Source organism: Tursiops truncatus, chromosome 3 (assembly GCF_011762595.2).
Source record: "Tursiops truncatus isolate mTurTru1 chromosome 3, mTurTru1.mat.Y, whole genome shotgun sequence".
Classification (NCBI taxonomy): domain Eukaryota; kingdom Metazoa; phylum Chordata; class Mammalia; order Artiodactyla; family Delphinidae; genus Tursiops; species Tursiops truncatus.
In genome coordinates this window covers 54,853,134-54,925,222 of record NC_047036.1, presented here as the reverse complement: position 1 = coordinate 54,925,222, position 72,089 = coordinate 54,853,134, and the positions used below count along the sequence as shown (strand labels likewise).

General features: G+C 40.0%; 1 long non-coding RNA gene across 1 annotated transcript; it reads right to left on the bottom strand.

Annotated features, from left to right (window-relative positions):
• Nucleotides 1–39,568: 39,568 nt before the first annotated feature.
• Nucleotides 39,569–62,625, bottom strand: LOC141278189 (uncharacterized). The gene is made up of 4 exons (XR_012330535.1): nucleotides 62,522–62,625; nucleotides 61,364–61,466; nucleotides 42,965–43,015; nucleotides 39,569–42,789 (listed from the first exon to the last, which is right to left on the bottom strand). It is a non-coding gene; the product is annotated as an uncharacterized lncRNA (long non-coding RNA).
• Between the last annotated feature and the right edge of the window lie 9,464 nt (nucleotides 62,626–72,089).

Below are 72,089 nucleotides of genomic sequence, written 5' to 3'. Positions count from 1 at the left end.
CTGGTATTTCTAGGAGCCACGGTCAACCCTGGCGTGACCACGTCCTTTGAGTTTGTTCTAGGCAGGAACTAGAAAAAATTTTCTTCACTTGATTGCAGTCAGGGTTGGAATATCCCATCCAGGTACATTTAGAAATCAAACTAAGCCTGGAGTAATAAAAATCAGGGATGGGCAGAGAGGGTGGTTGAAGAGAGAACAAAATTTGGATTGGCACTGAGATTGGCATGGGCGGGGGTGGGGAACAAGCTCTTCTTTTAAGTCCCCCGATTTCGTGATTTAATATTGGAAGAGAACCAGCTTTAAACCACATTTAAGATCTGATGGCTAATGGAGTGGAAGATGTTTGGAGAGCAGACTATTTTTGCTCAGCTCTTTGGCAAGCTGTTGGTATAAACAGTTAAGTGACGTGAGGCCACAGTTTCTCCAGCATCACTGCCAAGTTCCTGCACTGGAGTCAGGCGTGCCCCCGTGGTGTTGTGGAAAGATGAACAGGATTTGAATTTAGAGCATTGGAGTTTAGGTTTTAGCTCAGCTATTTGTCAGCCCTGTGAATTGTCTGTGGCTTAAGTTTCCCATCAGTGACCGGAGGGATGGATTTTCTACAGGGTTTCCTAATTGCCATCGCTTTTTATATTAAAACTTTGTAGAATTTTAGGTTAAGTAGTTTTTACAGACGTAGCCTTAGACGCCATGAAGTTTAGAGTTAAATGATCCCCTTTTTTCCTCTGTCCGTCTTCCCAAGGCCTTGATACTGCATGCCAACTAGCAATTAGAAGAGAAAAATGGCCTTGGGGGAAAGTTTAAACATCCTAAGCTTTGAAACTCTCCTTGTTCTCCCCATGTCCCAAATGGTTTAATTTTAACACGAACAATATGCCTTCATACTGGATTGTAAAAGGCATGTGATTCTATATTTTTTAAAACAACATTTATTTATTTATTTGCCTGCGCTGGGTCTTAGTTGTGGCATGCGGGATCTTCATTGAGGCATGCGGGGTCTTTAGCTGCAGCATGCGGGGTCTTTAGTTTTGTCTTCAGCAGTATGAAAGGGAAAGAATGTTAGTGTGTATCATCCTCTCTTGCTTTTGAAGCCAGCGTAGTCATGTAATTTTGTTACCAACAGTGCTAACTTAAATGTGATCTGGTTACCCTTGGAAATGCAGGAACTTATATGAATGTACTCTAAGGTAAAATATGGACTGATTCCCAGCAAAAGAAAACAAAAGAAATCCTATAATCACTTTGAATCTGTAAAATGAGAAGAGAAAGGGAAAAAAATTATGATGCCAATGATTATGGTGATGAAGTTGATGTTACCTGTCCCAAGTCTATTTTGGGCTGGTGGAGGGGATGGGAAGGGGTGGATTTGAGTGGGGTGGGGAGAGGTGGTAATCTGCGGTGCAAGATCATGAAATCAACTTTACCCTGGCCAGGTGATGGCGGCAAAGGGTTTTCTTTGCCACTGAAGATGTCTCAGGTGTCACTGGGGATTGGAGGCTGGGGCGGGGTGAGGGGGTAGTTGAGAGTCGAATACTTCCCTCTCTCTGATGAGCTAACACAAGCACATAAACCCCAAAGAAATGTCTTTCAGTTCCTTCAAGTTTGTGATGTAAATGGCAAGGGTGCAGTGGGGGTGAGGGTGAAACAGGAGGAGCTGCAGCCTGAGTTTGGCTGACTCATCTCTGCTCTGTACAGCAGCAGGGGCTTTTCTGAGCAGACCCTGGGGATGTTCCCTCGTGGGTATTCTCTTGGTTGATAGACTGGTCAGCCCAGACCCCTCTCTGTTCTCCTTTCCTCCAGAAGTCTCCATTTCTCTTTGTTGTCGCTCCTCTGATGCCTCAAGCGTCCTTATTCCTTTATCATAGTTTTGAATCCCAACTAGTCTTTCTCCAGCCTCTCTTTTGCTGAAACTCCAAGACATGGGATAGAAGGGAAAGGAAGGATATTGGGTGGTCTTGACTTCCTTTTTAATTTCCCTTTTCTGTTTTTCTTTTATATTGCCTCCAGAGATCTAAAAAAAATCAGATTTCATACTGTGAGAGTTAATTTTCTTATTGGATCTACTTAGAGTCATTTCACCTGCTAACCTAGAACTTGGCTGTTACGCGCAAGAAAAAAAAGTATCCTCTTGCGGCCCCGTGATCAAATCCACTTTACTTTGTTTCTGGAAGCCCACACCCACCTGCTCTTTCCTGGTTTCTGTTTCTTTCTTAGTTGCATCTGGTAGGTAGATGTACAGTCCTGCAGTTACAGTGGTGAAATAATAATGGTGCTCCTGCTGATGTAACAGAGATGCCAAGCTTGTGCCCAAGGGAAGTCTAGACATGCGTGGGCTTCTCTGTTGAACTGGTAGGGCAGGACTGTCAGAAGACTGTGTGTGTGAGGATTAAGGATTCTTTGGGAAGGGAATTCTTCAGGAAGACAGGAAGAGCTGGGCACAATAAGCTTGGCCTAATAACCAATCTTAGGTCTCAAAAGGGGGTGATGAATTATGCCTGTAATCAAATGTTCCTTCTCAGATCATCCTATTGTTGACCGAAAAATAATGCACAACATGAGAGTTGTGAGTTCAGTTTTATGTGGGACAAAATGAGGGCTATGGCTTCAGAGACAGACTCTCAGAGAGCTCTGAGGAACTGCTCTGAAGAGGTAGGGGGAAGGTCAGTATATATGTGACTTTAGTGACGGGGGGACGTGCAGTCAGACATACACTTTGGCAGAAGGTTGCTGCTAGTCATGAGGCGCAGATGTCTCTGTTAATGATTTTAGTGCTTTTCTAGAGATGAGAAGATGCAAGAATTTGGACTCATAAAATCTTCTCCTGAAATTGTCTATCTGAAGGCCTGTTCTGCTAGTTTTTCCCAGAGCACAGAGTGCCTCATTCCTGATCTCTACACTGAGCTCCTTTCAGGGGATGTTGAAGGTCAGCGACTGCAGGGGCTAGTGAGTTACTCCTTGTAGAGGCAGATGGCAATTGACAGTTTTTATTTTACACGGTCTGATCTGATACTCTGACCATCTCTCTTCCGTTCCTCCACTCTTTAAAATTTGTCTTCATGGGGCTAATTGTCATCTAAATTGATCTTTCTCATTGCTTTGGTTGCTTATTTACCATCTCTCTCCTCATTGACTAGAAAGGAAGTTTCATGAGGTCAGGGATTTTTCCTTCTTTATTTCTACTGCAGGCCCCGGGGCCTAGAGGTGGGCCCACCACAGAGCAGGTGTACGATGAGAGAATGGATGTTGTACAGTGAAGGAGGGCTTCCCTGGTGGCGTAGCCGTTGAGAATCTGCCTGCCGATGCAGGGGACGCGGGTTTGTGCCCCGGTCCAGGAGGATCCCACATGCCGTGGAGCGGCTGGGCCCGTGAGCCATGGCCGCTGAGCCTGCGCATCCGGAGCCTGTGCTCCGTAACGGGAGAGGCCATAACAGTGAGAGGCCCGTGCAAAAAAAAAAAAAAAAAAAAAGAGATCCTGAGCCTAATTCTAAAGCGTGACTGTAGCCTATAGCATATTTCTTCTTTGCTCTTTGGAATCTCCACATCACCCAGCTGAAGTCGGCATGAGAGCCACCTGAAATATGCCTCCTGCAGGGAACCGTAGGCTTTAAGGCATGTTCCTTCCTTTGAGGGACATCTAGGATGATGGTGTTTAGGGGTCTCAATCTTCTGACCAGAGTTACTAAGTCATGTTTGTGTTTTCACGGCCCCTTTTCTCAATCTAGACTTTGATCATAAGTCAGACAGAATGATGTAGTCTCCCTATTGTAATCTGGGGGATCTAATGGGGCAGAAGCATCGTATAGTCAGACGTATTATACGTAAAGAGACAGTGAGCCGTAAAAGATATTAGACTTTGATGTTGGTGGGTGATGCTCTGAATGCTAGTTCTTTCATATGATAACTTTGAAAAGTACTCAAGGTATTACCTCTTCTAAGTCTCAATTTTATCATCTGTCAAATGTAGGTAATAATACCTGCAGTAAATTTGAGGTAAATATTTAAAAAATTGTTTTGAAATATACTTCAACTCTAGTTCATTTACAATGTTGTATAAGTTTCGTACAGCAAACTGATTCAGTTATACACACACACACACATATGTGTATATATATTCTTTTCCATTATAGTTTATTACAGTATATTGAATATAGTTCCCTGTGCTATACAGTAGGATCTTGTTGTTTATCTACTTTACATATAGTAGTTTGTATCTGCTAATCCCAAGCTCCTAATTTATCCATCCCCCCCTTCCCCTTTGGTAACCATGTTTGTTTTTTATGTCTGTAAGTCTGTTTCTGTTTTGTAAATAAGTCCAGTTGCATCAGTTTTTAGATTCCACATATAAGTGATATGATATGACATTTGTCTTTCTCTTTCTGACTTACTTCATTTAGTATGATAATCTCTAGGTCCATCCATGTTGCTGCAAATGACATTATTTCATTCTTTTTTTATGGCTGAGTAGTATTCTATTGTTTATATATACCACATCTTCTTTATCCATTCATCTGTTGATGGACATTTAGGTTGTTTCCATGTCTTGGCTATTGTGAATAGTGCTGCAGTGAACATTGGGGTGCATGTATCTTTTCAAATTACAGTTTTCTCTGGATATATGCCCAGAAGAGGGCTTGCTGGATCATATGGTAGCTCTGTTTTTAGTTTTTTGAGGAACGTTCCTATTGTTTTACATAGTGGCTGTACCAATTTACATTCCCACCAACAGTGTAGGAGGGTTCTCTTTTCTCCACATCTTCTCCAGCATTTATTATTTGTAGACTTTTTAATGATGGTCATTCTGACTGGTGTGAGGTGGTACCTCATTGTAGTTCTGATTTGCATTTCTCTAATAATTAGTGAAGCTGAGCATCTTTTCACATGCCATTGACCATCTGTATGTTGTCTTTGGAGAAATGTCTCATTAGATCTTCTGCCCATTTTTTTTTTTGGCCATGCCACGCAGTATGTACGATCTTAGTTCCCCAACCAGAGATCAAACCTGCACCCCTAGCATTGGAAGCATGGAATCTTAACCACTGGACTGCCAGGGAAGTCCCTTCTGCCCATTTTTTGTTTGAGTTGTTTGTTTTTTGTTATCGAGTTATATGAGCTGTTTGTATATTTTAGAAATTAAGCCCTTGTTAGTCACATTGTTTGCAAATATTTTCAGTCCATAGAACGTTGTCTTTTCATTTTGTTATGGTTTCCTTTGTTGTGTAAAAGTTTATAAGTTTGATTATAAGCTTTTGTCCCATTTGTTTATTTTTGCTTTTATTCCTATTGCCTTGAGAGACTGATGTAAGAAACATTGCCACAATTTATGTCAGAATATTTTGCCTGTGTTCTGTTCTAGGAGTTTTATGGTGTCATGTCTTACCTTTAAGTCTTCAAGCCATTTTGAGTTTATTTTTGTGTAGGGTGTGAGGGTGTGTTCTAACTTCGTTGATTCACTTGCAGCTGTCCAGCTTTCCCAATACGACTTGCTAAAGAGAGTGTCTTTTTCCATTGTATATTCTTGCCTCCTTTGTTGAAGATTAACTGACTGTAGGTGTGTAGGTTTATTTCTGTGCTCTCTGTTCTGTTCCACTGATCCATACGTCTGTTTTTGTGCCAGTACCATGCTGTTTTGATTACTGTAGCTTTATAGTATTGTCTGAAGTCTGGAAAGGTAATACCTCCAGTTTTGTTCTTTTTCCTCAGGATTGCTTTGGTAACTCTGGGTCTTTTGTGGTTCCATATAAATTTTAGAATTATTTGTTCTAGTTCTGTGAAAAATGTTATAGGTAATTTGATAGGGATCTCATTAAATATATAGATTGTTTTGGGTAGTATGGCCATTTAAACAATTAGTTCTTCCAATCCAGGAGCATGGAATAGTTTTCCGAAGATTCCAAAAGTTTGAAGAGGAGGGAACACTCTCAAAGTCATTCTGTGAAGCCACCATCACCATGATACCAAAACCAGACAAAAACTCTACCAAAAAGGAAAATCACAGGCCAATATCTTTGATGAATATAAATGCAAAAATTCTCAACAAAATATTAGCAAACTGAATCCAACAGCACATAAGAAAAATCATACACCACAATCAAATTTGATTCATCGCAGGGTCACAAGGATGGTTCAACGTATGCAAATCAATCAGTGTGATACACTGCATTAACAAAAGGAAAGACAAAAAGAAAATCACATGATCATCTCAATAGATGCAGAAAAAGCATTTGATAAAATTCAACATCCATTCATAACAAAACTCTTACCAAAGCGGATATAGAGGGAACATATCTCAACAAATAAAAGCTATTTATGACAAACCCATAGCCAATATAATACTCAGTGCTGAAAAGCTGAACGCCTTCCTGCTAAAATCTGGAAGAAGACAAGGATGCCCACTCTTACCACTTCTGTTCAGCATAGTATTGGAACTCCTAGCCACGGCACTCAGAAAAGAAAAAGAAGTAAAAGGTAGAGGTAAAATTATCATTATATGCAGGTGACATGATACTCTATATAGGAAACCCTAAAGACTCCACACAAAAACTACTCTCCTTCTCTCCTCTAAGTCCTCTTAACGATTATTCAATTTGGTTTCATGTCAGGGAAGGGCTGGTGTTTTATTCATCTCTTTAGCTTTAGCACATAGCATGGAGCTTGACATGAGGGGAACAGTTATTGCCTATTGAACTCAATTGAATTGACTGTCCTTGGTCCTAGACAGCTTGCCCTCAGGGCTCGGTTACCTTCCCATTGTATCATAGCTTAGACCACTACTTCCCTGCCTAATCTCCTATGCCTGACCTTGGGCACCATCTCAATAAAGGGAAAGGTCTATATGCCAGAATTCCTTCTCTCTAAACTCTCCGCTTGTGCTATTAGACACTTTGCTGTCTGTCTGACACATTTTATATAGAATTACATCTAAAATTTGAAAACACTTAATCACTCACCCTATTCATGAATATACTGCATAGGTCCCTTTTTAGAAGTTTCACAAGTTTATTGTCTGCAGCGAAGAACTCAGTCTAATCTAAGTTTCCCAATTTATAAACATTGCTTGGGTCTTTAGTGTTTTGGGGGTTTATACCTAAACTCTTACTTCAACATTTTCACGTGTTTATGACTGTAGAAGTTTTCCCTACTTTGAAATCAATAGCAGTTAAATGTGTATGGGCCAGATCCTGATTCAGTTGTTTGTCTTAAGATTGCTTAATACTAACTTGTGCTGGAATTTGTTCCTGTGAAGATTACATTATTGTAGTGATTTCAAACTAATGTTCTCAAGGAACGGTGCTGTTATATAAGCTGGACCAGTGGTTCACGGAGAAAAATAATAGTGATTGTTTTTCTCCTTTTAAGAAAAAGTGAATTAATGAACGGATTATTTTTTCAATTTTAAAATTTCTTGTATTGGATTATATTGCTTCACTGGTAGTGAGGACCAGTTGTGACTAAAGTATGCATAAATAGAGTAGACAACACACACCTGAAAAGTAATTCCTTAAACTTTTAGTGTGTTATTGTTTCTTAAATGCAGAAATATAAATACATATCTTATAGCCACATTTTACTGCTAGTAAAATTATTTATAATTTGTGTGGTAGAATTAAGTATATCAGTATTTCATGATATATTGCTGTAACTCTATCACAGGTCTCCCTATGAATAAATTTGAGGGTCATTGCCATCATAGTTGAGTGCTCAGTATGAATTTTTGTCCAATGAATTTCCTAAAAAAATGATTTGAGTGCTTTCTATAGGCCAGGAACTGCGCTCCATCTGGGTAGGTGGAGCGTGATGTGTCTAAGAATCTCCTTAAGGAACTGACTACAGTATTGATTATGTTTTCTTCAAGGCATGTGGGGAGAGTTAATCTACATTTCATGCTATTTATCTTAATGGAGGAAAGATCAAGCAGTTCGAACAAATCTATTGTCGTGAATGTGTTTAGAGATACCCAGTGATGCTTTCAGGGGGCGGGATTTGGGAGGACACCAGTCAACTCGACTAACCTGCGCTTTTTCTCACTCTGCAGCCTGGTTCAGCACCCACCACCTTACTCTGAGTCCAGAGACGTAGATTCGGTGGAAACCTTTACTGTCAAATGATATGACCTTGGAAAAATGCCTGGTCTTGGCTTCAGTTCCTTAATCTGTTTACTAAGGGATAGAACTCAAAGGTCTCTTCTAGCTCTTAAGCTATATGGGTTGATTCTTTTACTGTCTAAAGGCTGCTAACATAGTTGTAGGAATCTGGAGGTGAGGTTTCCGTTGCCATTGTGATAGTTTTAGGGCCAGGGAACCAGGAATACCTAAATCACTTACCACACCTCCCCTCAGTTTTCTGGCTGAGGGAGATGTTTAAGAACAGTAGCTAAATGGATATTAAAGCCCTGCTGTATTAATAGTTGACCAATGAATACCGACCACCAAAGCATGACTCTGTGTGGGAGCTGAGTTGGAGAATTCAGCGAAGGCCTGAAGATTTACATGAAGCTTCTAGGCCCTCCTTGAATCTAAGATGGCCAGCCCCTCTGTGGAGCAGGGCCTGACCTAACCCAGTTGCAGGTGAAGAGGAAGCCAAGTAGAAAGAGAGAGAGAAAATCTGATGAGGCTTACCTCCTCAGACAGGCCTAGATCTGCAACAGGGAGGGAGTTTAGGTCAGGTTCCCAGAAGCAGACCCTGAGGCCGTGATACAGATGCCAGTAATTACTTCAGGAAGTGCTGGGGGGGCGGGGACTGCAAGGGAGTGGGTGGAGGGTCCGGAGAAGGTGGAGCCCAGCAAGGGTATGTTCTGGGAGGACTCCCAGACTCCAGATGTTATGGGGGGACTCTGAGTATAAATGACACCTCAGAATTTGTTTTGTCCGAGGGGAGGGAGCCGGGCTTTCCCACTGCTGCACATCTGGTCACTGGTTAGGAGTCCCCTGCAGTGGGGGTGGGGTGCGACAGGAGCTCCTGGGCACCCGTGGCTCTAAGTACATCCATGTGAAGTGGCTCCAGGTTAATCCTCTGAAGAAGGTCACAGACTGGGCCGTTAGGAGCAAAGCAGCACCCGGAAGCTCAAGGCCGGTGCCCAGAACTGGTACAGGGGATTCTAGGGAATCTGGATGGAGCTCCCACAGCATGTCCTCGAAGAGCAAGAGAGAAGAGGATACCTTAGGTGGGCTGCCCACACGGGTGCAGGAGGTGGAAGAGTGAATCTCACGGGGCACTGACCTTCCACTGCCTGCTGGTGAAACACCCCTGGTGACTGCTCTGCCCTCTCACCTCTGTGATTAGCTGTTTCTCCTCTTCTGGGGGAGGGAGGTCTATGCATGGGAGGGAAAGACTGGAGGTGGGTAGAGGGTGGAAGCCTCAGGAAGGAGGTTGGAAACGGCCCTCTCTAATAGCCATCTCTGCCTTCCTCAGGGAGTGGCTGTTAGCTTAGTGTCTCTGGAGAGTATAAAATCCTAAATAAGGTAAGCTGCTGTGAATCAGTGATTTGCCTGAGTTACATAATTTTGGCAGAGCAGAGGTCAGATTTTGTGACTGGAAATTTAAGGATGTTTTCCTTGGATTATATGGTCCCTTTGTAGTTAGCTCAGTTCTTTGTAAACTAGGGTAAGGAAAATAAACATTGCAGTGGTTACCTTATGACTTAATTCTATAGCTTCTCCCAACCCAAGACGAAGTAGCCTCTCAAAAGCTTTAGGTTTCACTGCTTATGGTGTAATACTTTTGCCAGAGTTTAGACAACTGTGTTTTTTGTTTGTTTGTTTTTGTATTTTTTATTAACTCTGGCACCATGGGGTTTGGGACCATTGAACTATCCCAGGGACTGGGTAATGAAGGCAGAAGATCTCTGGTTTATGATTGGTGGCAAGGGTGGTGTCATTAGCGATGCTGGAATACATGACACAGGGACCAATTTCCTGAGCAAAGCATTAGATCATACGGCCTGACGGTATAAGGACAATTGCATAGAATATTTGAAATTGGAACTAACCTAGGATATACATCATATATAATCCCCTTACATTGTTATTTATCAAAAAAAACCCCAAAAGCCTAAAACCTATAGCAAAAGATAGATTTAGGAGAGGCAGGATGGTGCAGTGTTAAGGTCAAAGACTCTAGGGCAGGGTTACTTAGGTCCAAATCCTGTCTGCTATTGCTAGCTGGACCATGATGGGTACATTACCTAAATTCTCTGTGTCTTAGTTCATTCAGCTGTAAAACTGGGGTAAAAAATAGTCCCATCTCATAGGATGATCTTGAAGATTAAATGAGTTAATGCCTGCATAATGCCCCTGGCACAGTCCCTGATACAAATCAAGCATTATATGAGTGTTTACTAATAATAAGTTTATTATTATTAGCATATACTTCCACACACATAATATATGAAATAGAGATGGATTATGTATAACACAATTTAGTATTTTCTATTTTATACTATTTTAGTTTATTTCATTAAAAACATATAATTCAACATCCTCTAATGGGTTTTGAATTACACTTTCAAAAACAGTGTCTTGTGTATAGCTGTCAGCATCCCTCTAGGCAGCAAAGCTATGAAATCGGAGACTTTGTTCAAATGTTTATGATATAATTTACTTTCCCTCCTTTGATAAATTAATTAACTATTAAGACTTCTAGAATCAAAGAAGGAGACAGGCTAAAGCTTAGGGTTTGGCTTGGAACACTGGGTATTTGAAAGTTGGAAAATGATGGGACTCGGTTATTGGAACTTTGGGTTGGGTAATTCCGAGGGACTTGAGGGGAAGAAAGTGAGACTTTCCAAGATTCCTGCTGTGTCCCTTGAACTTCTGCTCTCAGAAAGTACAGTTAATAATATCACTGTCCAGCCCCTCTGTCTCCTGTCCTTTCCTGAGGAGATATGTTGTTGGCGGGACCTCAGTGGGTTGAACTGGCAGATAAATGAAGACGTTGTTCCCTACCCTCACCCCCACCCCCCAGGTAAATCGTCTAAGTGTAAATAAATGTCTTTGTGTTTGTTAGGACTTGGTGATTCGTTTCCAGATGGGAAAGAGATTGTGCTTTCATTGGTGAAATGTCTTTCTTCTTTCCTTCTGATGATTATAAGTGCATCTAGAGGCGAGGTGAAACCTATAAACCTAATTCATAAACAGTATGAATCTACAATACAATTATCTGCATCTTTAAAAAATAGCCTCCTTTCATGTAATTGCCCTGATGCAATGCTATAAACTTCTGACTTGAGATATTAAATGGGTGAAAAGGAAACCACGTCACACTAATTCAAATGTGCTAGACTGATTAAAAATGAATTTCTGATGAAAGGAGGTGTGTCCGTAAAATTGTAATTAAAATAGTGCTTCAAATGATCAGGATTTGCTTTTATTTTATATTTTTGTGGCACAGTATTTCCCAGTAGGTTATGACTGCATATGGCAAAGATGGAAAATGGAGACGTGAAAATGAGCTCATGTCCAAGTGGGTGAGAGGCATCACCATCAGCAGACCAGCCAAATCTGCTTCCTATGCAAATGATGGCCCAAGGGCTGGCAGGAGAGCCATTAAGGTCTTTGTTGAGTCCTGAGTCATCGCCAGCTGCTCTCAAATAGCACTGTACTAAATGGGCAATGTTGTAACATCTGGGGGAGAGATTTTCTTCAGTGCATTCTGGTTTCAGATGGTCAAAGAGGTTCTGTCTGATTGAAAAACGGTTTACAGTTTGCTCATCTCTTGAATCACTTCCCCTCCCCCTTCTTTTCATACCCAATTAAAAAAAAGTTTTGCTTAATAGCTTCTCTTTAGTTTTCAATGCAAAAGGAGGGTGCCTGGGATGATGGTGGTTAGAACTGAGATAGGGATTAATACACAATTTATATTCCTTCTTGTTCCTCTCATGAATCTAGAGATTCTCTTGGCATCTCTTGTATACTCATTCATTCATTTGTTGTTGGTTTATTCAGCAGATGTTCACTGAGCATCTACGTATGTGCAAGAGATTGGGATAGGGCTGCGTGGACACTGGTGAACAAAATCAAAGAGGCCTCGGCCCTCCTGAGAATATTCTAAGTGGGGATGAAGAAAAATAATAAGCAAACAATTATATTTGGTCTTGCGAAAACATTAAGAAATGAAACAAATAATCTGAGAGAGAATTTTGGTAGGGTCAAGGTGATGGGAAGGGTAATGGCCAACCTATTTTAGGTGGGCTGGTCAGGAAGGTCATAGGTCAGGTTGCTAAAAGTCAATTAATTGAAAGCCAATTTGCTGAAAGCTAATTTGTTGCATGGCCAATTTCACTGAAGGACTAATTCACCAAGCTTATTTATGTCATCTATACTATTTAGTTTTGGTTTTCATTTGGATTTTCTAACAGCATTTTAAGGACTTTTCAAGAGTTTTTCAACAGCTTGAGGGACAGAAAGCCGGGGAAATTGAGACGTGTGGGTGGGCGGTACTGGGGGCCAGAATAAAATATATTAGTGAGGATACATTCTTCAAAGGAAGAATTGTTATAAATATATTTTTCATTGTTATTATTACTCATAGGGATGACACGTTAATGTGAACTCTTCACATTGAAGAATTTAAGCAAGAAGGCACTATTTATAAAGAATATATTCATAAAAGAATATTTTCCTTGAATATATTCCTAAAACAATATAGTCATGAGGAGAATATATTCATAAGAAGAATACATCCAGTTTTCTCTGCCCCTGCTCCCTGCTGTTGCTGCTGGAGAAGGGGACAGATTTAGAAGGAGAGAGGGGAAACCGAGGCACAGATAGAGAGGAAGAAGGAGAGACTTAAGTTTCCAGTTCAAGTGTTACAGAGCTGGGGAAGAGACAGTCTAAACATTTCTTAAAGTGGTATTATGAAAGTAAAATGAAAATCAATCAACTAAACTAGAAAGTTAAAACACATAATTACATTAGGCAAATTGGTCATTTGGGGAACGGGTCATTCAAGAAATCGGTTATTTGGAGAATTGGTAGATTGTGTAATTTATCATCTAAACTGGGATGCTTTTGAGAGTAAAAGGGGTACTGTTGCTAATTATGCTGGGACAACAGGTATAAAGTAGAATAGTGCTGGGCACACTGAGATGTAAGGTCACCCTGCTTCCCTGTTTCCTGGTCCAAACTGGTCTCTGGTGCCTGTGTTTAAGTAAGATGGGGCATGCACAGGCCTGAGGGACACTCTGGATCGCCTTGGTTTTGCAGTATGGCTACGTGGCTGGGTTGAGATTGAATATGTGGATTGTTTCTCAACATGAATACCGTCTTCTGTTTGAAAGATCCAGAGCTGTAGGGATACGTTTTCAGGATGTGATTTCTTGGATGGCATTCATGGCAGTTGTTACGTCTCAGTGGATGACTTCCAATTCTAGATCTCCAGGCCAAGCTCCAAACTCACATTTGCAAATGCAAGCTAGACCTCTCCCACAGGCACCTCAAATCCAACATGTACCAAATAGAACTCCTAGGAAGAGAGTGTAGAGAGATAAAAGAAGACCTTTGGGAAGGATTTCTCACTGTCATTTGTTTATGCATTGCTTGAATGTACTTTTTTTTTAAAAAAGTATTTATTTATTTATTTGCCTGTGCCCGGGTCTTTAGTTGCTGCCTGTGGGATCTTTGTTGTGGCACGCGGGATCTTTAGTTGCATCGGGCATGCGGGATCTAGTTCCCTGACCAGGGATCAAACCCGGGCCCCCTGCATTGGGAGTGTGGAGTCTTAACTGCTGGACCCCCAGGGAAGTCCCTAGAATGTATTTTTTAACAACCCAAGAGAACTTTCTCCCTCTTCTTTCTTCCTCAGACGTACCTGCCCTTTAGAGCCCAGCTTAAATCTCATCTTTCTGTGGTGACTCTTATGGACTAGCCACATTTCTCTCAGTGTTATCTAAGTTACCAATTGTTTATCCACGATAGCAACTCAGGGTGGTCCTAAGTAAGGCCTGTGGTTAGTACCATTTAGCTTGGAATTGCATTGTTTTCTCAGTGTTTCAGGTATTCTAGATATTTTCACCACGTTGCTCAGCACCTTGCTAAGCAGATAACAGAGGCTCATTTGTTCATGAATTCATTCTAGGAATAGTTACCGAGTGCCATATTATGCCCCAGGTACGTTCCTACTTTCTGGGGAGAGAGCAGTCAACAAAACAGAGGTCCTGATGTCCAGGAGCTTCCATTTTAGTGGAGAAGATAGACAAAGAACAAAGAACTCATTTTCACGGTGAGGAAGATTTGGCCTTGAGAAACGAAGGGGTGTGCCCAACGACACAAGAATCTATTGCAGGAGGCAGAACTTGAACCGGATCTGCCTGCTAGTGCAGCAGCATTTACCGGCATGGCAGACCAAGTGCTCTGTGTAACGTATTGGAGGAGGGCACTCCATGTGCTGGGTACTGTGAGAGTTTGCCTGCCCTCTCAGTGCTGCATTTCTGGGCAGTCAAGAGGGAGCCTGAGAGTCCCACTTACTTCTGGTTAGAAGATGCTCGCTGAACTTTCCACACCTCCATCTGCAGGAGCCAAGAGAGCCCAGGGTCTGTGAGTGCTCCAGGTAACAGCACATGGGTGGGCATGAAGAGGGGCCCCAGAATTCTGTGTGGTCCTGGCAGACACCTAGTCACCTGTCCCTCCAACACACAGAACCTCCCCACTTTTTATCTTGAGATCCTCAGGACTAGTCTCATCACATACTTCATTGTGGTTTCCCTTAGTCACTACAAGAGGCCCAGAACCAGACTAATACTGTATGATTCCTCTTGTTCGAGGTACCTAGAGTAATCAAATTCATAGCGACAGAAAGTAGAATGGTGGTCACCAGGGCCTGGGAGGATGGAGGTCTGGGGAGTTGTTTAATGGAAAGAGAGTTTTAGTTCTGCAGGGTGAAGAGTTTTGGAGATTGGTTGCACAGCACTGAATGTGCTTAACACTACTGACCTGTACACTTAAAAATGGTAAAGATGGTAAGTTTTATGATCTGTGTATTTACCACAATTAAAAAAATTAAAGAAACCTAGGACCCAAGGTCATCTTTCAGCCCCTGTCACTCACCCGCATTCAAGTGTATGACTTTAAATTTACTCCTTACTCCCAGGAGTAAGGCTCTCCATGGCTCCAGGAGAGCCATGCCACTCCTGCTGTCTCCTTCCCCATGGCATTTATGACCATCTGACCTCCTGCATGTGTTATTTGCCTGTCTCTCTTCCCGCTTAACTAGAATATTTGCTCCACCAGAGCAGAGATTTTTGTTTGTTCCGTTTACGGCTATAATCCCAGCACCAGAGTGCTTGACACGTAGTAGGTGCTCCGTATATATTTGCTGATTGACTGTTACCTGGTAAATTTTGCATGGATCTGCATAGGGGAGTGTGCAGGGTATAGGGCCAGGTAGTGGAAAGCAGCAGCGGTCATACCACAATCTCTCCGTGTCACATAATTTGACGTCACCCCAGAAAATATCTTTGTGTGACACGTTTCATTAAAAAAGGTAGAATTAACTGTTTCAAAGCGTTTGTTTTGAAACATAGCTGGAAAAGGACATGGGAGTACTTTTCTGTTCCAGGCAGCCTATGTATTGCTGCCTCGAGTGTTTCCTTTTGGGGCCGCAGGATGCCCCTTGTGTCGCCCCATTTTTAAATTTAGTGGCATTGTTTCATGGCTGGTTTTCACCTTCATTTTTCATTACAAATATATTGCAGACTCTTTTTCTTCATTCACTCCCTCAAACCCATCATTCACTCATCATGTGTACATGTGTACATTCTGATGCTTTGAAAATTGCTGCAATCATAGGCGATCAGCAGAATTCTACCTTATTAACAGCACAGCCAGAAGCTAATCAGAAGTCTTCATTTGCCCAACACAATTCACATCCCCGCAGGAGCAATTGTTCCATCACTCGCCTTCTTCTTTTTTCTCTGCATTGTTGTTCATCCTGAATTCATTCGGTTTTTCTGCTACTTTTAGGATCTTTTCCTTTGAGCTTTCTTGCTGCATGTAGCCCATGTGCTTGGACTATTTTGTTTGACTTGACCATCCATTTAATCAATTATCTGGTCAGTTCCATCAAAAACATTAAATCGTTTGTTTAAAAAACACCATTGAGGGCTTCCCCGGTGGCGCAGTTGTTGAGAGTCCTCCTGCGGATGCAGGGGACGCGGGTTCGTGCCCCGGTCCGGGAGGATCCCACATGCCGCGGAGCGGCTGGGCCCGTGAGCCGTGGCCGCTGGGCCAGCGCGTCCGGAGCTGTGCTCCGCGACGGGAGAGGCCACAGTGGTGAGGGGCCCACGTACCGCAAACAAACAAACAAAAATGGAAGTGTTTATAACCATTTCCTGCTTCTGCTTCTTATACTTTTCCCCTCTGCTACCTCTTCTCCCGCTTCCCACACAGCACGGACACACAAAACACATGCCACATATATGCTGTCTTGTCATTTCTGAGCATTTCTTTCATATGGAATATGTCTTATACACTGTATTATGCATCACATCACAGTAAAACCTCAAGACCCTGGCCTAGCTTGGCATAAAGTATTTGGATGATTGTTGTTTCAGATAACTTGATTTAAGTCACAAAACCTTTTCCCTCAACTTTTTGTTTTAAATGGAAATTTTCTAAAATAAATTCTATACTCTATATCCTAGTCATTGGAGTATATGAAATATAATTGAACCTTTTCTTTATGATGTAGGCCATCCATTAAAGAAAGTTGGTGGGTTGTGTAGGAAAGTGTTTTAGGAGTTGGATTTTGATTCAGTCAGAATTCTTGTTTGGAAGCAACAGCAATGGACTTCGGCTTATTATAGAGGGCACTCAAACAATTGTATAGAGGGCTGAAGACACCCAGTCTTTTGTTAAAATTTTTTTTTTTTTGCGGTACACGGGCTTCTCACTGTTGTGGCCTCTCCCATTGCGGAGCACAGGCTCTGGACGCGCAAGCTCAAAGGCCACGGCTCACGGGCCCAGCCGCTCTGCGGCATGTGGGATCTTCCCGGACCGGGGCACGAACCCGTGTCCTCTGCATTGACAGGCAGACTCTCAACCGCTGCGCCACCAGGGAAGCCCTAAAGTTTTGAATTTAATTTTATTTTTATACAATTTTTAAAGGTTACACTCAATTTACAGTTATTACAAAATATAGGCTGTATTCTCTGTGTTGTACAGTACATCCTCTTAACCTATCTTACACCCAACAGTTTTTACATCCCACTCCTCTACCCCTATATTGCTTCCCCCCAACATTGGTAACCACTAGTTTGTCCTCTAAATCTGTGAGTCTGCTTCTGTTGTAGATTCCACATATAGTGATATCATATGGTATTTATCTTTTTCTGTCTGACTTATTTTGCTTAGCATAATAACCTTCAGTCTATCCATGTTGCTGCAAACAGCATTATTTATTCTTTTTTATGGCTGAGTAGTATTCCATTGTATATATGCACCACATCTTCTTGATCCATTCATCTGTTGATGGACACTTAGGTTGCTTCCATGTCCTGGCTATTGTAAATAGTGCTGCAATGAACATTGGGGTGTTATTTCGGCACTATTAAAAACATTATTTTAGCATCCAGGGCTACTGTTTTAGCTTCATGGGAGTTTTTAATTTTTTTTGGTAATCTTTGAGAATTTCAGGATTTTTACCCCTAGTCTATTAAAGACAGATGGCATTTTTGCAACCACAGACGTAATTGGTCATTCTGTGTTCTGGATTTCTTTAGTTCCAGATACAGTTGGCCCTGGAACAACACAAGTTTGAATGGCATGGGTCCACTTATATGTGGATTTTTTCACTAGATACTACTACAGTACTACATGATCAGTGGTGGGTTGAATTCATGGGTGCTGAACCATGCATATGCAGGAACTGCAGACATGGAGGGTTGTATATGTGGATTTTTAAAATAATTAATTAATTAATTTATTTTCGGCTGCATTGCGTCTTCATTGCTGCGGGCTTTCTCTAGTTGGTGGCGAGTGGAGGCTACTCTTCATTGAGATGTGCAGGCTTCTCATTGTGGTGGCTTCTCTTGTTGCGGAGCGTGGGCTCTAGGCACACGGTCTCAGCAGTTGTGGCTTGTGGGCTCTAGAGTGCAGACTCAGTAGTTGTGGTGCAAAAGCTTAGTTGCTCCACGGCATGTGGGATCTACCTGGACCAGGGCTCGAACCCGTGTCCCCTGCATTGGCAGGCGGATTCTTAACCACTGTGCCACCAGGGAAGCCCCTATATGTGGATTTTTGACCGAGCGGAGGGTCGGTGCCCCTAACAACAGCCGGCCCCCTACCCCCGGTGTTGTTCAAGTTCCAACAATAATCATGAAGTATGGAGTTCTGGATATGGGTTAGTTCAGGTTTATCATTGTCTAGTGATGAAGAAGTGGGATAGAATTCACTGTGTAAATCCGGACCATCGAGTGTCTCAGTTTACTTTTCTGTGAGCGGAAGTGATCCTGCTTGGGTCGGACTCCTAGGTGCTTAGGAGAGTGGTTGAGATGATGAGTAAACAGGAGAAGCAGAAATGGAGGAGGAACCCGGAGTCTCCTGACTCCTGAGCACCGTAGCCATGCTTCTTACCTCCAGAACCACCATCCAGAAATCCAACTACCTAAGGTCTTGACTTCCAGCCTTTCAGAATTTATTGTACCTGCCCATCAGCTATTTTAATGATTTTTAGAAGCATTGGTAGTAGATTTTTGATGGGAAGGAAGAGACATTCAGAAGCGTTATCTGAAATTAAAATGCTATATTTTAGAGAAATAGATTTGGTTCAGATCCAGACTCTACACTGACTGTGTGAACTCAGGCAAGTCACTCAACTTCTCTGACCGCCAGTCTTTCTCCTCAAAGTAGGGATAACAGTGCTTGTTTTGTATAGCCAGTGAAGATTAAATGAAATAAAACTGTAAATTGTCACTTATAGAGAAAGTACTCACTAAATGTTGGATCACTTCTTGCACGGAGTTCGTTTATGTACACTGACCCTGTCCCCCTTGTGGTGACCTTAATATCTTTGCAAAGCATTGCTGGTGGAGGATGCTGTCAATTGAGTTTGACAGCCTCTCACTCTGATGTAAGTCAGATGTCACTCCTGAAATCATAATGAACTTTCCAAGTTATTTTTTTTGGTATAACTTGGTGGGGTTAGGGGATTATGACTCTTCTGGGAACATTCTAGCGTAGAATCTATATACCAGAAGAAGTGAAATTCTGGCAAGATACCTCTTCCAAGGAATTAATTCTGTTTTTTTGGAGGACGACTACTACATATATTTTGCTTTATATTATATTTCTGAAATTGTGTTTATTTCTTTATAAGCAATGCAATAATTTTAAAGAAAGCACCATCTTGGCTTATATTTTCCCCCAAAGACAATAGCTTTCCTCATTAGAATGCCTCATTTAAAAAGTAGTATTTGTGCTTTGTTTGCCAACCTTCCAAAAAATTCACTGCTGGGTAGAGAAAGAGGTTGATAAATAAAAAGTAATTTGTTCATAAAATTTATAAGCTGGGGGAAGTCAGGGCCCAGGAAGAAAGTGCCAAGTCAGCTTTAAATAGGAGATAATAATCAAAACAGCAAAGGTACAAGTGCATTATGGTAAGACTAAATCAACTGGCAAGGCTTAATATAAACAGTATGGAAACAACGACCAAGTGAAGAAACGTCAAATGAGGGATTATCTTCACTTGTGAAGAATCTATTTAAATCATAACTTTAGTGCAGGATTTCTGCTTCTGAAAGCCTTAAGCAGCAACAACAAAACAAAACAACCACAAAACCCTTTGTTTTCCTACCAACTTCTAACGGTTTTGTATCTAAGCGATGGGCTTTTTCAGTGGCCTGCCTTTCATGGCAGGTTTAACCCTAAAAGAAGGGCTCCTGCAAGCTCTGCTTGGGGCTGGTGGTATAGATCATCAACTGGACACAAGTTTACTTCTTTAACTGGTCTTTGCCATAAAGAGCAGTTGTTGACCATTTAAGTCTTAGTCTCCCAAAGCAGTGTTCCATGGCACATACATGACTTTTAACAATGAAATAACTATTATTTTTCTTCAATTGCCCCTTTACATTTATTCCGTGCTAATTCTTCCTTGCCCCTGAATGAAAGATAAAATTTAGGGCAAATTCTAGTAGCTTTCTGGCCACTTTCAGTCAACAGAAGCTCAGGCCAGTAGTAGAATCAGTATATTTCACTAAAGGTCAGTGCTTTTCCTTCTCCCCCAGCTCAGGCCTGCTCAAGGCTGGCTACAGGCATTGGGCAAAAGGCGATCTGACTGGCTTTTTTTCTTTGTCTCCGATGTGCATCATGACCCTCCTTCCTTATTTTGAGATGAAAATTTCAGGTCAAATTCAAGGTAGAAGGTGAGAGGGGCTAGGGAAAGGAAGGATGGAGTCAAGAAAGGTCTTCCTTGACTAGTGCTGTCATCAGAAGGCGGCTGACTCCACAGATGGGCCAACCTGATTGTAGCGCACTTTGTGGATTCTCTGAGTATCCCCACCTCTGAGAAGCTCTTTCTTGCAATCCATCATTAGATCTGTTCTGCCTTCAAAAAATACCCCAAATCTAACCATTTCATATCTGTTCCACTGCTCCCCATGCTCCAAGTCACCATCAACTCTCCCCTAGATTACTGCAGTGGCCTCCTCCTAACTGATTTCCCTGTTCCTTTTTTATATATGGTAGCTAGAGGAATCCTTTTAACATCTAGTTCAAATCATGTTATTCCTTTGTTCAACCCGTCTGGTTGTTTCCTATCTCACTCACAGTCCTTGAATGGACTACAAGCTATATGGTTTACCCTTCCTCAACCATACTTTCCTGACCTCATTTTCTACCTCAGGGCCTTTGCGCTTGCTGTTCTCACTACTTAGGATAATTTCCCTCAGATATCCACGGATCTCACTCCCTCATCTACTTAAATCTTTGTGCAAATGTCTCTTTCTTAGTAAGCTTTTCCCTGACCATTCCATTGAAAACTGCAAAACTGCCTTCCCCCCAGCACTCCCCCTGTTTTCCTCCCCTGCTTTATTTTTCTCCATAACATGATTTTTTGACCTACACTATATTTCTTACTCATATACTTAGTTTTTTTTTTCCTCTCAGAATAAACTTAATAAAGGCAGAGTTTTTATCAGTTTTGTTCACAGTTGTATCCCTGGCACATAGAACAGTGCTTGGCATATAGTTATTTTTGCATCAATGAGTGGATGATTGATGATATTTACCATGTTTTATTGTAATTTATCTGTTCATACAACCATATCTCTTTGTAGGCTCTTGAGAGTAAGGGTAAGATCTGGGTCATTTTGTGTTCCTTGCATATCTCGTTCAGTGCCTAGCACAGAATAAGTTCTCAATAAATATTTATTGAATAAATTAAAGAATGAATGAATCAAGAAAGATTGTTGGTGAGGTGGAAATGGAGGAGTAAACTATTACAGAAGATCGGGGAGGAGAAAGTTTCAAGGCAAAGTAAAGCGGTCATATATTAAAGGGAGAGGAACCCATGGAGTTTGGGATGGGGAAGGGGCTGTGGACCTTAGAGGGGTGGTGGAGGGGAGGGCGCGTGACAGTTTGCAGTGGGATGAGGGGTGAGGTGGAGGTGACTGCGAAGAGGCTGCAAGATGTGGAGGACTCTGTCCAGAAGAAGCTTGTGAGGGGATGAAGGAATTCAGCCCGAGGGGAAGTTGGTTGGGGGAATTTTGTGTGTATATGAGCACATGGGAGAATTGAAGATGTTTGTAGGCTGAAGATCTTGTGGAGGGAGATTAAAATTCAGTAGAGAGGGGATAGATATTGGAGCAGATTTGGGAGGGGACAGGAGGAAACGGAATCAAGAGGACAAGAGAAGACCCAGGCCTGGGGAGAAGTAAGGTTCTTTCCTGAAGCAGGAGATATCACTGGTCCTGGCTTGGATACACAGGTGTGGAGTGAGGCAGGGAGGAAACCGACTGATCTGTCTGTCTGTCTGTCTATCTATCTACCTACCTACCTACCTATCTCTATCTCTTTCTACTCATTCATTCCTCTCTTCATCCATCCGTCCTTTCACCTATCTATCCATCTATCGAATATTCCATTTTCCTTAGAACCCAGCCTCACTTCCTGGGTCCTTCTGAGTGCTTGTCCCAGGGATGCTGGGGAAGTCTGTAGTACTCTGAGGTGGGACCTAGGTACGGAGAACTTTTCTCAAGTTAGGTACAGCTGGGCAAGCTAGGAGTTTTGAGTTGCCCTACACAGTGATTTCTCTAACCTGAAGATCACTTTGAGGTCAGATATACACAATGCAAGATGAAAAACCACAGCTCACTAATATTTAGACCTTGATACTTTTCAGAGTATTTTAAAATCCAAAATGTTCCACCTAATTGTTTCTTTCCACTTAGTTCTCTGCAGACTAGGCAAGATGATTGTAGGTAAATAATTTCCACCTATCCAGCAAAAGAACTGAGAAATGCTTTTTTTTCCCTTCCAATAATTACCACTTCTATTTATGAACAATGGAAGAGAACCAAATAAAGAGTAAATGGAAGAAATGAAAATAAATCCACCCTGACTTGACACTCTGTCCAGTTAATGAAACCTACAGAGGAACCACATTAATACTGCCACTGTTTTTAATGATGGAATAACTCAATATGTGCACTCATTTGGGACATTTATAGATTATTAATTACCCACACACACAGTATTCAAGCTATGAATGTAATTACGCAGAGTCTGTCTTTCCTTGCTAGCCCAGCATCTTAGACCTGTTTCCTGAATCACCCTCGGGTGTGTAAAGCCCCAGACGTACTCTGCCCCTTGGAATCATTTGTCAAAGTCCCCCTTAGCCTCTGCTTGTATTGACCTGCCAGGCACCCTCAGCTAAGTACCTGCTTTAAAGTATTGCTTCTCAGGGCAAAGATGTTATGATGATTATGACACCTCAAATGATGCTTATGTTCACAGAGGGGACACAGGAAGAAGATTACAGGAACTGATTTATTTCAGAGACTTAGGGGACATCCTGTTGCCCTTGCCTCTGAATCTGGGCTTAAAGACAGTTTAAAAATGATGAGGGCTGTTAACAGGAGAAAGAGACGTGCTGAGCAGATGGTCCATCAGAGGCCAAGAGCCAAAACTGATGGTAAACTAGGGTGGAGATTGGGAAACAGGGGCTTCCTTGGGGAAACGTATTACTTGTTCCCAGATGTGGAGTAGTTATTTCAGAGGCAATAAGAGTGACCTTAAAGAGAGTCCAATCTCTGCTGTGACTCAAGGCTCAGGCGTGTGGAGCTTTACAAAGCAAGGTTTGCACAGCACTATCTGGTTTTCGCTCAGTGGCCTTGTGTCGGTGCTTCTTGAGGAGTCAGTAAGATGGGGTATGGACTCTCCTTCATTAGGGAGGAGGGGACGCAGGGTCCCTCTTTCTCTCTCCCCACAATGTACTAGTATTATTTCTCTGATTATAAACACAATATGTGCTGATTATAAAATACTATACATTTTAGACATAAATAAAGCAGAAAGTAAAATTCCACTTACTTTCACTCCACAGACATGACCATTGCTATGATTTCTTGTATCCTTTTCCAGAAGTTTTTCGATACACCTAATAAACACATGTATCAGCTCAGATATACCTTTTAGATAAATAAAATCACATTAGACCTACTCTTCTATAAAATTTTTTAACCTGAAATATTTCATAGACATCTTTCTATGCTAATACATATAGATTTTTTTTGTGGTGGTTGTTCTTTTCCAATGTGTAAGAGCATACTCTCCATATATATGTGTTAGCATAAGGTATTTGTTTTTCTCTTTCTGACTTACTTCACTCTGTATGACAGACTCTGGTCCATCCACCTCACTACGAATAACTCAATTTCGTTTCTTATATGGCTGAGTAATATTCCACTGTATATGTGTGTCACATCTTCTTTATCCATTCATCTGTCGGTGGACACTTAGGTTGCTTCCATGTCCTGGCTATTGTCAATAGTGCTACAGTGAACATTGTGGTACCTGACTCTTTTTGAATTATGGTTTTCTCAGGGTATATGCCCAGTAGTGGGATTGCTGGGTCGTATGGTAGTCCTATTTTTAGTTTTTTAAGGAACCTCCGTACTGTTTTCCATAGTGACTGTATCAATTTACATTCCCACCAACACTGCATGAGGGTTCCCTTTTCTTCATACCCTCTCCAACATTTATTGTTTGTAGATTTTTTGATGATAGCCATTCTGACTGGTGTGAGGTGATACTTCATTGTAGTTTTGATTTGCATTTCTCTGATGATTAGTGATGTTGAGCATCCTTTCATGTGTTTGTTGGCTGTCTGTATATCTTCTTTGGTGAAATGTCTATTTAGGTCTTCTGCCCATTTTTGGACTGGGTTGTTTTTTTGATATTGAGCAACATGAGCTGCTTGTAAATTTTGGAGATTAATCCTTTGTTAGTTGCTTCGTTTGCAAATATTTTCTCCCATTCTGAGGGTTGTCTTTTTATCTTGTTTATGGTTTCCTTTGCTGTGCAAAAGCTTTTAAATTTCATCAGATCCCATTTCTTTACTTTGGTTTTCATTTCCCTTTCTCTAGGAGGTGGGTCAAAAAGGAACTTGCTGTGATTTATGTCATAGAGTGTTCTGCCTATGTTTTCCTCTAAGAGTTTTATAGTGTCTGGCCTTACATTTAGGTCTTTAATCCATACTGAGTTTATTTTTGTGTATGGTGTTAAAGGGAGTGTTCTAATTTCATTCTTTCACATGTAGCTGTCCAGTTTTCCCAGCACCACTTATTGTAGAGGCTGTCTTTTCTCCATTGTATATTCTTGCCTCCTTTATCAAAAATAAGGTGACCATATGTGTGTGGGTTTATCTCTGGGCTTTCTATCCTGTTCCACTGATCTATATTTCTGTTTATGTGCCAGTACCATACTGTCTTGATTACTGTAGCTTTGTAGTATAGTCTGAAGTCCAGGAGCCTGATTGCTCCAACTCCGTTTTTCTTTCTCAAGATTGCTCTGGCTATTCGGGGTCTTTTGTGTTTCCATACAAATTGTGAAATTTTTTGTTCTAGTTCTGTGAAAAATGCCAGTGCTAGTTTGATAGGGATTGCATTGAATCTGTAGATTGCTTTGGGTAGTATAGTCATTTTCACAATGTTGACTCTTTCAATCCAAGAACATGGCATATCTCTCCATCTGTTTTTGTATCATCTTTAATTTCTTTCATCTGTGTCTTGTAGTTTTCTGCATACAGTTCTTTTGTCTCCTTAGGTAGGTGTATTCCTAGGTATTTTATTCTTTTTGTTGCAGTGGTAAATGGGAGTGTATCCTTAATTTCTGTTTCAGATTTTTCATCAGTTGTATATAGGAATGCAAGAGATTTCTGTGCATTAATTTTGTACCCTGCTACTTTACCAAATTCATTGATTATCTCTAGTAGTTTTCTGGTAGCAGCCTTAGGATTCTCTATGTATAGTATCATGTCATCTGCAAACAGTGACAGTTTTACTTCTTCCTTTCTGACTTGGATTCCTTTTATTTCTTTTTCGTCTCTGATTGCTGTGGCTAAAAGTTCCAAAACTATGTTGAATAAGAGTGGTGAGAGTGGACAACCTTGTCTTGTTCCTGATGTTAGAGGAAATGGTTTCAGTTTTTCACCATTGAGAACGATGTTGGCTGTGAGTTTGTCATTATGGCCTTTATTATGTTGAGGTAAGTTCCCTCTATGCCTGCTTTCTGGAGGGTTTTTTTTAATCATAAATTGGTGTTGAATTTTGTCGAAAGCTTTTTCTGCATCTATTGAGATGATCATACGGTTTTTCTCCTTCAGTTTGTTAATATGGTGTATCACATTGATTGATTTGCGTATATTGAAGAATCCTTGCATCCCTGGGATAAACCGCACTTGATCATGGTGTATGATCCTTTTAATGTGCTGTTGGATTCTGTTTGCTAGTATTTTGTTGAGGATTTTTGCATCTATGTTCATGAGTGATATTGACCTGTAGTTTTCTTTCTTTGTGACATCTTAGTCTGGTTTTGGTATCAGGGTGATGGTGGCCTCGTAGAATGAGTTTGGGAGTGTTCCTCCCTCTGCTATATTTTGGAAGAGTTTGAGAAATATAGGTGTTAGCTCTTCTCTAAATGTTTGATAGAATTTGCCTGTGAAGCCATCTGGTCCTGGGCTTTAGTTTGTTGGAAGATTTTTAATCACAGATTCAACTTCAGTCCTTGTGATTTGTCTGTTTATATTTTCTGTTTCTTCCTGATTCAGTTTCAGAAGGTTGTGCTTTTCTAAGAATTTCTCCATTTCTTTCAGGGTGTCCATTTTATTGGCATATAGTTGCTTGTAGCAATCTCTCATGATCCTTGGTATTTCTGCAGTGTCAGTGTTACTTCTTTTTCATTTCTAATTCTATTGAGTTGAGTCTTCTCCCCTTTTTTCTTGATGAGTCTGGCTAATGGTTTATCAATTTTGTTTATCTTCTCAAAGAACCAGCTTTTAGTTTTATTGATCTTTGCTGTTGTTTCCTCAATTTCTTTTTCATTTATTTCTGATCTGATTTTTTATGATTTCTTTCCTTCTGCTAACTTTGGGGTTTTTTTGTTCTTCTTTCTTTAATTGCTTTAGGTGTAAGGTTAGGGTTTTTATCTGAGATGTTTCTGGTTTCTTACAATAGGAGTGTATCGCTAGAAAATTCCCTCTTACAACTGCTTTTGCTGCATCCCATAGGTTTTGGGTCATTGTGTTTTCATTGTCATTTGTTTCTAGGTATTTTTTTTTAAATTTTTATTTATTTATTTATTTATTTATGGCTGTTTTGGGTCTTCGTTTCTGTGCGTGGGCTTTCTCTAGTTGTGGCGAGCGGGGGCCACTCTTCATTGCTGTGTGCGGGCCTCTCACTGTCGCGGCCTCTCTTGTTGCGGAGCACAAGCTCCAGACGTGCAGGCTCAGTAGTTGTGGCTCACGGGCCTTGTTGCTCCACGGCATCTGGGATCTTCCCAGACCAGGGCTCGAACCTGTGTCCCCTGCCTTGGCAGGCAGATTCTGAACCACTGCGCCACCAGGGAAGCCCTGTTTGTAGGTAGTTTTTGATTTCCTCTTTGATTTCTTCGGTGATCTCTTGGTTATTTAGTAGTGTATTGTTTAGCCTCCATGTGTTTGTATTTATTACAGATTTTTTTCCCTGTAATTGATATGTAGTCTCATAGTGTTGTGGTCGGAAAAGTTACTTGGTATGATTTCAATTTTCTTAAATTTACTGAGGCTTGATTTGTGGCTGAAGATATGATGTATCCTGGAGAATGTTCCATGAGCACTTGAGAAGAAAGTGTATTCTGTTGTTTTTGAATGGAATGTCCTATAAATATCAATTAAGTCCATCTCATTTAACGTATCATTTAAAGCTTGTGTTACCCTACTTATTTTCTGTTTGGATGATCTGTCCATTGGTGAAAGTGGGGTGTTATGGTCCCCTACTATGACTGTGTTACTGTCGATTTCCCATTTTATGGCTGTTAGCATTTGCCTTATGTATTGTGGTGCTCCTTTGGTGGGTGCATAAATTTTTAAAATTATTATATCTTCTTCTTGGATTGACCCCTTGATCATTATGTAGTGTTCTTCTTTGTTTCTTGTAACATTCTTTATTTTAAAGTCTATTTTATCTGATATGAATAAAGCTACTCCAGCTTTCTTTTGATTTCCTTTGCATGGAATATCTTTTTCCATCCCCTCATTTTCAGTCTGTATGTGTTCCTAGTTCTGAAGTGGGTCTCTTGCAGACAGCATATATATGGGTCTTGTTTTTGTACCCATTTTGCTCGTCTATGTCTTTTGGGCGGAGCATTCAATCTGTTTACATGTAAGGTGGTTATTGATATGTATGTTCCTATTACCATTTTCTTAATTGTTTTGGGTTCGTTATTGTAGGTCATTTTCTTCTCTTGTGTTTCCTGCATAGAGAAGTTCTTTTAGCATTTGTTGTAAAGCTGGTTTGGTGGTACTGAATTCTCTTAGCTTTTGCTTCTCTGTAAAGCTTTTAATTTCTCTGTTGAATCTGAATGAGATCTTTGTTCGTTAGAGTAATCTTGGTTGTAGGTGTTTCCTGTTCAGCACTTTAAATATGTCCTGCCACTCCCTTCTGGCTGCAGAGTTTCTGCTGAAAGATCAGCTGTTAACCCTATGGGGATTCCTTTGTATGTTATTTGTTGTTTTTCCCTTGCTGCTTTTAATATTTTTTCTTTGTATTTAATTTTTGACAGTTTAACTAATATGTGTCTTGGTGTGTTTCTCCTTGGATTCATTCTGTATGGGACTCTCTGCACTTCCTGGACTTGATTGACTGTTTTCCCATATTAGGGATGTTTTCAACTATAATGTCTTCAGATATTTTCTCAGTCCCTTTCCTTTTCTCTTCCTCTTTTGGGATCCCTATAATTCGAATGTTGGTGCTTCTAATGTTGTCCCAGAGATCTCTGTTTCTTTATTCTGCTCTGCAGTAGTTATTTCCACTATTTTATCTTCCAGGTCACTTATCCGTTCTTCTGCCTCCGTTATACTGCTCTTCATTACTTCTAGAAAATTTTTAATTTCATTTATTGTGTTCATCATTGTTTGTTTCCTCTTTAGTTTTTCTAGGTCCTTGTTAAACACTTTTATTTTCTCCATTCTATTACCAAGATTTTGGATCATCTCTACTATCGTTACTCTGAATTCTTTTTCAGGTAGACTGCCTATTTCCTCTTCATTTGTTTGGTCTGACGGGTTTTTACCTTGCTCCTTCCTCTGCTGTGTGCTTCTCTGTCTTCTCATGTTGCTCAACTTACTCTGTTTGGGGTCTCCTTCTTGCAGGCTGCAGGTTTGTAGTTCCCGTTGTTTTCGGTGTCTTCCCCCAGTGGGTGGTAAGTTTAGTGCAGTGGGTTGTGTAGACTTCCTGGTGGAAGGGACTGGTGCCTGTGTTCTAGTGGAGGAGTCTGGATCTTGACTTTCTGGTGGGCTGGACCGTGTCTGGTGGTGTATGTTAGGGTGTCTGTGGCCTTATTATGATTTTAGGCAGCCTCTCTGCTAATGGGTGGGGTTGAGTTCCTGTCTTGCTAGTTGTCTGGCATAGGGTGTCCAGCACTGTAGCTTGCTGGTCGTTGAGGGGAGCTGGGTCTTAGCATTGAAATGGAGATCTCTTGGAGAACTTTCGCCATTTGATATTACATGGATCTGGGAGGTCTGTGGTGGACCAATGTCCGGAACTTGGCTCTCCCACCTCAGAGGCACAGGCCTGACACCTGGCCAGAGCACTGAGACCCTGTCAACCACAGATCTCAGAAGAAAAGGGAAAAATAAAGAAGGAAAGGAAGAAAAAAAAATATAATAAAGTTATTAAAATAAAAATTATTAAAAATAAAAAAATTAAAAAGTAATAAGAAATAAAAAGAGGAGAGCAACCAAACCAAAAAACAAATCTACCAATGATAACAAGCACTAAAAACTATAGGAAAAAAAGAAAAAAATGGAGAGAGAGAACCCTAGGATAAATGGTCAAAGCAAAGCTGTACAGACAAAATCACACAAAGAAGCATACACAGGAGGAGGAACCAAGATGGTGGAGTAGAAGGACGTGGTCTCACTCCCTCTTGTGAGAACACCAGAATCACAACTAGCTACTGGACAGTCATTGACAGGAAGACACTGGAACTCACCAAAAAAGATACCCCACATCCAAAGACAAAGGAGAAGCCACAATGAGGTGGTAGGAGGGGCGCAATCACAGTAATATCAAATCCCATAACAGATGGGTGGGTGACTCACAGACTGCTGACCACTTATACCACAGAAGTCCACCCTCTGGAGTGAAGGTTCTGAGCCCCATGTCAGGCTCCCCAACCTGGGGGTCCAGCAACGGGAGGAGGAATTCCTAGAGAATCAGACTTTGAAGCCTAGTGGGAATTGATTGCAGGACTTTGACAGGACTGGGGGAAACAGACACTCTGCTCTTGGAGGGCACACACAAAGTAGTGTGCGCATCGGGACCCAGGGGAAGGAGCAGTGACCTCAGGGGAGACTGAACCAGACCTACCTGCTAGTGTTGGAGGGTCACCTGCAGAGGCAAGAGGTGGCTCTGTTGCACGAGGACAAGGACACTGGCCGCAGTAGTTCTGGGAAGTACTCCTTGGTGTGAGCCCTCCCGGAGTCTGCCATTAGCCCCACCAAAGAGCCCAGGTAGGCTGCAGTGTTGGGTTGCCTGAGGCCAGACAACCAACAGGCAGGGAACCCAGCCCCACCCATCAGCAGACAAGCAGATTAAAGTTTTACTGAGCTCTGCCCACCAGAGCAACAGTCAACTCTACCCACCACCAGTCCCTCCCATCAGGAAACTTGCACAAGCCTCTTAGATAGCCTCATCCACCAGAGGGCAGACAGCAGAAGCAAGAGCTACAATCCTGCAGCCTGTGGAACAAAAACCACATTCACAGAAAGATGGACAAGATGAAAAGGCAGAAGGCGATGTACCAGATGAAGGAACAAGATAAAACCCCCCAAAAACAACTAAATGAAGTGGAGATAGGCGACCTTTCAGAAAAAGAATTCAGAATAATGATAGTGAAGATGATCCAGGACCTCAGAAAAAGAATGGAGGCAAAGATCTAGAAGATGCAAGAAATGTTTAACAAAGACCTAGAAGAATTAAAGAACAAACCAACAGAGATGAACAGTACAATAACTGAAATGAAAACTACACAAGAAGGAAACAGTAGGAGAATAACTGAGGCAGAAGAACGGATAAGTGACCTGGAAGGCAGAATGGTGGAATTCACTGCTGTGGAACAGACTAAAGAAAAAAGAATAAAAAGAAATGAAGGCAGCCTAAGAGACCTCCGGGACACCATTAAATGCAACAACATTCGCATTATAGGGGTCCCAGAAGCAGAAGACAGAGAGGAAGGACCAGAGGAAATATTTGAAGAGATTATAGTCGAAAACTTCTCTAACATGGGAAAGGAAATAGCTACCCAAGTGCAGGAAGTGCAGTGAGTCCCATACAGGATAAACCCAGGGAGAAACACGCCAAGACACATAGTAATCAAATTGGCAAAAATTAAAGACAAAGAAAAACTATTAAAAGCAGCAAGGGAAAAACGACAAATAACATACAGGGGAACTCGTATAAGGTTAACAGTTGATTTCTCAGCAGAAACTCTACAAGCCAGAAAGGAGTGGCATGATATACTTAAAGTGATGACAGGGAAGAACCTACAACCAAGATTACTCTACCAGGCAAGGATCTCATCCAGATTCGATGGAGAAATCAAAAGTTTTACAGACAAGCAAAAGCTAAGAGAATTCAGCACCACCAAACCAGCTCTACAACAAATGCTAAAAGAACTTCTCTAAGTGGGAAACACAAGAGAAGAAAAGGACCTACAAAAACAAACCCAAAACAATTAAGTCATAGGAACATACATATCAATAATTACCTTAAACATGAATGGATTAAATGCTCCAACCAAAAGACACAGGCTTGCTGAATGGATACAAAAACAAGACCCATATATATGCTGTCTACAGGAGACCCACTTGAGACCTAGGGACACATACAGACTGAAAGTGAGGTGATGGAGAAAGATATTCCATGCAAATGGAAATCAAAAAAAGCTGTAGTAGCTATACTCATATCAGATAAAATAGACTATAAAATAAAGAATGTTACAAGAGACAAGGAAGGACATTACATAGTGATCAAGGGATCAATCCAGAAGAAGATATAACAATTATAAATATATATGCACCCAACATAGGAGCACCTCAATACATAAGGCAACTGCTAACAACTATAAAACAGGAAATGGACAGTAACACATCATAGTGGGGGACTTTAACACCTCACTTACACCAATGGGCAGATCATCCAAAATGAAAATAAATAAGGAAACAGAAGCTTTAAATGACACAATAGACCAGATAGATTTAATTGATATTTATAGGACATTCCATCCAAAAACAGTAGATTACAGTTTCTTTTCAAGTGCACATGGAACATTCTCCAGGATAGATCACATCTTGGGTCACAAATCAAGCCTCGGTAAATTTAAGAAAATTGAAATCGTGTCAAGCATCTTTTTGGACCACAAACTATGAGATTAGAAATGAATTACAGGGAAAAAATGTAAAAAACACAAACACATGGAGGCTAAACAATAGGTTACTAAATAACCAAGAGATCACTGAAGAAATCAAAGAGGAAATCAAAAAACACCTAGAGACAAATGACAATGAAAACACGACAATCCAAAACCTATGGGATGCAGCAAAAGCAGTTCTAAGAGGATGTTTATACCTATACAAGCCTACCTCATGAGGCAAAAATCTTGAGTAAACAATCTAACATTACACCTAAAGGAATTAGAGTAAGAACAAAGAAAACCCAAAGTTAGCAGAAGGAAATAAATCATAAATATCAGAGCAGAAATAAATGAAATAGAAACAAAGAAAACAATAGCAAAGATCAATAGAACTAAAAGCTGGTTCTTTGAGAAGATAAACAAAATTGATAAACCATTAGCCAGACTCATCAAGAAAAAGAGGGAGAGGACTCAAATCAACAAAATTAGAAATGAAAAAGGAGAAGTTACAACAGACACCGCAGAAATACAAGGCATCCTAAGAGACTACTAGAAGCAACTCTATGCCAATTAAATGGACAACCTGGAAGAAATGGACAAATTCTTAGAAAGGTATAACCTTCCAAGACTGAACCAGGAAGAAACAGGAAATATGAACAGATCAATCACAAGTAATGAAATTGAAACTGTGATTAAAAATCTTCCAACAAACAAAAGTCCAGGACCAGACAGCTTCACAGGTGAATTCTATCAAACATTTAGCGAAGAGCTAACACCCATCCTTCTCAAACTCTTCCAAAACATTGCAGAGGAGGGAACACTCCCAAACTCATTCTATGAGGCCACCATCACCCTGATACCAAAACCAGACAAATATACTACAAAAAAAGAAAATTACAGACCAATATCACTGATGAATATAGGTGCAAAAACCATGAAAAAACACTAGCAAACAGAATGCAAGAACACATTAAAAGGATTATACACCATGATCAAGTAAGAGTTATCCCAGGGATGCAAGGATCTTCAATATACACAAATCAATCAATATTATACACCATATTAACAAAGTGAAGGAGAAAAACCATATGATCATCTCAGTAGATGCAGAAAAAGCTTTTGAGAAAATTCAACACCCATTTATGATACAAACTCTCCAGAAAGTGGCCATAGATGGAGCCTACCTAAACATAATAAAGGCTATATAGTGCAAAACCACAGCCAACATCATTCTCAATTGTGAAAAACTGAAAGCATTTCCTCTAAGATCAGGAACGAGACAAGGATGTCCACTCTCACCACTGTTATTCAACATAGTTTTTGAAGTCTTAGCCATGGCAATCAGAGAAGAAAAAGAAATAAAAGAAATACAAAATGGAAAAGAAGAAGTAAAACTGTCACTGTTTGCAGATGACATGATACTATACATAGAAAATCCTGAGGCTGCTACCAGAAAAATACTAGAGCTAATCAATGAATTTGGTAAAGTAGCAGGATACAAAATTAATGCACAGAAATCTCTGGCATTCCTATACATTAATGATGAAAAATCTGAAAGTGAAATCAAGAAAACACTCCCATTTACCATTGCAACAAAAAGAATAAAATATCTAGGAATAAACCTACCTAAGGAGACAAAAGACCTCTATGCAGAACACTATAAGACACTGATGAAAGAAATTAAAGATGATACCAACAGATGGAGAGATACACCATGTTCTTGGATTGGAAGAATCAACATTGTGAAAATGATTATACTACCCAAAGCCATCTACAGATTCAATGCAATCCCTATCAAATTACCAATGGCTTTTTTTTTTTTTTGGGGTATGTGGGCCCCTCAATGTTGTGGCCTCTCCTGTTGCGGAGCATAGGCTCCAGACACACAGGGTCAACGGCCATGGCTCACGGGCCTAGCCGCTCCATGGCATGTGGGATCCTCCCGTACTGGGGCACGAACCCGTGTCCCCTGCATCAGCAGGTGGACTCTCAACCACTGCGCTACCAGGGAAGCCCTACCAATGGCATTTTTTACGGAACTAGAACAAATCATTTAAAAATATGTATGGAACCACAAAAGACCCCCAATAGCCAAATTAGTTTTGAGGGAAAAAAACGGAGCTGGAGGAATCAGACTCATTGTCTTCAGACTGTACTACAAAGCTACAGTAATCAAGACAATATGGTACTGGCACAAAAACAGAAACATAGATCAATGGAACAAGATAGGAAGCCCAGAGGTAAACCCATTCACCTATGGTCAAGTAATCTCTGACAAAGGAGGCCAAGGTATATAATGGAGAAAAGACAGTCTCTTCAGTAAGTGGTGCTGTGAAAACTGGACAGCTACATGTAAAAGAATGAAATTAGAACACTCCCTAACACCATACACAAAAATAAACTCAAAATGGATTCAAGACCTAAATGTAAGACCGGGCACTATAATACTCTTAGAGGAAAACATAGGAAGAACACTCTTTGACAGAAATCACAGCAAGATCTTTTTTGATTCACCTCCTAGAGTAATGGAAATAAAAATAAAAATAAACAAATGGGACCTAATGAAATTTCAAAGCTTTTGCACAGCAAAGAAAACCATAAACAAGGCAAAAACACAGCCCTCAGAATGGGAGAAAATATTTGCAAACGAATCAACAGACAAAGGATTGATCTCCAAAATATATAAACAGCTCATGCAGCTCAATATTTAAAAAACAAACAACCCACTCCAAAAATGGGCAGAAGACTTAAATAGACATTTCTCCAAAGAATACATACAGATGACCAAGAAGCACATGAAAAGCTGCTCAACGTCACTAATTATTAGAGAAATGCAAATCAGAACTACAATGAGATATCACCTCACACAGTTAGAATGGGCATCATCAGAAAATCTACAAACAACAAATGATGGAGAGGGTGCGGAGAAAAGGGAACCCTCTTGCACTGTTGGTGGGAATGTAAATTGATACAGCCACTATGGAGAACAGTATGGAGGTTCCTTAAAAAACTAAAAATAGAATTACCATATGATCCAGCAATCGCACTACTGGGCACATACCCAGAGAAAACCATAATTCAAAAAGACACATGGTCCCCAATGTTCATTGCAGCACTGTTTACAGTAGCCAGGTCATGGAAGCAACCTAAATCCCATTGACAGATGAATGGATAAAGAAGATGTGGTTCATATATACAATGAAATATTACTCAGCCATAAAAAGGAACGAAATTGAGTCATTTCTTGAGACATGGATGGATCTAGAGACTGTCATACAGAGTGAAATAAGTCAGAAAGAGAAAAACAAATATCGTATATTAATGCATGTTTGTGGAACCTAGAAAAATGGTACAGATGAACTGGTTTGCAGGGCAGAATTTGAGACACAGATATAGAATGCAAACGTATGGACACAAGGGGGGATAACCACGGTGGGGTGGGGATGGTGGTGTGCTGAAATGCGTGATTGGGATTGCCATGTATACACTGATGTGTATAAGACTGATGACTAATAAGAACCTGCTGTATAAAAAAACAAGCAAAACAACTAATACTAAACTTTCATTGGGTTATTTGTATGGAAATATGTTAATATAAATGTTTCAGACATTACATGAAATTTCTAAAAATTTTATATGTTCTGGTATAATTTCTAAAAATTTTATATATTCTGGTATAATGTTATAAGTCATAATTTTAGTTATTACTTTAAAATGTATATCTCAGAAACAACTAAATTTCCTTGTCAATTGCATTATTATGAACTTTCATCAAATCTTTATCCGTGGTCATTTTTAAGTCTTTTGTCATTTACAGACAGTTCTGGGTGTACTCTGATGCTTTTGTAAAAATGTTCCTATAAAAGGGTTTAATCTTCAAGGAATTCATGGAAGAGACTCTGACAAGTACAGGTTTCTGGTAATTGACTATACTGCTGAACTGAATGAATAAGCATTTTCAGAACTCTGATGGAAAACTGATGAACTCATAAAAGTGCTAACAAAAGATCAAGATAAAAAAATTAATTACATGGGACTGAGTGAAGTGATGAGGATGATTATAACTTTTGTGACTTTCTGTTTGAATAACAAAAAAGCTTACCCATGCATACTCACATAAATAGAAAAAGGTAAAAAAATATATACATCTATATATTAAGATAAAAAAAGGAAGAGAGCAACAAAATCAATAAACAAATCTACCAATGATAATAAACTCTAAATACTAAACTAAGATAAACATAAAAGCAGAAACAAATTAGATGCAGAAAGCAAACCCCAAGTCTACAGTTGCTCCCAAAGTCCACCACCTCAATTTTAGGTTGATTCGTTGTCTATTCAGGTATTCCACAGATGCAGGGTACATCAGGTTGATTGTGGAGATTTAATCCGCTGCTCCTGAGGCCGCTGGGAGAAATTTCCCTTTCTCTTTGTTCGCACAGCTCCTGGGTTTCAGCTTTGGATTTGGCCTGACCTCTGCGTGTAGGTCACCTGAGGGCATCTGTTCCTGCCCCGACAGGACAGGGTTAAAGTACCAGCTGATTAGGGGGCTCTGGCTCACTCAGGCCGGGGGGAGGGAGGGGTACAGATGCGGGGCGAGCCTGTGGCGGCAGAGGCCGGCGTGACGTTGCAACAGCGTGAGGTGTGCTGTGTGTTCTCCCAGGGAAGTTGTCCCTGGATCACCGGACCCTGGCAGTGGCGGGCTCCACAGGCTCTCGGGAGGGGAGGTGTGGATAGTGACCTGTGCTTGCACACAGGCTTCTTGGTGCCTGCAGCAGCAGCCTTAGCATTTCATGCCCATCTCTGGGGTCCACACTGATAGCCGCGGCTTGCGCCCGTCTCTGGAGCTGGTTTAGGCAGTGCTCTGAATCCCCTCTCCTCACGACCCCTGAGACAGTGGGCTCTTGCCTCTTCGGCAGGTCCAGAGTTTTTCCCGGACTCTCTCCCGGCTAGCTGTGGTGCACTAGCCCCCTTCAGGCTGTGTTCATGCCGCCAACCCCAGTCCTCTCCCTGGGATCCGACCTCCGAAGCCCGAGCCTCAGCTCCCAGCCCCTGCCCGCCCCGGCGGGTGAGCAGACAAGCCTCTCTGGCTGGTGAGTACTGGTCGGCACCGATCCTCTGTGCGGGAAATCTCTCCGCTTTGCCCTCTGCACCCCTGTTGCTGCACTCTCCTCCGTGGCTCCAAAGCTTCCCCCTCCGCCACCCCCTGTCTCCACCAGTGAAGGGGCTTCCTAGTGTGTGGAAACCTTTCCTCCTTCACAGCTCCCTCCCACTGGTGCAGGTCCTGTACCTATTCTTTTGTCTCTGTTTTTTCTTTTTTCTTTTGCCCTACCCAGGTAGGTGGGGAGTTTCTTGCCTTTTGGGAGGTCTGAGGTCTTCTGCCAGCGTTCAGTAGGTGTTCTGAAGGAGTTGTTCCACATGTAGATGTATTTCTGATGTATTTGTGGGGAGGAAGGTGATCTCCACATCTTACTCCTCTGCCATCTTAAAGGTCTCTCATGTACATTAATTTTTGTCCATTTGTTTATTTCCTTTGGGCAGTTTCTACAAGCCTAACAGCTAGGTCAAAAGGAATATTTATATAAAACTTCGGTGTATATTGTCTCATTTATTACCTCCAAAAAGTTAAACTGATTTACACTTCATGAGTATTTGCAGCTTCACCAACTTTTGCAAATCTTAGGGTGGAAAATGCTTTTTCATCGTTATTTTAATTGACATTTCTCTAGTTACTAATCAGGCTGAATAACTTATCATATGTTTTTTGGCAGTTTGTTTCTTCTTTTGAAATTGCTTTGTTCATGAGTCTTTACTTATTTTTTGGGAAGAGATTACTTCTCTCATTTTTAATTGATATATAAGAAGTCTTGTGTTCTCAAACTTTTTCCCTTTTGTTAGATTGTCAAACATCCCTTAATACTTTTTTTGTGTGTGTGTGTGTGTGGTATGCGGGCCTCTCACTGTTGTGGCCTCTCCCGTTGCGGAGCACAGGCTCCGGACGCACAGGCTCAGTGGCCATGGCTCATGGGCCCAGCCGCTCCGAAGCATGTGGGATCTTCCCGGACTGGGGCATGAACCCGTGTCCCCTGCATCGGCAGGCGAACTCTCAACCACTGCGCCACCAGGGAAGCCCCCTTAATGCTTTTTTAAAAAAGAACTAGTTTTAGTTTTACTCAGCAATTCTAGTTCTTTTAAACTTTCTAATTCATTGGTTTCCTTCGTTTATTTTATTGTTCTTTTTCTAGCTTCTGAGTCTAATGTTCCAAAAATATTTATTCTAGACATTTCTTGTTTTAGGAAAAAACTTAGTTAAGGATATGATTTTTCTCCTGAGTAAGATTTTGGCTCCATCCCATAGAATTTTCCATTTAGTGTTTCAACATACGTTAATTTCCAAATAATTTATAAGTTTCGTTTTTATTTACTCGTGGACGCAAGGGTTATTTAGAAAAGTGAGGTTTTAGATTTAATTCCATTTTAATCAGTAAGGGGGATCCTATAAGAGTTCTACTTTTAGAAATTTACAGAGAAATTTTTCATGGAGTATTAAATGATCTTTCTCTTTTTATTTTAAATAAATGTGCCACGGACATTTGAAAAGAATGTGTTCTCTCCCCTTTGGAGAGAGAGAATGATTTGCTATGAAGTCAAGCTTGTAGTGTGTGTTATTCACATCTTTTCTATATTTTTTGTTACCTTGAGATGACAAATTTTGGGAATGGTTTTTTAACCTCTCTCACTATACCTATGCATTTGAGGTTTTTTTTTTTTTTCTTTCTGTTTCTAATACTTCTTTTTACTTTTTGGAGAGAGCGTAGTAGAAAGTTAAGAGTACTGATGCCAGTCCATCTGCCTGGTTTGGATAGGAGCTCCACCCTCACGAGCCTACAGGCCTTGACAAGTTTCCTCACCTGTAAAACCACATCATCTACTTTATAGGGCTCTTGGGAAGATTACATGAGTTGCTGTGTGTAAAGAGCTTAGAACTGCGTCTGACACATTGTGAACACTCTGTTACTCATTATGTGTCTGCTGCCACGAGATTGGGAGTGAAAAGGTTCATGGTTGCTATATATTTTGATGAATCTATTGTTTATCCATATGAAACAACTTTTTGTTCCGTATAGAGTTTTTGCCTTGAATTCTGTATGAGCTAATGTTAATATTACTATAATGCTTTCTTTTCATTTGTACAATATTTGCTTGGTCTGTCTTTGGGCCATCTGTGTATTTGCAACCTTTTTGTATTATCTTGTGTTAGATAAATCTCTCTTAAATTGCATGCAGTTGGAGCTTGCCTTTTTTTTTTTTATCAGTCTGGGGAATTCCCTGGAGGTCCAGTGGTTAGGACCTGGTGCTCTCACTGCCGGGGCCGGGGTTCGATCCCTGGTCGGGGAACTAAGATCCTGCAAGCGGCGTGGTACCTCCCCCCGTTCCCTGCCCCCCCCCAAAAAGAATCAGTCTGAAACGTCTTATTTTTTTTATTTGAAGTGTCATTGATATGCAATGTTATGTTAGATTCAGGTATACAACATAGTGATTTGATATTTATATACATTACAAAATGATCACCACAATAAGCCTAGTTACCTTCTGTCACCATACAAAGTTATTACAATATTGTTGACTATATTCCCTATGCTGTACGTTACATCCCTGTGACTTATTTAATTTATAACTGGAATTTTGTACCACTTAATCCCCTTCAACTATTTCCCCCCAAGTCCCACCCCTCTTGTCTCCGGCAACCACTAGTTTGTTCTCTGTATCTGTCACTCTGTTCCTGTTTTGTTTTGTTTGTTCATTTGTTTTGTGTTTTAGATTCCACATACGAGTCAAGTCATACAGTATTTGTCTTTGACTTATTTCACTTAGCATAATACCTTCTAGGTCCATCCATGTTGTCGAGAATGGCAAGATTTCAATATATATATATATATTTTTTAATAGCTGAGTGTTATATATACACATACCACATCTTTATCCATTCATCTATTGATGGACACTTAGATTGCTTCTATATTTTGGCTATTGAAAGTTCTTACCTTTTAATTAGAGAACGTAACCTGTTTGTAATCGTTGGGATTACTGATATTACTGATATTCTAATCAACTTTATGTTTTTTGTTGGATATGTTTCTAGATCTCTTTTCAAGGTTGCTTTGTTGTCCCAGTGACCTTCTTGTGCTAGTAGCTAAGGTTAGATCCTTCTAGGCTAGTGTGACTAGAGAAAAGTCGGCTTTTCCTGCTTCAAAATAAGGAAAAGCAGAAGCTAGCCAGGAGGCATAGCCTCTGTGGTAACACTCCTTTTGGTATCTTGGAACTGCGTTTTCTTATAGCTGTCATTCAGTGAGTACCTAATACAAGCTGGGTGCTTTTCTATACACTTTATATATATTGTTGCATTTCAGTCTCACAACAACCTTACCAGATAGGTATTATTATACTTATAGATAGGGAGACTAATTAAATTAAGGCATGCTCTTGAGGAGCTGAAGAATATATTATTTGTAATGTGTAAGCTAATTCCCTTTCTCACCATGTATTCATGGGATGTGGAGTAGGCTGAGAATTGGGTCCTGAATTTAGTTTTATTTAGTTTCTCAATGAGTAAGTTGCTAATGCTGCTGGAAACAGCGGGGCCTCTCATTCCAGTTCACCCATTTTTCACACTAGTTTAAGTTTCCACTCTAAGTTGATTGTACTGGAGTGGATAATCCAGAGTCTAGTAGCCTTTTAACTCCTAGAGGGGAAAAAATGTGGTGTGTGCCACACCCTGTCTTTCATCCTGTTTTTTGTTTTTGTTTTTGTTTTTCAGGGACTGGGTCTGGAGTTAGTGGTATCTGTGCTTATTAGTCTCACACAATCCCAGAGAGGAGAAGGCTTGTGCTTTATCCATCTTTTGAATCTCTAGTGCCTAGAAGAATGCCTGGCCCATAAGAGGTGCTATTTCTTAAAATGACCTGAGCTCAGAAGGGGGAAAGTTGTTTTACATTAATATTCGAATTATGAGGTTTTAGAAAAAGGCCCGTAGAATACAAATGCATCCTCTTAAAATTATACTCTTTATAACTTCTACACTACTTTGTATAGTGCAATAAAAATAAAACGTGTTTATGACTTTTTCAAGAGCTTCCTCCAGACTAAAGCAGAGTATGCTTTCAGTAGGAGAAAGTACCAGTCACCAAGGGAGGGTGGAATGACACTGACACATGAATGACCGTTTGCACTGGTAATGCAAGTGAGGACATTCATCTAATAGAAGTGCTCCGAAGCCAGCTGCAGGGGAGAAGTATAGCCCTGATCTCACAGGGATTCCATAGTTGAAAAAAGAAAAAACAACCCAAATGAAAACTCCCGGCTTACATCAGGGAAATACTGCTGCAGACCTTTAATGAGATCCCTAGGTGAATCAGTTTTTATACGGGCCTGTTTGACGTCCACAGATATCTGGCTAGACCTTGATTGATTGTCAGGCTTTTTAAGTAGCATTGATTTTTTTTACTGCTGCAACACTGGGATGATGAGGTCATTGTATTTTGCCATGTTACTGAAGTTCTTGTTAAAGCAACCTGGAGGTTAGAAGCACATCCAGGCACCGGCTTCTTGCTCCTGCTAAGTTTTGAGAGATGGGAAAGTTGAGATAAGTAAAATGATAGAGGCTAAAATGTTCTCTCTTGTTTGAGGGGGAATTTCAGACTTTTATGAATTAGAATGATTATTGGTAGCTCTTCATCACAGGTGATCATTTCTTTTCATTCTTAGCTCTCATTTATTGAGCAGGTAAATACATAGGCCCAGGGACTGTCACGAGCATGTAACACACACGAGCTCTTTGTTGTCACTACACCTCTGTGAGGTAGGTGTTGTTATTTGCACCTTGCGATGAGGAAGCTGCATCTCAGAGAGGTAGGGTTGCTCTCTCAGGGTTAAAGTAGTCAATGGAAGAGCTAGGTTTTGGATCAAGCTGTGGCTGACTCCAAAGCCCAGGCTTTGAACTGCTGGTTTCCAATATGATGGCGTGTGAGAAGTTAGATCACGGGGTAGTATTTGAGGCTGCTGCTTCAGTGATGACCCCGCTCTCCCATGTGGACCTGGGTCCTGGGGAAAACTGGAAATAGCACAGTGCCTTTGGACACAGCATCTTGATTTTCCCCATTTGCAGACCTGAACCTCCCTTCTGCTTGAGTGAGGCTGTGCCCGTGAAGGGGCCTGAGAGGGCTTTGCACATTTTGGGATTCCTCTGGCTCCCACCTATTGATCAGTGGCTGCCAGAAGCTTTAATCCGATTAGAGTCTCTAAAACTAGTTTCCATCTCTGGCGCCTGACTCGGGTTTCAGAGCAAGAGGAAAAAGTATGACATCACCCCTTCTTGCATCTGTGCTGGGTGGCTAATGAAATTACGTGATGGATTTGAGGACCATTAAAGTCAATGTTGCCCCTGATTATTATTAAGAGTACTTTCAAATTTACTGCACCATGGGGTAGGCTCAAAAGCGTCATTTTTCTTAGGTGTGTTCATTGCTCTGGATTTTAGCGCACAGCTCTGTGGGATATGGAGAATGCGAGCAGCACAGAGAATCAATTATGAAATCTGCAGGTGAAAGTGCATGGAGTTCTTTTGCTGGAGGGGGGTGAATGTTCTGGGATTTTTCCGTAATGAGGCATCGTGATGACCTCAGACTGAAAAAGCCTAAAATGAAACAAAATATGTTTGTCAAATAAATATAAAGCAACGTGGTTGCCATTAGTATCAGCAATAGTATTTTTTAAAAGTTTAAGTGGTTAGTGTACAAAAAAGTGCTCAGTTCAGGTCCCCACCAATTCACTGAGCATAGATACTGAGCTAGCACCAGAGATATACTTACCGAGGGGAAGGCCAGTCTTGTGTTTTCCATCAGGATGTCTCCAGGGCCCAGCTAAATGTCAGGCATACAGAAATTATTCTATGTCTTAAAAAAAATACGCACACACACACACATCACGTATAACATACATACTATAAAGATTTGAATAGATCTTAAGTGTACAACTCAATAAGTTTATACACGTACACACAGCAACACACATGCATACCTTTGAACTTGGCCCCAAATTAAAATTTAGAACGTTTTCCATATCCTAAAAGGCTTTGTCTTGCCCCCTCACATTCCCCCAACAGAGATAACCACTATTTTGACTTCTTTCTCCACAGATTGGTTTTGTCTATAATGAATATACTTCATATAAATTCATATAAGTTGAATCTTCATATAAAAGGATTCATACACTGGGCTTCCCTGGCAATCCAGTGGTCGAGGCCCTGCACTTCCACTGCAGGGGGCACGGGTTCGATCCCTGGTCTCGGAACCAAGATCCTGCCTGCTGTGTGGTGCAGTCAAAAAAAAAAGAATCATACTCTGTGTTATCTTTGCTCTCTGGCTTCTTTTGCTCCTCTTTATTTCTGGGAAATTCATCCATGTTACTACATGTAAGACTACATAGTTTGTTTTTTTATTTTTTAATTTAATTTTTATTTTATATTGGGTTTAAAAAAATTGCTGCATAATATTCCATTGCATAAGTATTCTGCCATGAATTTATTCTTCTATAATGGATATTTGGGTTGTTTCCAATTTTTAGCTATTATAAACAAAGCCATTGTGAACACTCTTGTACAGATGGACTTTTCCACTTATTTCTTTTGGGCATATTGTGTAGAACTGGAACTGCTGGGTCATTTAAAATACTTTTGCATTGTTGAATTGAAAAACACAGTTCCTTATTTCACTGTGGCCCGCTCAGACCTTGCAAAACAACCCTGGTCACCTATCCTACATGTTCTTAGTGGAAAATAATTCAGTTATAGCAAAGAATTACAGCAGAATATATACAAATCACTCATTATTTACTACAATGACAATATGAGCTTAAACATTTGGTTTTAACGTAAAAAAAAATACCAAAAGTTGGATCATCTAGTAATTTTATTACACCAAACTCAATATTATACTGCAAATTATGTGGTATAGATTCATAGTTAGCATAGTAGTTTATTTAAAAAGCTACTGAGAGCCTACTATGTGCCAGGCAGGCACTGCTCTGGGCACTGGGGCTCTAGTAGACAACCCACAGATAAGGAAAAGTCTCTGGCCTTATGAGGTTCTAATAGAGAGACAGACAATACGTACCAAACAAATATGTACTATAAAACATATCACCAATGAAACATGCAATGTAAACAAATTTTGGGAGGATTATAGATATATCTGCTTTAGCAATAGATTTATGAATGATTTGTATTTGAACTGCATCTATACATAGCTTAAAGTCTAGTTACTGGAAAATTAGAGGCCAAATGTCCTATTCCTGTGCATAGTACTATAACAGTAATAATAGCTATCTATGTGGTCTAAGCCATGGATTATCTCATTTGATCTTCCCAGTATCCTTATGATGTAGGTACTAGTCTCCCATTTTAATGGTGAAGAAACTGAAGTACAAGGGGTTGAATAACTTACCCAAAGTCACACAGCTAGTATGTGGTGATATTGGGATAAAAACCAGGCAGTCTGACTTTAGAGCCTGTACTCTAATTGTTACCCTATTCTGCCCTCCAGATGGACAAATATGCATTAATATACATTGTAAGGTTACCCAAATGACATACAATAAATTCATAAAGATGTTATACTTACTGTGATGTATAATGCAAAAGCCAAAAGCGAATAGCAGTAGTTGGAAACCATGACCAATTGTAGACAGCATCAGTGATACATGATTCACAAATTGTGTTTCCTGAAAACTGTGATTCTGTCCTGTGTGCTCATGCAAAAGTTTTGCAGTATTTCCAAATGAGTGGCTGCCAGACTTAACCCGATACTGAATTAAAGATTCAGTAAACTCTATTCATAGCTTCAACTTAGAAAGTACAGCTAACTCACTGGTAGGATATTAGTAAGGAACGTTAGGTTGTAGGTAAAAATAAAAGCTAATAGAAAGTGTGTCATGTGCTATAAGTATGAAAGAAGACTTGCATTTCTGGGTCTGCTCATGGTCACTGGAAGGGCCCTCCAGGGGACTAAGGTCTACCCTGAGAATCATTGACTAACGTTAAAGAAGATATACAAAGAATACTTGTAAGTAACATGCTGAGTACTGTGGCGAGTGGTCTATGTTGCAGTGAGTGGGGCTTAGTAAATACCTCCCCTGACTCCCTCTAGAATTCTGAAGCAATTAAGAGATAATCCAAAAGTCAGATAGTGATAAAAATATTACTGTTACTGATAACTGATAATGGAGAAATCTGGAAAGAGATTTACGCACCCAGGCACAGGCAGCACTGGATAGACAGGGCTTTCCTAGAAGTGCCCCCTCATGGCATCGGGAGGTGGGAAGAATATGTGTTCTCTGTGGGCGTTTTGCTCCCACCAACAAGAAGAGTAAGCCCACTCCAAGTTGCTCCATCTCCCATGGGAAGAGTTTGTGGGAGTAGAGAGGGGCCAGCAGTGTCATGGATGTGGAACTCCCTCCATGTGGAAGGAAACATCAGACTTGGGGAAGAAGCTTTTCCTCCCCCTGCAAAATACTTTGGTATATATGCTACAGGACTACAAAGAAAGGATGCACCTACCCAGGTATAGGAGAAAGTGCTCTCAAGAAGATAACTTGTGATGAGTCTTGTCGGAAAACCAGGAGCTAGCCAGATGGAGGTTGGAAGGCAGGATGCTTTAGACCAGGGTTTGGCAGACTGCAGCCTGCAGGCCAAATCTGGCCTGTTGTCTGTTTTTCAAAATAAGAATTTATTGGAGTACAGCCACACTTACTCGTTTATGTATTGTGTATGCATTTGCACTATAATGGCAGAGTTGAGTAGTTGTGACAGAGACCATATGGCTCCCAAAGCCTAAAATATTTACTCTTTTGTCCTTTACAGGAGAAACTTGCCAACCTCTGCTTTAGAGAGAGGTAATGCTCAGGGGGATGAAAGAGGATGTGGGCTGTGGATGTGGGCTGGGCACTATAATTGGTTTGATAATGTTGGGACATGAAGCAGTAGGCGGGTGGTGATTAAACAGATGGACCCCTTGTTCTCTAAAACTTTATAGTCTTCTTCAGAGAGTAATGGTGCAGGCGGACAGGTTAATTATATTAATTGTATGAAGACAAATGGACAAACATTTAAGAAATAGAGCCTTTAAATTCATAAAGAATTTGCATCATTATATTCATGTCAAAAGACACATGGAGAAGGAGTTGTGACAGTAACATGTTTTGAAATGATGAAATCGGTCATTTCTCTTCAAGTGGCTTGGGGAGGGGTTCAGAGAAGAGGCATTTTGCTATTTTAGCAGCAGCTGTGGAAAGGGAATGGGAAAGGTGAATTAGGAAGGGGAAATTTGTTTCTGGCATAGGGATGCAATTTAGAGTCAGAATGGGAAGACCGAATGAAGTGAACTTGAGTCTCTTTGCCTGAGAGAATGAATGAGGAGGGTATGCCAGGATGGGGGAGGGGCTCTATGCTGAGAGGAGACCAGATCCTGGGACCAATCTTTCCTTTTTTAAATAAGATATTCCCCTCTACTCCCCACCTGTTAGAATTAAAAAAATATATATTTATAAATTAGCATTCCTCTCTGTCCCTACTTATTCTGCTTCCAAGAAAGATGATTTTTACTTTTTGGCTTCTGAGATTTTAGTTATCCTGGTTAGGATAATAGAAAAATGCTGAACTAGAAGGACTAGGAGATTAGAATTGAGAAGAAATAAAAGTACTGGTGGAATACACAAAAATAAACTCAAAATGGATTAAAGACCTAAATGTAAGGCCAGACACTATAAAACTCTTAGAGGAAAACATAGGCAGAACACTCTATGACATAAATCACAGCAAGATCCTTTTTGACCCATGTCCTAGAGAAATGGAAATAAAAACAAAAATAAAGGAATGGGACCTAACGAAACTTAAAAGCTTTTGCACAGTAAAGGAAATCATAAACAAGATGAAAAGACAGCCCTCAGAATGGGAGAAAATATTTGCAAATGAAGCAACTGACAAAGGATTAATCTCCAAAATTTACAAGCAGCTCATGCAGCTCAATATCAAAAAAACAAACAACCCAATCCAAAAATGGGCAGAAGATCTGAATAGACACTTCTCCAAAGATATACAGACTGCCAACAAACACATGAAAGGGTGCTCAACATCACTAATCATTAGAGAAATGCAAATCAGAACTACAATGAGGTATCACCTCACACCAGTCAGAATGGCCATCATCAAAAAATCTACAAACAATAAATGCTGGAGAGGGTGTGGAGAAAAGGGAACTCTCTTGCCCTGTCGGTGGGAATGTAAATTGATACAGCCACTGTGGAGAACAGTATGGAGGTTCCTTAAAAAACTAAAAATAGAACTACCACATGACCCAGCAATCCCACTACTGGGCATATACCCTGAGAAAACAATAATTTAAAAAGAGTCATGTACCACAATGTTCATTGCAGCACTATGTACAATAGCCAGGACATGGAACCAACCTAAGTGTCCATTGACAGATGAATGGGTAGAGGAGATGTGGCATATATATATATATATATATACAATGGAATATTACTCAGCCATAAAAAGAAATGAAATTGAGATATTTGTAGTGAGGTGGATGGACCTAGAGTCAGTCATACAGAGTGAAGTTAAGTCAGAAAGAGAAAAACAAATACTGTATGCTAACACATATATATATGGAATCTAAAAAAAAAAAAAAGTTCTGAAGAACCTAGGGGCAGGACAGGAATAAAGATGCAGACATAGAGAATTGACTTGAGGACACAGGGAGGGGGAAGGGTAAGCTGGGATGAAGTGAGAGGACATATGGACATATATACACTACCAAGTGTAGAATGGATGGCTGGTGGGAAGCAGCTGCATAGCACAGGGAGATCAGCTCGGTGCTTTGTGACCACCTAGAGGGGTGGGATAGGGAGGATGGGAGGGAGATGCAAGAAGGAGGGGTTAAGGGGATATGTGTATATGTGTGGCTGATTCACTTTGTTATACAGCAGAAGGTAACACACCATTGTAGAGCAATTATACTCCAGTAAAGATGTTGAAGAAAAAAAAAGTACTGGTGGAAGCTATGGCAGAGTGACTGGAGAATACACCCAGGCAGGTAGGGAAACATGGGGAAAAGACCACAGTCAGTTTCTTGGGCAAGGCTAAGGAAGAGGGGATGTGGGGGAGTTTAGAGAGAGAAGGAAAGAATCTTTGTAGGCAGCTCTGGGCATCTGAGTAAGGTAAATAAGACAGTGGGGATGGTGAATTGAAGGTGTTTTTCTATCAGTTATGAATTTGGTTCCATTTGATGTTTTTCAACAGCCTCACTAAAGATTAAGACTGTTGTCATATAATTCTTGGCTGCGAAATAGTTGTTGAAATAGGACATTGCAGAGACCAGGCCAAATAACAATTAATTCTTTTTCCTAAATACTTCTTAAAATTTTTTTATACCCCAATGTTCATAGCAGCACTATTTACAGTAGCCAAGACATGGAAGGAACCTAAATGTCCATCAACATGAATGATAATAGATAAAGAAGGTGTGGCACATATATGCAATGGAATATTACTCAGCCATAAAAAAGAACAAAATAATGCCATTTGCAGCAACATGTACGGACTTAGAGATTTTCATACTAAATGAAGTAACTCAGACAGAGAGAGACAGATATCATATGATATCACTTATATGTGGAATCTAAAAACTGATGCAAATGAACTTATTTACAAAACAGAAACAGACTTATAGACATAAAAAACAAACTTACAGTTACTGAAGGGGAAGGGGGGAGAGTGATAAATTAGGAGTTTGAGATTAGCAGATAAAAATTACTATATATAAAATAGATACAACAGCCCTGAACCAAGATGGTGGAGTAGAAGGATGTGCTCTCACTCCCTCTTGTGAGAACAACAGAATCACAACTAGCTGCTGGACAGTCATCGACAGGAAGACGCTGGAACTCACCAAAAAAGATACCCCACATCCAAAGACAAAGGAGAAGCCACAATGAGATGGTAGGAGGGGCGCAATCACAGTAAAATCAAATCCCATAACTGCTGGGAGGGTGACTCACAGACTGGAGAACATTTATACCACAGAAGTCCACCCACTGGAGTGAAGGTTCTGAGATCCATGTCAGGCTTCCCAACCTGGGGGTCCGGCAACGGGAGGAGGAATTCCTAGAGAATCAGACTTTGAAGGCAAGTGGGATTTGATTGCAGGACTTCGACAGGACTGGGGTAAACAGAGACTCCACTCTTGGAGGGCACACACAAAGTAGTGTGAGCATCGGCAACCAGGGGAAGGAGCAGTGACCCCAGGGGAGACTGAACCAGACCTACCTGCTATGTTGGAGGGTCTCCTGCAGAAGTGAGGGGTGGCTGTGGCTCACCATGGGGACAAGGACACTGGCAGCAGTTGTTCTAGGAAGTACTCCTTGGTGTTCGCCCTCCCAGAGTCTGTCATTAGCCCCACCAAAGAGCCCAGGTAGACTCCAGTGTTGGGTTGCCTCAGGCCAAACAACCAACAGGCAGGGAACCCAGCCCCACCCATCAGCAGACAAGCAGATTAAAGTTTTACTGAGCTCCGCCCACCAGAGCAACAGTCAGCTCTACACACCACCAGTCCCTCCCATCAGGAAACTTGCACAAGCCTCTTAGATAGCCTCATCTGCCAGAGGGCAGACAACAGAAGCAAGAGCTACAATCCTGCAGCCTGTGGAACAAAAACCACATTCACAGAAAGATGGACAAGACGAAAAGGCAGAGGGCTATGTACCAGATGAAGGAACAAGATAAAACCCCAGTAAAACAGCTAAATGAAGTGGAGATAGGCAACCTTCAGAACAAGAATTCAGAATAATGATAGTGAAGATGATCCAGGACCTCGGAAAAAGAATGGAGGCAAAGATCTAGAAGATGCAAGAAATGTTTAACAAAGACCTAGAAGAATTAAAGAACAAACCAGCAGAGATGAACAATACAATAACTGAAATGAAAACTACACAAGAAGGAAACAATAGCAGAATAACTGAGGCAGAAGAACAGATAAGTGACTTGGAAGACAGAATGGTGGAATTCACTGCTGTGGAACAGAATAAAGAAAAAAGAATGAAAAGAAATGAAGGCAGCCTAAGGGACCTCCGGGACACCATTAATTGCAACAACATTTGCATTACAGGGGTCCCAGAAGGAGAAGAGAGAGAGAAAGGACTAGAGAAAATATTTGAAGAGATTATAGTTGAAAACTTCCCTAACATGGGAAAGGACATAGCCTCTCAAGTGCAGGAAGCGCAGCGATTCCCATACAGGATAAACCCAAGGAGAAACATGCCAAGACACATAGTAATCAAATTGGCAAAAATTAAAGACAAATAAAAATTATTGAAAGCAGCAAGGGAAAAACAACAAATAACATACAAGGGAACGTGCATAAGGTTAACAGCTGATTTCACAGCAGAAACTCTACAAGCCAGAAAGGAGTGGCATGATATACTTAAAGTGATGACAGGGAAGAACCTACAACCAAGATTACTCTACCTGGCAAGGATCTCATCCAGATTAGATGGAGAAATCAAAAGCTTTACAGACAAGCAAAAGCTAAGAGAATTCAGCACCGCCAAACCAGCTCTACAACAAATGCTAAAGGAACTTCTCTAAGTGGGAAACACAAGAGAAGAAAAGGACCTACAAAAACAAACCCAAAACAATTAAGAAAATGGTCATAGGAACATACATATCAATAATTACCTTAAACGTGAATGGATTAAATGCTCCAACCAAAAGACACAGGCTTGCTGAATGTATATAAAAACAAGAGGCATATATATGCTGTCTACAAGAGACCCACTTGAGACCTAGGGACACCTACAGACTGAAAGGGGATGGAGAAAGATATTCTATGCAAATGGAAATCAAAAGAAAGCTGGAGAAGTAATACTCATATCAGATAAAATAGACTTTAAAGTAAAGTATGTTACAAGAGACAAGGAAGGACACTACATAATGATCAAGGGATCAATCCAAGAAGAAGATATAACAATTATAAATATATATGCACCCAACATAGGAGCACCTCAATACATAAGGCAACTGCTAACAGCTATAAAAGAGGAAATCGACAGTAACAAAATAATAGTGGGGGCTTTAACACCTCACTTACACCAATGGACAGATCATCCAAAATGAAAATAAATAAGGAAACAGAAGCTTTAAATGACACAGTAGACCAGATAGATTTAATTGATATTTATAGGACATTCCATCCAAAAACAGCAGATTACAGTTTCTTCTCCAGTGCGCACAGGACATTCTCCAGGATAGATCAAATCTTGGGTGTCAAATCAAGCCTCAGTAAATTTAAGAAAATTGAAATCATATCAAGCATCTTTTTGGACCACAACGCTATGAGATTAGAAATGAATTACAGGGACAAAAACGTAAAAGAGACAAACACATGGAGGCTAAACAATATGTTACTACGTAACGAAGCGATCACTGAAGAAATCAAATAGGAAATCAAAGAATACCTAGAGGCAAATGACAACGAAAACATGATGATCCAAAACCTATGAGATGCAGCAAAAGCAGTTCTAAGAGGGAAGTTTATAGCTATACAAGACTACTGAAGAAATGAGAAAAATCTCAAATTAACAATCTAACCTTACACCTAAAGCAACTAGAGAAAGAAGAAGAAACAAAACCCAAAGTTAGCAGAAGGTAAGAAATCATAAATGTCAGAGCAGAAATAAATGAAACAGAAACAAAGAAAACAATAGCAAAGATCAATAGAACTAAAAGCTGGTTCTTTGAGAAGATAAACAAAATTGATAAACCATTAGCCAGACTCATCAAGAAAAAGAGGGAGAGGACTCAAATCAATAAAATTAGAAATGAAAATGGAGAGTTACAACAGACACCGCAGAAATAGAAAGCATCCTAAGAGACTGTTACAAGCAACTGTATGCCAGTAAAATGGACAACTTGGAAGAAATGGACAAATTCTTAGAAAGGTATAACCTTCCAAGACTGAACCAGGAAGAAATAGAAAATATGAATAGACCAATCACAAGTAATGAAATTGAAACTGTGATTAAAAATCTTCCAACAGGGCTTCCCTGGTGGTGCAGTGGTTGAGAGTCCGCCTGCCGATGGAGGGGACACAGGTTCATGCCCTGGTCCAGGAGGAGCCCACATGCCGCAGAGTGGCTGGACCCGTGAGCCATGATTACTGGGCCTGCACGTCCGGAGCCTGTGCTGCGCAGCGGGAGAGGCCACAATGGTGAGAGGCCTGCATACCGCAAAAACAAAAACAAAAACAAAATGCTCCAGCAAACAAAAGTACAGGACTAGACAGCTTCACAGGTGAATTCTATCAAACATTTAGAGAAGAGCTAACACCCATCCTTCTCAAACTCTTCCAAAAAATGGCAGAGGAAGGAACATTCCCAAACTCATTTCTATGAGGCCACCATCACCCTGATACCAAAACCAGAAAAAGATACTACAAAAAAAGAAAATTACAGACCAATATCACTGATGAACATAGATGCAAATATCCTGAAGAAAATACTAGCATAGAGAATCCAAGAACACATTAAAAGGATTTTCCACCATGATCAAGTGGGATTTATCCCAGGGATGCAAGAATTCTTCAATATACGCACATCAATCAATGTAATACACCATATTAACAAATTGAAGAAGAAAACCCGTATGATCTTCTCAATAGATGCAGAAAAAGCTTTTGACAAAATTCAGCACCCATTTATGATAAATCTCCAGAAAGTGGGCATACCAGGAACCTACCTCAACATAATAAAGGCCATATATGACAAGCCCACAGGAAACATCATTCTCAGTGGTGAAAAACTGAAAGCATTTCCTCTAAGATCAGGAACAAGACAAGGATGTCCATTCTCACCACTATTATTCAACATAGTTTTGGAAGTCCTAGTCTTGGCAATCAGAGAAGAAAAAGAAATAAAAGGAATACAACTTGGAAAAGAAAAAGTAAAACTGTCACTGTTTGCAAATGACATGAAACTATACATAGAGAATCCTAAAGATGCCACCAGAAAACTACTAGAGCTAATCAATGAATTTGGTAAAGTTGCAAGATACAAAATTAATGCATAGAAATCTCTTACATTCCTATACACTAATGATGAAAAATCTGAAACAGAAATTGAGGAAACACTCCCATTTACCATTGCAACAAAAAGAATAAAATACCTAGGAATAAACCTACCTAGGGAGACAAAAGACCTGTATGCAGAAAACTATAAGACATGGATGAAGGATATTAAAGATGATACCAACAGATGGAGGGGTGTACCATGTTCTTGGATTGGAAGAATCAATATTGTGAAAATGACTCTACTACTCAAAGCAATCTATAGATTCAATGCAATCCCTATCAAATTACCAATGGCATTTTTTACAGAACTAGAACAGAAAAATCTTAAAATTTGTATGGAGACACAAAAGACCCCGAATAGCCAAAGCAGTCTTGAGGGAAAAAACAGAGCTGGAGAAATCAGACTCCCTAACTTCAGACTATACTACAAAGCTACAGTAATCAAGACAATATAGTAGTGGCACAAAAACAGAAACATAGGTCAGTGGAACAAGATAGAAAGCCCAGAGGTAAACCCACGCACCTTGGTCAACTAATCTATGACAAAGGAGGTAAGGATATACAATGGAGAAAAGACAGCCTCTTTAATAAGTGGTGCTGTGAAAACTGGACAGCTACATGTAAAAGAATGAAATTAGAACATTTCCTAACACCGTACATAAAAGTAAACTCAAAATGGATTACAGAACTAAATGTAAGACTGGACACTATAAAACTCTTAGAAGAAAACGTAGGAAGAACACACTTTGACATAAATCACAGCAAGTTCTTTTTTAATCTACCTCATAGAGTAATGGAAATAAAAACAAAAATAAACAAATGGGACCTCATGAAACTTAAAAGCTTTTGCAAAGTAAAGGAAACTACAAACAAGACGAAAAGACAACCCTCAGAATGGGAGAAAATATTTGCAAACGAATCAATGGACAAAGGATTAATCTCCAAAATATATAAACAGCTCATGCAGCTCAATATTAAAAAAACAAACAACCCAGTCAAAAAATGGGCAGAAGAGCTAAATAGACATTTTTCCAAAGACGACATGCAGATGGCCAAAAAGCACATGAAAAGCTGCTCAACATCACTAATTCTTAGAGAAATGCAAATCAAAACTACAATGAGGTATCACCTCACACAAGTCAGAATGGGCAACATCAGAAAATCTACAAACAACAAATGATGGAGAGGGTGCGGAGAAAAGGGAACCAACCCTCTTGCACTGTTGGTGGGAATGTAAATTGATACAGCCACTATGGAGAACAGTATGGAGGTTCCTTAAAAAAGTAAAAATAGATTTACCATATGATCCAGCAATCCCACTATTGGGCATATACCCAGAGAAAATAATTCAGATGCACCACAGTGGTCACTGCAGCAGTATTTACAATAGCCAGGTCATGGAAGCAACCTAAATGCCCATCAACAGATGAATGGATAAAGAAGCTGTGGTACATATATACATTGGAATATTACTCAGCCATAAAAAGGAACGAAATTTGGTCATTTCTTGAGATGTGATGTATCTAGAGACTCTTACTGAGTGAAGTATGTCAGAAAGAGAAAAACAAATATCGTATATTAGCACATATATGTGGAACTTAGAAAAATGGTACAGATGAAGCGGTTTGCAGGGCAGAAATTGATACACAGATGTAGACAACAAACATATGGAAACCAAGGGGGTAAAGACATGGGGGGTGGTGTGGGTGGTGGTGTGATGAATTGGGCAATTGGGGTTGATATGTATACACTGATATGTATAAAATTGATGACTAATAAGAACCTGCTGTATAAAAAAATAAATAAAATAAAATTCAAAAATTAAAAAAATAGATACAAGACAAGCACAGGGAAGTATATTGAATATATTGTAATAACCTATAGTGAAAAAGAATATGAAAGAGAATAAATATATAGTCTTTATACACACACACACACACACACACACAGACATATATATAAAACTGAATCACTTTGCTATACACCAGAAACTAACACAACATTGTAAGTCAACTGTACTCCACTAATAAATTATTGAAACAGTTTTGTCAAAGTTTCATTGACACACAATAAATTGCACATTTTTTTTTTTTTGCAGTACGTGGGCCTCCCACTGCCATGGCCTCTCCCGCTGTGGAGCACAGGCTCCGGATGCGCAGGCACAGCAGCCACGGCTCATGGTCCCAGCCGCTCCGCGGCATGTGGGATCCTCCCGGTCCGGGGCATGAACCCGCATCCCCTGGATCGGCAGGCGGACTCTCAACCACTGCGCCATCAGGGAAGCCCTAAATTGCATATCTTTAAAGTATACAATTTGATGTATTTTGACACGTATACACGTTTGAAGCCATCACCATAATCAAGATATGTACACCCATCACTTCCAAAACTTTTCTTGTAACCTTTTGTAATCCCCCCTATTTCATTGTCCCTAGGCAACCACTGATCTTCTTTCTGTCATTATGGATTAATTAGCATTTTCTTGAACTTACTGTAAATGGAATCATACAGCACCTACTCTTTTTTTTGGGGGGGAGTATAACTCCTTTCACTCAGAATAATTATTTTGAAATTTATTCATGTTATTGCATGTTTCAACAGGTCATTCCTTTTTCACTGCTGAATAGTATTCCATTGGTTGGATATACCACAGATTGCTTATCTGTTCATCTGTTGATGGGTGTTTGAATTGTTTGTAGTTCTTGGCTATTGCAGTAAAGCTACTATGAACATTCATGTTCATGTCTTTGTATTAACATGTGCTTTAAGCTCTCTTAGGCAAATACTTAGGAATGTAATGGCTGGATATATGGTAGGTATATGTTTATTTAAGAAACTGTCGAACTGTTTTCCAAAACAATTTTAGCATTTTACATTCCTGTAGGAAGTATATAAATATTATGTGTTCTGTACATCCTCACTAACCCTTGGTGTACTCACTCTTTTTAATTTCAGCTATTCAAATAGATATGTAGCGGCATTCCATTATGGTTTTAATTTTTATTTCTGTAATGATTAATAATGTTGAACATCTCCTTATGTACTTATATACCATCCATATGTCTTTTTTGGTGATGTGTCTGTTCAAACCTTTTGATCATTTTTTATTGAGTTGCTTTTATTGTTATTGATTTTAAGAGTTTTTTATATATTCTGGTTACAAGTCCTTTATCAAATATTTGATTTGTCAGTACTTTTCTCCATTCTGTGGTTTCTCTTTTAATTACCCTAGCAGTGTCTTTTGACGAGTGTGTGTTTTTAATTTTGATGAAATCTAATATATTGATTTATTTTTCCTTTGTGGATTATGGATTTTGGTGTTATTATCTAAGAAAATTTTGTCTAATGCAAGATCACAAAGCTTTTATCATATGTTTTCTTCTAGAAGTTTTATAGTTTTAGGTTTAGTCTCATATAGTTTTAGGTCAACGAACCATTCTGAATTAATTATTACATGTGTAGAAATATGGATTAAAGTTCTCCCCCTTCTTTTTCTCCTCCTTCTCCTTTGCATATGACAATCCAGTTGTTTCAGCACCGTTTGTTGAAAAGATTATCCTTTTTCCACTAATTGCCTTTTCACCTTTTTCAAAAATGGGTATGTTTATGATTCCATTTCTGAATTCTTTATTCTGTTTCATTGATCTGTTTGTCTGTCTTTCCACCAATACCATGTGTCTTGATTACTGTAGCTTTATAATAAGTCTTGAGATTAGGTGCTGTTAGTCCTCCAACTTTGTTCTTTTTTGGTCAGAGTTGTTTTTGCTATCTGTCCTTTGAATTTTCATATGAATTTTCAAATTAGTGTGCTGATTTTTTGGGATTTGCTTGGAGTTGCATTGACTATCTAGATCAATTTGCAGAAAATTAGTATCTTAACATTATTGAGTTTTCTAATTCATGAACATGGTTTTATTTATGTCCTTAAAAATTGGTCTCAGCATTGTTTTGTCATTTTCAGTACAGGTATTGCATAATCTTTTGTCAGAGTTATCCCTACCTATTTTACTTTTTTGGGATGGTATTGCAAACGGTACTATTATTTTTCAATTTGTGATTCTCTGTTGCTAGTATATAGAAATACAATTGATTTTTGTGTATTGATCTTGAATCTTATAACTTTGCTAAATTCACTAATTAGTTTTAGTAGCTTTTTTGTAGGCACATAACTTTAAATGAGCAAACTGAATGGACATATATCCTTAAATGAAAAGTAGCTGTCCATTGGTTTGAAGTTGGCTTTTTAAGCTGGTCAGGGATGTTCTCCATGTGCTCTGGGAATGGCTCTGTGGTGCTTCTTTCAAAAATATAAGGTCTTTTGTGGAGAATGGCTTGGGGTAAAATCATAGTGGATGATTACTCCCAGACAGGGGCCAGGGAGAAGTATGTTGAAAATACATTATGGAGGGCAAGAATAACAAGGATTTGAATAAACCTGAAAAGTGTGTTCAAGGACATTCCTCACATACCAAATGGAGGTGGGTCTGCAGGAGATGGCATGGCAGCCTTGCAGATAGTTGTAGCAATGGGTGAGGGAAAAGACTTCTGTGTGACAGCAGTGTTTCTTGTACCCACGATGAGAACATTCTTCTAAACCAACTCTGAGAGGAAGGGCTGAGTGGAGAGTGTTGGCTATGTCTTTGTGTTAGTAAGTATCTAGAGGATGACTAGAAAATTTACTTAAAGCGTCTGGAAGTTTATTTCAATTCCTAGATAATTGTTACCATGTGGATAAGATGAATTGTTGGGGAGAGTTTTTCTGTTTTTAGCTGCTTCTTTCATGTCACAGAGGCACAGTTGTTGCAAAGTAAAAAAGAGCAGACTGTGGGAACAGAATGGTTATGGCAGAAGAAGGACTGAGATGAGTCAAATAGGACTCCAGTGTCTCTCTTGTGCGAGTTTGATGATATTGTCTGCAGTAAGAAGAAACTCTGGCATAGACAAGGACATGTACAAGTAAGGCTTACATTAAGTGGATCTGGCCATTCAGTTTTAAGTAAGACTTGGTGGGCCTGATGAAATAAATGATTGATGTTCTACATCTGTTCTGTAGAGTCCCTTTGTTCCAAGGAGATCCTTTGGGGCTGCTGTGAGGGCAGAGATGATGGTAAGTGCGCAGAGATCTAGACCGTCCATCTTCCTCCATCCTACCCCTAACTTCTCCATTCAACCAGAGGTCCTTACCCTCCTTTTAGAAAAAAATCTGTTTAACATGTTAGGATTTCACATCAAAAGTTGTTTCTAAATAACTCTTGTGTGTGCGTGTGTGTGTTTAGAAACCACTGGACTAGTTCAGTGGAAGTGATCAATGCTGAATGCCTTCCTCAGAAACAAGGAGCAGTGTCACACAGAACTTGTGCTGTCTGCCAAAACTGAAGGAAGTTGCTTCCTTCCCTGCATCCGGTCCTACTTAAGTGACAAGTTACTGGTGGCCTAGTGATGGGTAGCCACATATTGCATGGAACATACTTATGCTAAAAATTATTATTATTATCTGAAATTTAAATTTAACCGGATACCCTGTATTTTTTTAAATATTTATTTATTTATGGCTGTGTTGGGTCTTCATTGCTGCATGTGGGCTTTCTCTAGTTGCATTGAGCGGGGGCTACTCTTCGTTGCGGTGTGTGGGTTTCTCATTGCGGTGGCTTCTCTTGCTGTGGAGCACGGGCTCCAGGCTCACGAGCTTCAGTAGTTGTGGCATGTGGGCTCAGTAGTTGTGGCTTGCGGGCTCTAGAGCACAGGCTCAGTAGTTGTGGTGCACGGGCTTAGTTGCTCCGCAGCCCATGGGATCTTCCCAGACCAGGGCTCGAACCCGTGTCCCCTGCATTGGCAGGTGGATTCTTAACCACTGCGCCACCAGGGAAGTCCAGATGCCCTGTATTTTTATTTTCTAAATCTGGCAACCCTAATCAATGTATAATTCATAACAAAATAGTAAATGGGTTCTCCAACATAATGATTTTGCTAAACATTGACCAAAAAATTCTCGCATCGTGGCTATGTGCATCATACTATATTAATTAATCCCTTGGCCTGTTGTGTACAATCCCTTTCCAGCAGCCAGCCAGCCATCCTTGCTGGAATGTGGATAAGTGAACAATGTTGTCAGTGCCTTTTTACTCCAGAAGGGCCTCCCTCTCCGCAGGATGTTGAAGACACATTAATCCAAATTCTGCCATTGAACCGATTTTCCCAATTCTTGCTTTTTGTTAAGTATCATTTCATCTTTGAAATTTCAAGTGGCAAGTTTTAGTTAGAATACTGATGGTGTCTTACAGTACTTCATCAATATCATATACTTTTTCCTTAAAGAGATAATTAAAATTTTTTTGTCTTTGTCACTGTTACTTATTTATCTTATAATTGGAAGTTTATACCTTTTGACCACCTTCATCCAATCCCCTCTCCATGGCCCCTCCCCCCCACGCCTGATAGCCACAAATCTGATCTTTTTTTCTATGAGGCAAACCTTCATTCATTTTGTATGTTATATTGCCAAGCACTCAGTTTATGCTACTAAAAACAGCTTGCTCTGGTTCTGTATCCTTCTTTCCTTCTTTTATAAATGCCCGTTAGGGATCTGAGTTTACCAGAGAACCCCAGGGTAGCTGCATTGGCATTTCAGATGTCTCTTGATGTCTTTCTCAGTTAAATCCCAACACAATAAATATCATTATAAGAAAATTTTCTAGACAGTAAAAAATTTTGCATGATTCATTATATGAATTAATTAATAATTAATATTATTAATTAATAATAATTAGTTAATAGCTGCTTTCAGGTATGTACTGAGTACTGTACATTTTATCATCATATTCAATTCTCATAACCCTATGAGATAGGTGCTACTTCTTCATTTTAAGGAAGAGGGAAACAAGACACAGAGAGGTAAAGCAACTTGCTCAAGGTCACACAGCTAGAAATTTGTAGAGCTAGGATAGGGACATATCTCTCTCTCTGACTTCAGAATGATAACTTATGGCTGTTTTGTTATACTCTGCAAACAGTGCTTTCTTGCTCTGTCTTCAGTCAATCATGTGCAGTAATCATCTGATAGAGTTACTGCCCATATAAGAGAAATAAATGATTGATGTTCAAGTTCAAGCACAAGTTCTGTGTGACACTGCTCCTTGTTTCTCTCTCTTCACTAAGAGAAATTGATTGTGTGCTATCTGCCTTGTGGATGACAGGATAGCTGAGCTTTTCCTAGCAGGTTTGTTCTACTAGAAGTGATTTTTCTTCAGTAACTCTTATTCTCCACCTAGAAAGACTAGCCATCTAATTAGGTGCCATTATCATATTCCAAAGAATTAATTTTTAAAAAGCACATAAAACAAAGGCCCAGCATCCAGTGAAAGAAAGGGGGAATATATGTATTTGTGTATTCTTGATATTCCTTTCCCCTGCTGGGTTCAATTCCCTTTTGCTTGTGGATTTATTAACAGAAGCCGGATGTTGGCATTCTTTCTCCTCCAGATCCCTCAACCTGGAACCTGGTTTCTAGCAGTGTGTTAATTTTACACCATTTTAGTTCATTAAAATAATTGGCAAGTTCCTTGAGTTCATCACAATGGGAGTTTACCTATTTTTAACTGTCTAAAACTTAATGTGGTGATGCTATTTTTACTCAGAAGCTAATTCTTCATAAGTTATTTCTGAAAAATTTTCTCCATAAAGGAGCTCCATTTAACCATTTCCAACTCATAGTAGAGAGAAAGCCAATTCTTGGAGAAGTTAAATAACCCATAAGGGGTTTCCCAGAGCCCAGTTGAAGCCCCTGCCTCAGCTGAGTGTCAGGACCTGCTGCTGTTGCTCTGTCCTTGGCAACAAAAATGGTTCAACTTGCAGTATCTGTAACTCTCGGCCCTTATAGCCAGTCATCCCTTATAGCATGAAGGACATGACCATCACCACTCTGGGCTGTGATCAGACTCCCTCCCTCGTCAGGATGTGCCCCTTATCAAGAAGTTTGCTCCCCTGCTGACTTGGTTTGCCTCTGCTTCTCTCATTGCCCATTCTGTTTGGGGATGGCTTAGTCATCGATGTCTAGGAGAGGTCTGGGAGGTGTCACTTCTCTCTCGTACTCACCATTCCACAGTGGCAGTGCTCCTGTTCTCTGGGCTGGTTCCTTTGTCCCTTCACCGTTCTTCCTGCTGGAGTGGGAAGCAGGCTGAAAGGGGAGTGCTGCTTCCTGAAGTAGAAAGGAGAGGCTCATTGACATTCTCCCAGGGAATTGTCCTTCAGCTGATGGTGAAGGAGAAAGAAGAGCCACTGTCTGCAGAAAGTCTTCAGTTAAAGTGCACATGTGATGTTTGGGAAGGGCAACCTAGTACTTGAACTTGGGCTCGGTCCTGGGCTCTTCTCTGTCTGCCCTCACATGCTGTCGGATGACTCAGTATGCCACCTCTGTGCAGATGCCCCCCAGCCTCTCTTCTGAACTCCACACCTGTGTGTCCCCTGGCCTGCTGGATGACCCACTTCGATTTCTAAAAGGCAGATCTAACTAGCATGTTCAGAAAGATTCTTGACCTTCCTCTTCAAACCTGCTTTCTCTCATTCTTCTTTCTTGGTAAGTGTCCACTTCAATCTTTCAGTTACTCAGGCCAAAAACTTGGACCTCATCTGTCACTCCCTTCTTCCCCTGAAGGGGGACATTTCACATTGAACATTTCACATTCAATCAATCCTCAAATTCTGTCAGCAGTCTTGTAACAATATGTTCAGAATCTGACCACTTTTCATCACCTCATGTCTATCACCCTAGTCCAAACTGCTCCCATCCCTTTCCTAGATCATTGCATTAGCTCCCTCCTTGCGTCTCCCCTTGATGTGACAAGTCTCTTCCCCACATACTACCTAGACTGACATTTTAAAGACATAGATTATACTCCACTTCTGCTGAAAATTCCTCAGTGTCTTCCCATCTCATTGGCCGTAAAATGCAAGACCCTGCATGATCTGGCCGCCCCCCACTCCCACCCCAATCTCTCATCTCATCTCTAGTCCCTTGTCCCTTGTTCCCCCTCCAGACAGGTCACAATGGCCTTCTCACCTGGAACATGCCAAGCACACACTGCTCTGCTTCTTAGAACACTATTGCCCTGGGGACCCACGTGACTCCCTCCCTCCCTTTACCTCTCTGCTCCTACATTGCTTTATCAGAAAGTCTTCGCTGACCTAGATAAAATGCTACCCCCATTTGAGAGCAGGCCCTTCTTTTTTTTGTTTACTGTGTATCCCCATTACCTGGCACAAGGCAGACACTCGGTAAATATCTGCATTCGGTAAGGACGAATGAATTCATTCATTCCCAGGCAAGAAAAGAGTTTTGTTGTTGTTTTTTCTTAAATTGTCTTCAGTTGAGTTCAGGGTTCCACTAATGCCTTGATTAGTATCTTGTGTGATCACAGGAAGATCTCATAACCCAATTTCCTCATCTGTGAAATTCAGGGGTGGAGTAGGTAGTGTGTAAGGCACGTTTTAGCTCCTCCCTTCTGGTTTTGTAAATGTGGGATCTCTTCTTTGATCCAACAATAGCATCCCAGGGTTGGGGTCTCTCCTATGGTCCTGTATCTGTGTTTGAAGTGATGGAGACAGCCTTTTCTTCCACACTTCCCACCCACTTGGTGACCCCTTCCTGCTTCTCACCATCAAACACATTACGTACTTGTGCTGTTAAGACACAGTGTGCAGGAGCAGTTGTGAGATGTGTTGCCAGACATCACTTAATAGTATCAGATCATCAAAGCCTGTATATAATTTACATTAAAAGTCAGAGTGTTAAATCAACTATACTTCAATAAAAGTTAATTAATTAAAAAAGAAAAAATATTACATTGGAATAAAAAGACAGAGTGGATTCAAGACTATCTGTAAAATGACCTGACCTCGCTCATCTTCATTTTGCTGTGCTTGCTTGAGTGGGAGAGAAATGGTGGAGCACAGTGGGAATTATGTGTAACCCAGGGAATACATGTGGGGAATGTCTTGTCTATGAATGTCATAGATTTTATGTGCTATGTTGGAAAAATAAAAGGTTTAGAGCCACTGGTGTTACAACGCTTGTGATACAGATCTCTGTGATACAGAGATAAGAGATGTGGTCTCTGCCTTCATAGAGTTTATGGTCTAGATGAAAAGACAGGACATATTTGTACTGTGCAAGGGTGTGTAAGAACACAGCATGTGTAAGAGCTGGATGTGTGGTGCAGTTTGTCCTTCAGGGTGGCATCTTCATGGGCCAGATGGTTTGTGGGATTGGTTCATAAGAGAAGGGAGGCTTGAGCTGTGTCTTGAGGGGTCTCTCCTTCGCTCAAGAAGCCAGTTGTGCAAGATGCTCTCCCTCCCCTTCTTCCTGGGGCCTATCATGATGACAGCTTGGTTACCATGAAGCATTAGGCTTACGTATTATCCTTTGCGGTCCCCCTATAACCACATTGTCATAAATATACTCTCTTTGAATGGTCTAGTTTAGGTGGGTTGTCTGTTTCCTGTTGGGACCCTGACTGATACTGTCTTATAATAAATTTTTCTTTCAATGGGAATAGATGAGATCTCCAGATTAATTTTTTTCAGTGATATGCAACCTCACAGAAAGATAGGGTTGATATCTGCACCAGAGAAGAATGAGTACCATTTCTAAGTCCCCAACCTGCTCTTTCAAGTCACCTAGGAACACTGTTTGTCCTTGTTGATGCTTATGCTACCTTGGGTGGATCAAGGAGGTATTTGTCTTGGAATCCTGAATAAGTAGGTTGACAATATAATTCATTTTCCACAGTGGAACTTTTCGAGAGTGCTAAGGTGCACTATAAATAATTATTCAGGGACAATAGGTGTAAACCAGGATTGTCGAAATGGTCAATCTACAGATAAAGGGATGTTCTAATTGCCTTACATTAAACTGAAATCACAGTTCTGCCCCAGAGAAAGCAAAGAGCACCCCTTCTGTTTGTTGGAGTGACTCTCTTGGTCATCTTCAGGGGCCCTGTTCTGGGCTGTAGGGAAGACCCTTTGTTGCCTATCCTAACTGCTGAGTGAAGAAGCCCAGCTGAAAGACTCAGGATCATTTGTATGATTGAACATTCTTACTGCTGGGCAGAGGCCAGGCGGCAATACAGGTAGTGTCCGGACTCTTCCTAGCATTGCCTTTGATAGGGAATTAAGGTCATATGACCCATTTTGAGAGGTCTGTCTCTTAGTGTTTTCAAATTCTATGTCATGGTGATCAAAAGAATTGAAGCATGGTCTGGCCCAGGAAGAAAGTGATTCTAAGCCTGGCAGATACAGAATAGATGAGAAGGATGCAGGTTCTCAGAGAGGAAGGGCAACAGCGCTTCCATCAGGACTAGCCTTGTGAGCAAAGGCCAAACATCAGGGTGCCAGCTGCTACACAAAGCAAATTGGAGACCTGAGCCACATCTCCAATGCACTCGTGTGTGTATGGGGCTAGGCTTATGTAGAGGGATACATTTTCTTTATAAACCTTTCATTAGCTAAAAATGTGAAGAGATGTTTCAAAGCATCAGACCTCCCCAGTAGCCTGGTGTGTGTGTGTAGAAGCTGATGCTCCTCATTTGGCTTTGTGCTGTTAGCTCAGATGCAGTATTTGGGATTATTTAGCCAATTACTACGTTGGTACTCTGTCTGCCTCTCAAGGGATTTTCCTTTAGATTCTCTAAGAGAAACATTGTGTTTTCCCTTGAAGAACAGTTTGGTCACCCTTTTGGTAACCATGTCTTGTAATCTGTGTTTGTATTTATTTCTGCAGCTTGAACATACTCTTTTCTCCTCGTTGTCTTAGTACTTGGAGTTCCTGCTGGTAATTTACGGGGAGAACTTTGCTCTCCAGCCTGGTGATCATCATTTCTGTTTTTGAAAGCAAAGGTGTTTCTTGCAATGGAAAATTTATCATGTGCCTTCATACATGTATATGTATATTTTAATTTTGTGAAAGAGCAGGGAGCTACTGTGGTTTGTTGGAAAACCTCTTCCAGGATTAAGTGATATTCTTATAACATCAAATCAGAAGCTTCTAGCATTTGGGGCCTATTTATTATTTATTATGATGCAGATTGACACTTAGTTGAGTTGAAATATCAAGATTGCAACGTTGATAATGGTTAATTCCCTCAGTAATAAATTATACCTACAACTCTAATCGCTACCGTAAGGTGAATGGCTGTGGTTGAGATTATAGACGTAGTGGCTTGACTCTCCTTAAGTATAGTTGACTTACCGAGGTTAGACAGGTGAGCATATGCTTTCAATTCTGTTATGCGATATTTGTGAGGCATAGCCATGGAGGTAATATATGGATGACCACTAAAATGTACACGAACACATATACATAAATGGGCAACTCTTTGGATTTCTCTGTCATCATCTGTGCACTTTTTTTCCTTGACTCTCTTCCTAGATTTAGAAAGCTTCCCAAACTGCCTTTATTTTTTTGTCTGTACTTCTGGACCTTTCACTGAAATGCTCCTGCAAGTGAACATTTGACTAACTGCCTGCCCTCACTCAATAAAAGCATTAGTTTGCCTCCTTAAGCCTTCTAACTTATTCTAAAGTATAGGGACAGCTTGTTACTGCTTTCCTGGTCAGAATAACAAAGCCTCCCTTTACAGTCTCTCTGAGCGCAAATGAAAAGAGGAACTCAAGGAACACACACTACAATTCACTCAGGAAGATCCTTCACTATTCAGGAACATATTCTCTGTGGTCATCATGTTTATTCATCTTCTCCTTTTGTAGATTTGGAAACTTAAGTGGTTTCTAGGTAAGAAATGGCTGTGGTATTCAAAAGGAAGATCTGTAATACATTGGAGTGGTGCTACAATAGAAGGAACCTTAATCCACCATATGAATAATCTCTGGCCCACTTCATTTGTTCATCCATTAATTCATTGGTTCATTCATTCCTAAAACATTTATGGAGTGCTTGCTAAGTACTAGATACAACTTGGTGCTAGAGAAATTGAGATAAATGACACTATGTTTTTTTGGCTGATGATATAATAGTATACTCAGAAAACCCAGTAGGCTTCAGTAACACTTACAAGAATTAATAAAATTTCTGTAAGTGACCGGATTCAATAAATAATTGAAAACAAAAAAGCCTTTTTTCTCTATGCTAATAAAGACACCTAGAAAAGGAAGTGGGCAAAGTATTTCATTCAAAATAGTGATATAAAATCACAAAATATTAAAGAAATTATAAAATATTAAATAAATTTGGCAAGAAAAATAAAGGACATATATAGAAAAACATGAAATAAATCGGAATAAATAGAAGGGCATACCATGTTCTTGGATAGGGAGACATTATATCACAAAATGTCAAATCATCCAAAATGATTATGTGAATTTAGTATAATTCCAATAAACTCTCAAACAACTTTTGATTGGATAAAAACAAGTCAAGTTGCGAATATAAAAGTAAATGCCCAAGAAATGCTAAGAAAAGTATGAAAAAAATAGAAACTCAGCAAAACCGCTATATTAAAAATCAGTATGGTACTGGCAAAGAGTAAACAAATAAATAGCCTAGAACTAATAGAATAGTAGATAGACTCAAGGATATATCCCAGCATATGTGAAAAATCACCATATGATAAAGGTAGCATTTCAATTCAGTAGGAAATGACTGATTTACTTAATAAATAGTGCTGATATATGGCTACCCTTCTAGAAAAAAAAAAAGTTGGACCCTATCACAAAAAATATGCAAATGGAAGTTCCACATTGCCTGAAGATTTCAGTGAACAACAAAATAACATTTTAGAAGAGAATCTAAGAGATTATATGCAACCAAGGAGTAGGAGAGAACTTTATAATTAATTTATAATTTAACTTTGTAATTAATTATAATTAATTAATTAAAGACTGACACCATTATAGATACTAGTACAGATTATTTAATGATGTTAAAAACCACAAAAAGTCAGGAGAGGGCTTCCCTGGTGGCGCAGCGGTTGGGAGTCTGCCTGCCACTGCAGGGGACATGGGTTCGTGCCCTGGTCCGGGAAGATCCCACATGCCACAGAGCGGCTGGGCCCTTGAGCCATGGCCGCTGAGCCTGCGCGTCTGGAGCCTGTGCTCCACAACGGGAGAGGCCACAACGGTGAGAGGCCCGCGTACTGCAAAAAAAAAAAAAAAAAAAGTCAGGAGAAATATGGTAAATTTGAAAGAAATATTAGCAACAAGCATAGCAGAGAGTAATTATTTATAATATACAGGTGGGGTGGGGTTAAGAAAGAATGACAAAAAACTCAAATGACCACCCCCCTCCCCACAACATTTGGCCAAGAATACGAACAGACAACTCACAAAAGAGTTAATCTGAAAGAGTAATAAAAGATGTTCAAATTTACTAGTGGTCAGAGAAAAGAAAATTGAGGTAACAGTGAGGTGTCATTATTATATGCTTCAGATTGGCAAGAGTTAGAAAGAGCAATAATACCTATTGCTGCAGAGTAGGCAGGGAGAAGGAGTTTCTCATATTCTTCTGATGGAAATGTGAATTGTTAGTCTTTGGAAGCAGCTAGGCAGTATCTATGAAAATAAAAAAAGAAGTGATACCTTTAAAGCCAACAGCCCAAGTACTGGGCATCCTGTAGATACAATAGCATCAAGATACAGGTAAAGGAATGTTTGTTGCAGTTCATGTCACAACCAATGAAACAGGAAACAAATTAAATGGACATCAAAAGGGAAATATTGAATTCATAATCATGTATCTCTACTGTGAAACATTACACAGCTGTTAAAATAATTAGAGCTAACCGGGTTGATTTTGAGAGGGATTGCTATGAAGTATGGAATAGGAAGGACAAAGTTTAGAGAAGTATACATAATATGGGATATTTGAAGTGATTGTTGGGATGAGGATGGAAAGTGAGGAAGAGGTGTGCATGTGCACATGCATGTGTGTCTGTAGGTATATGTATAAAAGAAATTGGAAAAAAAGAGTTTGAGCTACATAAATTGACTTATAGGCACTTTGGAATTTAAGACTTTGGAGATGAAGTGGGTTCTACATGACGACAAGGAACAAGATGTGACTATGGTCCAGGTTGACTAAAAAGAAGCTGAAGTGAAAGCCCTCGGATCCCAGGAGGTGAAGAAAGACACTGAGGCTTATGATCTGTGTGGTTGTTAGAAGTAGCTCAAGCAAAGAGAGTCATCAGTGAGACTGTGAGTCAGACAGAGGGGGGAGTACATGTTGTTAGGGGCCAGAAGCTTACACAGTTCTTCAAGAGAATTGAAATCATGACTACTAAATTAGATAGAAAAGAACATTTATTTGGAATGTGAAAAGAATCATAATGAATTAAAAATTTGAAAAAGCTGACAGATACCACCAACATCAGAAATACATTCTTTGGCTTCATAATCTTGGATCGCCTCTTCATATGACAACAATGTTGTAATATGCTTTTCATAGAGAAAATAGAAATGTAACTCTTTTGATGTTTTTTTAAAAAAATATTGATAGTTTAGAAAGGTATTGCATACATTTTTAGGATTGTTATCACATTTCAAAAAATCTCTGTTAAGGAGAAAACTTCTGTTTTGATGAGGTATCAATGCAATCTGAATCCTCTACTTATCTTTTAGTAGATCTGATGATTAGAAGAATTTTCCGTAGATTAGCTTCTGGTTTTGTTACATTTCAAACTGGTTTCTTTTGACTACCCAATACACTTCTGGGAAAGAGCCCTGAGGTACATGTTTATATTGAGATGCAATCTCTTCCTCTATACCTCTGTGTCTCTCAGGGATCATCTGAGAGCTCCTGGAAGCCATTGCTCTACCAGGACACTAACGGTCACACAACTAACACAAGAGTGACTGAGAATCACTGAAATATATTTTACTTTTCTGTTAAACCCAAATGAAACATATCCTCAACTCAACTTTCTCTTAGTTGGATCCCCCACATGCTCCTGGCCTGTATAATGCCATCCAATAAAATTGGAATAGAGAGAGAGAGAGAGCAATCTTAATCATTTGGGGTAAAATAGGTTACTTTTGCAATTTTTTATTTAGTATGTTTTAATTGAAATATGGTTATTTACAATATTATATTTGTTTCAGGAGTATACTGTAGTGATTCAGTATTTTGGAAGACTATATCCCATTACAATTTATTACAAGAAAATGTCTATAATTCCCTGTGCTATATAAGATATCCTTGTTGCTTATCTATTCTATACATAGTAGTTTGTATCTGTTAATCCCTTACCCCTAATTTGTCCCTTCCCCTTCCCACTCCCCTTTGGTAACCACTATTTTGTTTTCTATGTCTGTGAGTCTCTTTCTTTTTTGCATATACATTCATTTGTATTATTTTTTAGATTCTACTTATAAGTGATATACAGTATTTGTCTTACTGTATCTGGCTTATTTTACTAAGCATAATAATCTCTAGGTCCATCCATGTTCCTGCAAATGACAGAATTTCATTCCTTTTTATAGTTGAGTAGTATTCCATTGCATAGATATTGATATATACCACATCTTCTTTATCCATTCCTCTGTTAAAGGGCACTGGGGTTGCTTCCATGTCTTAGCTACTGTGAATAGTGCTGCTATGAACATTGGGGTGAATGTGTCTTTTCAAATTAGAGTTTTCATCTTTTCTAGATATATGCCCAGGGGTGGAATTGCTGGGTCATATGGTAGTTCTAAGTTTAGCTTTTTGAGGAACCTCCATGCTGTTTTCCACAGTGGCTGCACCAGTTTACATTCCCACCAACAGTGTACAGGTGTTCCCTTTTCTCCACATTCTTGCCAACATTTGTTATTTGTAGACTTTTTGATGATTGTCATTCTGATAGGTGTGAGGTGATAGCTCATTGTTTTGATTTGCATTTCTCTAATAATTAGTGATGTTGAGCATCTTTTCATGTGCCTGTTAGGCATCTGTATGTTTTCTTTGGAAAAATGTCTATTTATTTCTTCTGCCCATTTTTTGATTGGGTTGTTTGTTTTTTTGATATTGAGTTGTATGAGCTGTTTATATATTTTGGATATTAATCCCTTGTTGGTCACATCATTTACAAATATTTTCTCCCAGTCCATAGGTTATCTTTTTGTTTTGTCAATGGTTTCCTTTGCTGTGCAAAAGTTTAATTAGGTCCCATTTGTTTATTTTTACTTTTCTTTAATTTAGGAGACAGATCCAAAAAACTATTCTACAATTTATGTCAAAGAGTGTTCTGACTATGTTTTCCTCTAGTAGTCTTATGGTTTCCAGTCTTACATTTAGGTCTTTAATCCATTTTGAGTTTATTTTTGTATATGGTGTTAGAGAATGTTCTAATTTCATTCTTTTACATGTAGCTGTCCAGTTTTCCCAGCATGACTTATTGAAGACACTGTCTTTTCTCCATTGTATATTCTTGCCTCCTTTATTATAGATTAATTGACCATAAGTGCATGGGCTTATCTCTGGGCTCTCTATTCTGTTCAATTGATCTATGTGTCTGTTTTTGTGCAAGTACCATACTGTTTTGATGAGTATATCTTTGTAGTACAGTCTGAAGCCAGGGAACGTGATTCCTCTAGCTCCAGTCTTCTTTCTTAAGATTGTTTTGGCTCTATGGGGTCTTTTGTATTTCCATACAAATTTTAAAATTATCTGTTCTAGTTCTATGAAAAATGCCATTGGTGTTTTGATAGGGATTGCATTGAATCTGTAGATTGCCTTCAGTAGTATGTTCATTTTAAAAATATTAATTCTTCTAATCCAAGAACACAGGATATTTTTCCATTTCTTTCTATCATCTTCAATTTCCTTCATCAGTGTTTTATAGTTTTCAGAGTATAGCTCTTCTACCTCCTTGGTTAAGTTTATTCCTAGGTATTTTATTCTTTCTGATGCAATTTTAAATGGGATTTTTTTTTTTTTTTTTAGTTTCTCTTTCTGATATTTCAGGGTTAGTGTATAGACATGCAACAGATTTATGTATATTAATCTTGTATCCTGCAACCTTGCTGAATTCATTTATTAGTTCTAATAGTTTTGGGGTTGAGATTTTAGGGTTTTCTATATAAAGTATCATGTCATCTGCAAATAGTGACAGTTTTACCTCTTCCCTTCCAATTTAAATACTTTTAATTTCTTTTCCTTGTCTGATTGCTGTGGCTAAGACTTCTAATACTATGTTAAATGGAAGTAGTGAGAGTAGGCATTCTTGTTTTATTCCTGAATTTAGTGGGAAAGCTTTCAGCTTTTCACCTTCGAGTATGATGTTGACTGTGGGTTTGTTGTAAGTGGTCTTTATTATGTTGACATATGTTCCCTCTGTACTCGCTTTGATGAGAGATTTTATCATGAGTGGATGTTGAATTTTGTCAAATGCTTTTCCTGCATCTATTGAGCTGATCATGTGATTTTTTTTGGTCTTTTAAAAAAAATTTATTTATTTTAAAATTTATTTTTGGCTGCGTTGAGTCTTTGTTGCTGTGTGGGCTTTCTCTAGTTGTGGCAAGCAGGGGCTACTCTTTCTTGCAGTGCACAGGCTCCTCATTGTGGTGGCTTCTGTTGTTGCAGAGCATGGGGTCTAGGTGTGCGGGCTCAGTAGTTGTGGCACGTGGGCTCAGTAGTTGTGGCATGTGGGCTCTAGAGCGCAGGCTCAGTAGTTGTGGCGCACAGGCTTAGTTGCTCCGCAGCATGTGGGATCTTCCCAGACTAGGGATCGAACCCGTGTCCCCTGCATTGGCAGGCGGATTCTTAACCACTGTGCCACCAGGGAAGTCCCTTTCCTTTTGTTAATGTGGTGTATCACATTGATTTATTTGCATG